The sequence below is a fragment of the Chanodichthys erythropterus genome, chromosome 1, assembly GCF_024489055.1.
Source record: "Chanodichthys erythropterus isolate Z2021 chromosome 1, ASM2448905v1, whole genome shotgun sequence".
NCBI lineage: Eukaryota > Metazoa > Chordata > Actinopteri > Cypriniformes > Xenocyprididae > Chanodichthys > Chanodichthys erythropterus.
In genome coordinates this window covers 27,500,615-27,555,523 of record NC_090221.1, presented here as the reverse complement: position 1 = coordinate 27,555,523, position 54,909 = coordinate 27,500,615, and the positions used below count along the sequence as shown (strand labels likewise).

The 54,909-nt window shown below is 34.7% G+C and overlaps 2 protein-coding genes across 2 annotated transcripts; both read right to left on the bottom strand.

Annotated features, from left to right (window-relative positions):
* Positions 1–21,542: 21,542 nt before the first annotated feature.
* Positions 21,543–25,152, bottom strand: zgc:174917 (uncharacterized protein LOC565650 homolog). Its single transcript, XM_067391164.1, has 8 exons — positions 24,814–25,152; positions 24,668–24,714; positions 24,053–24,296; positions 23,711–23,954; positions 23,535–23,626; positions 23,318–23,457; positions 22,055–22,159; positions 21,543–21,954 (listed from the first exon to the last, which is right to left on the bottom strand). Exons 3-8 carry the CDS (start codon positions 24,180–24,182, stop codon positions 21,862–21,864), a joined length of 804 nt encoding a protein of 267 aa, XP_067247265.1. The 5' UTR covers positions 24,183–24,296; positions 24,668–24,714; positions 24,814–25,152; the 3' UTR covers positions 21,543–21,861.
* A 73-nt stretch (positions 25,153–25,225) lies between these two features.
* On the bottom strand, positions 25,226–53,903 carry si:ch211-153b23.7 (TNFAIP3-interacting protein 1). Its single transcript, XM_067391155.1, has 7 exons — positions 53,481–53,903; positions 51,739–51,889; positions 50,977–51,120; positions 46,540–46,671; positions 46,255–46,449; positions 28,015–28,140; positions 25,226–26,772 (listed from the first exon to the last, which is right to left on the bottom strand). The coding sequence occupies exons 1-7, from the start codon at positions 53,570–53,572 to the stop codon at positions 26,545–26,547; spliced, it is 1,068 nt and encodes a 355-aa protein (XP_067247256.1). The 5' UTR covers positions 53,573–53,903; the 3' UTR covers positions 25,226–26,544.
* Positions 53,904–54,909: the final 1,006 nt, after the last annotated feature.

Below are 54,909 nucleotides of genomic sequence, written 5' to 3'. Positions count from 1 at the left end.
CCTCATATTTAATTTGATATTTTACCCCTATTTTGCAGTTACTGTATTATTGCTTTGTATTACTTACCAAAAACATGACACCATACCAAGAAAAAAGGCAGTAACTACAGATTCTCCAAAAACTATTTTGCCACAACTTGGGCTATGGGTGTCTTAGATACACTGTATTTGAAATAATTGGAACCATTTGTTTTCCTGAACATGGATATACCAAACCCAAACTAATTTGACCATTTTAGGTCAATATTTTCCACCCGGAAGCTGTTCTGGTGCTGAAACGGCTGCTTAAAGTCTCACATTGCTAAGCTGTATCAAGGTCCAAATGGGGACCATTTATTTTAGGACCACATTATTATTTGTGAGTATTAGATTAATGTGTGTCTGGGGGTGTTTCTGTATCTGTAATGTAGTATTTGCTATACCTACAAATCACATTAATGTTAAAGCACTCAAAAAAAAACTTTTCTTTGGAGCAATATAGGCAAGTTAAACTCCAATTCAACAGAGCAAAACAAAATAATTGTGTCTAAGTGTTTCTAAGGCTTTTTTAAACTCTTAGGATGATAATTAAGATAAACAAGTTGATTTTATACGGTGCAGTATCTGTTTCAGTAGGTTTATAAAAGTACTGAATGAAATGAATACATGGGACAGATATTTCAAATTAGTAAACATACATTTAATAATAGATTGTATATAGATTACAGATTTTATATATATATATATATATATATATATATATATATATATATATATATATATATATATATATATATATATATATATATATATATATATATATATGACAAAATAATGCATGAATTAGGCTAACACAATAATAAATTAATAATTTTGCACCCTCAATGAAAATAAAAATAAAGCCAACAAAAACGCAACCTGGCTTCATATTTACATTAGGTCTACAATAATAGGATAAAACATAGAAGCTTGCAGTCATGCAGAGGGACAACATTTTAATATAATTTAGGGGAATCCAAATTAAACATATAATTTTATATTCAGAAGAAGAAGCCGTGCAATAAATAAATGCTTAGGAACAGGAACCAATGTGTTTGAGTCTGAGAGCTAAGGGGGGAGAGGGAGGGGGCGTAAATACCTGCGGAAGTTTGTTTTTTGTTGAAAGCATGGATGCTTACTAAAGAGTAAGATGTCAGTTTTGCTCACAACTCGCTAACTGCTCTAAACAGCGGACATAGTCTTCAAACAGCGGCTGTGAAGAGAGTGCGTTTTAAGTTGAACACCTGTCACGTTACACTGATAGCTGTGTTTATGGACAGTTATATTCTCCTGCTGGACAACAACACAGGTAAGCAAAGCTATTTAAAACATCGCCTGTTAATTAGCATAATGCTATCTGAATGGACCTCTGAGAGGAAGTCCCGCCCTGGCAGCTGACAAGTGCTTATATTGTGATAGCCGAGCCTCTTAATGTTTAATCTGTCACTGTTACTTACCATTCTCCGGGTATTTTCTTTTCAACGCCAGTTCGACCATTTTCTTTCCTCGGCTTTGTGCCATCTCAAACAAAATGTGTGTGAAGTTAGAAGGGTGAAATCGCAAATGTAAAAACCGTCCCGCGACTCGCGAGGATGCCGCGAAATCAGCTGTGTGTGTTCACCATGGAAACAGTAACTTCACTGCGCAGCAACACGGTTATTTTTTGTTAGGTAAAACATAACAAGAATACAGTAATGGATGTTACTGTACTTATGCTTTGTTTCACTAGGGCTTTTTGCAGTTACTGTACAACTACCATTTTTCTCCAAAACGACACACATTTCAGATAAGATGTTTTGTCACATAACAAAGGATGCCTTGAATGTCATGAAAATGACAATAACTAATTTTTGACCAAAAATGCAGTTACTGCCTTTTTGCTTTGTAGGGCAGATCTGCACTCCCTATTTATATGGACTCACTCCCTTCACTTCTGGTTCTCTGTTGTGTTATGTGTGTGTTTGATGTTCCCTGCCTTTGGTTTATTAAAGTAATTCATGTTATTGTGGAAATCCGTATCTGCTTCATCTCTATATCAGCAACCGTAACAACAGGTTTATATAACATAGTAGGGTGATTCTTCAATTAGGGGAACTTTTATGTCCCCAGATTATACATTCATGTTAAAAATAATATATTATAAAATAAATAGTTTAGTTATGTCAAATAATATTTATTGCACCACCAAAAAATGTTATACACAAAAATCAGTATGATTTCCATGTTTAAAAATGTTTTCATCACTAATATTTGGCTACTCAAGCCTTGTCCCCAACCCAGACTTTAAAACTTGTCTGCTCTGAAAATGTGATAAAATGTTATCAGTTCATTAAAAAATCACAATATATGTTTAAACAGTAACTTAAAAAGGCACTTGATGCATAATTTGGGTTCATATCTGTGCAATTTGTGAATATTTTTAACAATTTAGTATTGTCCACAACAATACTGTCATTACCGCGACAGTCTATGATTACAACAAGGATTTTTTTGAGGGTAAGACTTGTTTATGCCGTAACCATGGAAATGAAGACCAGCAGGGGAGCACATGTCAGCCATGGAAGAACAGTGACATTTGATGTCTGAAAAAGTAAGTAATTTAATCATGAATTCCTTCTGATCATTGAGTAGACTTATTCAGCGTCATTACCATTAATGCTGTAGCGGCAATATTGTGATAAATATATGTATATATTCACATGATTTATGTGTATTTAAAGTTCTTTTTGTACTAGCTGTTGAGTGATGTTAGCAAATCCATGACCTAGCATCTTTTTTTCCTGAAAACAACAAAAATGTCATTACCGCAACACGTCATTACCAACACACAACTTGTTGTGATGGTAATGACAAGTGATGGTGGTAATGACATGTTCTGTGTCACTATCTATATCATATTATGTGTTTATAAATTAAGTTAAAGAAGCATAATAGTGTTATTTTACAATGAAACTTAAATGAGATGCCTTACTTCCTAAAACTATTTTTTCTTATTTTTTAACTAGAATGGCTCCCAAGAAATCAGCTGAAAGGTCTAGAGATTAAGGAAAAAAATTGAAGGAAGATCCTGTAAAATACATGTTTGAAAGCAAACACATTTCATTATACACTGTGTGCAGAATTATTAGGCAAGTTGATTATCTGATCATATTTTTTTTCCAAGCACATTTTACCAATTCCAATCCACATCAATCTTAATAACTACTATTAATATTGTTTTTAATAATTTATAAGTGATATATAATTGTTCATGAAGGCTGGAAATGAAAAATGCCTTATATTCAGGTGTGCAGAATTATTAGGCAGGTTTTCTTTTACAGGCAAAATGAGCCAAAAAAGAGAGGGTCATACAAAAACAGCTGGAAAAGAAAAGACACATGTTAACTGCAAAATAATTAAGAATTAAGGTGAAGAATTAAGTGTGAAACCATCAGGAACCCTTTAGTCTCCAGCGCCACCATTTCCCAGTACTGAAACCTACCTGGAGTCTTCAGAAGTGTGAGGTGTCAGGATCTCAGAGACTTAGGTTAGGTGAAGAATCCTAAAAAATGACCCGCTCTTAATAAGAATCACAAGCTGAAGTGTTATAAAGTACATGAAGACTGGGTTTTTATAGGCCTTATAGACAGACAGCTTGAGAGTGACTCCTGAAGGACCAGCACCACATCCTCTTGTACCACTGTTTGAAGAGTTTATCTTCCAGAATCTGGCAGTAAGGTGTGGGAGTTCACTTTTAGTCCATCTCTTATCCTGAAATGTCCATCTTGCAGAGATGGACTAAATGATCTTCCAAAACTTACTGCCAGATTCTGGAAGATAAATTCTTCAAACAGTGGTACAAGAGGATGTGGAAGTTCTTATTAAGAGCGGGTCATTTTTTAGGATTCTTCACCTAACCTAAGTCTCTGAGATCCTGACACCTCACACTCCTGGAGACTCCAGGTAGGTTTCATTTCTGGGAAATGGTGGCGCTGGAGACTAAAGGGTTCCTGATGGTTTCACACTTAATTCTTCACCTTAATTCTTAATTATTTTGCAGTTAACGTGTCTTTTCTTCTCCAGCTGTTTTTGTATGACCCCGCTGACCCAATGAGCATTTCACTGTCCAATGGTCATGCTTTAACTTTGCAATTTCTAGTATTACATTAGTATTGCGTCCTTCTCATGAGTATTTAATAATTTTTGACTTTTCAGTCTGAGTTAAATCTCTTTTTTGGCTCATTTTATCTGTAAAAGAAAACCTGCCTAATAATTCTGCACACCTGAATATAAGGCATTTTTCATTTCCAGCCTTCATATATCACTTATAAATGATTAAAAACAATATTAATAGTAGTTATTAAGATTGATGTGGATTGGAATTTGTAAAATGTGCCTGGAAAAAAATATGATCAGAAAATCAACTTGCCTAATAATTCTGCACACAGTGTATGCATTGTTAGTTTTAACCCAATGCAACTTTTATGAGTTTGAAAACTTTTATGTTTTCTGTTAAAAAATTTTATGTTAAACGTTTGTTAAAAACTTTATTTCTCCTAATGGTAATAGTCATAGTTATGAAATGTTTCTGAAGGATATTTTTATGCTGTTTTATCCCATTGTGACAATTGATTCTCTAGAAAATATTGTATGGTTTCTTCATGATTGAAATAAACATGTTCAAGTTGATGGTTGTGTCATATTTATATATATATATCCTCACATCTGTCCATTTCTTTCAACAACACTCATCAGAAGTCATTATTTAATCCTTTAATTTTGCTTTATGTATCAGTGCACTTTTCATTTATGTCATTACCAGAACAGTATGTCATTACCGCCACGTTGCTTAATTTACAGAAAACATACCTTTAAAACAGTTTTATGTTCAATCTTGAGGTGCTACATGAAAAGCCTAATGAAATACTCATCCACCTATTCAAAGAAAAAACATCTCAAATTAATTTTCCAGAAATTAAACAAAAGTGTGCTTTGATGAACACAGAAAAACACATTTTGATGGTAAGAACAAGAAAATATATGTAATTCACTGAATGGAAACATTTTGTTTTTTATACGTATTGTTGAAGGTTAACAATGTTTACAAGATAAATGAGTTTAAATGATCTCCTTGATACATTCTTTGCATTATGATACTTTTTGATGTTGTGATGGTAATGACGTTTTGCAGTGCCAGTTGGCAAATAGATATAAAATACTCAAATTATATTTAAGCTCAGTCGTGGCCATTATTATATCTTTACATCAAAGCATGTAAACATTGTCATGACATAATTCTAACAAAATTCAACCAAATTTCATTCATCAAAATGGAAGATGGCAAAATAGCCCCCAATTGAAGAATCACCCAGTAGTAAAACCTGAAATCAGTAAAACCTGAAGTACAACCTGAAATCACCTACATTGTGGGGACCAGCCCACTTTTTTTTTGCACGTCATGATTTTGCCAAGTGGTTGTTGTCCTGAGACCAATATTTTTAGTAGGCTTGTTTGAGATGCGCCTCGCCTCGCCTGAAGTTCAGCCGAGAGTAGGCGGCTGCAGTGAGGGGAGGAGTGAAAAAGTGCAGGCAAGACGGTCAATTCTCTGTTCTCGTAGTGGATCAGAACCTACGAGATCGAAGGCGGATATCGCGGGATTCACACTCGTGCGCTGTGTTGCTGATAAACTGGATGTAATTTAAGTTCTGTTGCTTTTATATGAAAATAAACATAATGAACAATACACCCAAAGTACTTGTTATTTATTTCCATTCGAAAGATGTGTGTATCAATCATTTTTACTTTAACTATAGACATGTTTTTATATATTTTTTTTATAAATGACAACGTTCGCATAACCCAAATCAGATCAATACATCACGGTTGTTTAAACCAATAAGTTTTAAGCTGTGTCGTCAGCAAGTCGTTTCCCATCGTGCTTTTGGTCAGCGCAGTCGGTGGAGAGCAACTGCACTCATCTACATTATTTAAAAGTTTGCCATTAAATGGTGATTTGTTTATATTTTTATTTCTTTTTCAGCCCATTGCAACCAGGGCTATAGCCTCAAGGAAAGCTGAGGAGAGCCTGTCAGTGGACTGTTCTCACCATTTCCAAGAGACTGATGGAAAATATATAGCCTTTTGTTGTTATTATTATTATTATTATACCAATACTATATTATTATTATTGTAGTCACTATTTAATTTACTATTTTTATTATTGTCTATATTATTCTGCAATTGATATTACATTGTATTTGCGATTATTATTATTATACCACTATTATTATCAATCTATTATAGTTATGATGTTATTATTGTCTATATTCTGTAAATGATACTACATATTCTATTGCTATTATTATAGTATTATTATACTATATGCTATTATCAATATATTATTATATTATATTATTGTACTTATACTATTTTATAAATGTTCTATTCATTACTATTTTATTTGCTGTATACTGTTTGTTTATTGACAATATTATATACTACATAAACTACTTCTTATTGTGTATAACAAACTATTTACTATTCTCAATTTCTTTATTTGCATTGCACTGTAGTTGTACCATATGTATTACCATAAAGGATCCATCAGTTATCTTTGTTGTTGTATGTTTTTGGAGTATCTTTCTGTAAATATCTGTATCATTTTAGTGCTATAAAATACAGAAAGCAGCCTGTGTGATTTGTATTTGATGATTTGTTTAATTTTATCAATGGTGGTCAATTCTAAGCTCAAAAAAAGCTAAAATTGCGTTAAAGACAGAAAATCCCTTTTTTACAATAAGAAAACTTTATTTAATTTAATGTGAAAATTAAATTATATCTCAGTATGGGCGTTTTCACAATTCTTATGCAAGAATAAAGCAGTCAAATACATGACAAGCCTGAGCTTTGACTATTTCTTAATTAAAATAAATATTTTATATGTCTAACTATAGAGATCTTAAGTAACTAGAACTTTTTGTACACCACGTACATTATAAACCACTGAAATTGGTTGATAAATGTAAACGTTATTTTCGTTTTTATCCAGAAAAACCGCAGCTCGTCCGTTTACTTGTGTTTGTTAACAGCGCAGTCTTGCCCCGCACAATATGGCGGACTCGTTGACGTATCGCAGCAACAGTCCAAAGCGGCCAATAGGGCGTCTAGTGTTTATTATATGTCTATGGACTATATGCTTTTTACGTTCTCTTATTAATTTACAGCAGTTAGTTAGGTGATAGTTAACTTTAGGTGATGATAATAGTGATAATAAAATGATGAACTGTAACTAAAACAATCTGAAAGAACAGTTTAGGGTTTTTTTATTTTTTTTTATTTTGTTATTATCATTTTTCTTTTTTTTTTTTTTTTTTTTTTTTTTTTTGTGTGCCTAAGTTATCTATTAAAACGGCTAACGTTACGGACTGCATCTAAGCATTTTGCGAGCTCTTCATGCCGGCCAGTTTATTAGCGCTAGCACTGGTGCCACCGCAGAGTTTCCTAAAATCTGTTTAATTGGCTTGTGCGGTGTCACTGACAGTTTCAGTTGCGTCCACATCAAAACGCAAAAAAATGCGGAACAAAACAGCGCTAGTTTGCGCTCAGTCATATGAATATGATGACCTCAAGTCATCTTCAGTCCGTCATATGAATATGATGACCTCAAGTCATCTTCAGTCCGTCATATGAATATGATGACCTCAAGTCATCTTCAGTCCGTCATATGAATATGATGACCTCAAGTCATCACTGATTTATTGTTACATGATGTTGTCTTCAGTCCGTCATATGAATATGATGACCTCAAGTCATCTTCAGTCCGTATGAATATGATGACCTCAAGTCATCTTCAGTCCGTCTTATGAATATGATGACCTCAAGTCATCTTCAGTCTGTCTTATGAATATGATGACCTGAAGTCATCTTAAGTCTGTCTTATGAATATGATGACCTCAAGTCATCTTCAGTCCGTCTTATGAATATGATGACCTCAAGTCATCTTCAGTCCGTCTTATGAATATGACCTCAAGTCATCTTCAGTCCGTCTTATGAATATGATTACCTCAAGTCATCTTCAGTCCGTCATATGAATATGATGACCTCAAGTCATCTTCAGTCCGTCATATGAATATGATTACCTCAAGTCATCTTCAGTCCGTCATATGAATATGATGAGCTATTAAAAAAGCTCAAACATTCACTGATGCTCCAGAAGGAAACACAATGCATTAAGAGTCGGGGGTGAAAACTTTTGAACAAGAAGATGATGTGCAAGTTTTTTTTTTTTAATTTTGTTTAAAGATCATATTTTTAAACAAAAATGATCTTTTTATTTAAAGATCATATTAGTTCTAGAAGCAACAGAAGGTTCTTGCATGTTTACCAGAAGTGAAAAAAGTATAATTTACCCTGTTCATCCAATTAAAAAAGTTTACATCCCCAGCTCTTAATGCGTCGTGTTTCCTTCTGGAGCATCAGTGAATGTTTGAATTTGTTTCAATTGTCCTCAGTGTGAAAAGATGGATCTCAAAATAATTCAGTCACTGCTGGAAAGGGTTCAAATATGCAGAAGATGCTTGAAAACTGATGAATCTGCAGGACCAGGAGGATTTTTCTGAAGAACAGAGTTCAGTTTAACTGCTCAGGACAAACAAGAGACTCATGAAAAACCATGATCCTTCTTATTTTGTTAAATTACCATTTTTGCATATTCTGCAAGGGGTATGTAAACTTTTGAGCTCAACTGTACAGCTGAGAATACAACTATAGAATTACTGTAGAGTTATATGTGTTAAACCTCAATGTGGGTTCACATTAGTCTGACAGTCATGGAAGCAGTTCCAGACATAATACTTGATGACATAAGTTTGTCTCTTAATCCTCTGGTTTCTAGTGTTGAGAGAGAAGCTCATATTAACAATATTAACTAAACTTTCTTGGGCTATAGCAATAATATATTTAAATTGTTCATTTGTTTTGAGTTCCCCTGTAACTGTTGACAATTGTTGCCATCAATTGATCACAGTAATTCTAGCTAATTGTGTCAGACTAGTGGAAGTTCTCACCAGTTTTAGCAAATTATTCATATTTCCCCACCATTTACTACACACAGGCAGTAACTCGTTGGCTGTCAAGATCTGAATCTGGTGTATGTGGACCTGAAAATGCTGATTCAAGAGCACACATCATGCAGTTTATGGCTGAGCTGAAGTCTTGTTCCACGGTGTGTTGCTTTGTTTATAGTGCAATTGAAGCTTGTAGTCTGAAAAGTGTTTTTGCAACAACATGCAGTGCCATGCCAGATATTTGAAAACCCCCTACAAGATGTCGGATTCTTAAATGTTGATGATTAGACTGGCTTCATATAAAGTTTAATAACTGAGTATCAAATCAGCATATTAGAAGGATTTCTGAAGGATCATGTGACACTAATTACTGGATCACAGAAATAAATAATATTTTACAATATATAAAAATAGAAAACATTAGATAATGTGCATGTTAATGTTACTAATATAAACAACTTTAACTTTAATTAAACTTTATTTAAACATTACATAATGATTAACAGATCATTATTTCATGTAAACTAAAATGGTTTACAGTTGTCATTAAAAGTTCAATACATATAATCATGCACTTGGAAATCTACAAATGATTTTAACGGATGTTAAAAAACTATCATCTTAACAGATGTTATAAATGATTTTTTAATTATTGTACTCTTTTATTATTGTAAATTGTCATATTTGTTTATTCTATCATGTTTCACATAAATGGTTTCAGTCAAGAATCAAGAATCAGTCATCAATCAAGAACATTCATTTGTACTTATAAAACAAAGCGTGATTTTCTTTGTACATTTTTACAGGAACATGATTTCAAGAAAAAAGCTGAGATTTTTCATTGCCAGTTCAAGTACTTAAAATATGTGTGCAAGTACTTTAGGAACCACTGGGAGCCAATTGGTCATCTGTGGTCTAACTTTGGAAGATGCTATAAGCATGGAGACTCTGACACAAAGAATCTAATAGAACGGTAAATAACATTTTTATGCATGTTCACTTCATTATTTATTTGTGGGCTGGCTAAAAGTCAGCATAGTGCTTTAAGTAATTTGTTTAAATATAGATACAAACTTCTCACCTTTTTGAGATCAAAATATGTCACCTATGAGATCTGCATAGATCCAATGAGAGTGTTTTTATTGGGGGAGGGGGGTCTTAAGGGTACTTGTGAAGAGTAAATAAGGGGATACAGAACTGGTTGTTTCAATAAATACCGTACACATAGTTTCCTTTACTCTTTACTTTAAAAACTGTCTATAAGGGGTAATTTGAAGTCAGAGATGTGGGAATGGTGAAGAGAGAGGGGGCAAACAGTATTGCTGTCTAATCAACCAATACTGTCTTAAATAGCCTACATAGCACTTCATCTTTTTAAGATGTTAACCAAATGTTTTTGTTTTTTTTGTTTTTTTTTGTAAAATTTTGCAACAATGTAATCATGAAAATTTAGTTTTGGACATGTAGAGTAATAATAATAAAAAAAAAAAAAAACAACTTAAAAACTTAAAACTTAATTAACTACAAATGAGCATGTAAAGCAAATAATTTGTGTGGAGCATGTCCCCGCCCCACGCAATGTTATCTTTTCCCCCCCCTACCTGTTGGCATCCCTGTTTAAAAGAGTGCATTGTAATAGTTTCAACCAGTTGTTGTTCCTCATTCTGATCTCTGTTTTTCTTTCCTTTGTTTCTTCCACCGTTTAAAATACCAGTTCCTCTGTGGCATCCGAAATCGTAGATTGGATCATCTTATTGATACTTGTACTGACAAGTACTTCAACATAATACAAGATTTGCAGTCTGTTGGGAGGGTTTATAACCCTCTGGAAAGCAAAATGGAAGAAATAAAGAAATCTGCTCAGAGGATGCTAGACAAAGGTTTGGCCACTACCGTCACCATAGCTTCAACGGAAACATATATGTACAACGTTCCATCTGAGAATGATCCACATGTAGTTTACTGTGTTTGCCCTGCAGAACAGTTCTGCAGTTGTGTAGCTGGTACAAGAGGACGTACATGTAAGCATCTAATTTTATTAAGTCTTCTCACCTGTGGTGGTGGTGATGAGACTTTCCCAGACATGGACACACAACTACAAGTCCATGCCAACAACTTGATTCAAAAGAAAAAGTATACCATTTATGCAAAGCCCCCAAAAACAATAGAGGTTGAAAGCTTACTTAGAAGAACAGTATCAAAATCATGTGTTGTGACAAATGTTTGTGACTGTTGTACTTTCTCCTATCATAAAAAATGAGGGTGTCTACTACTTGCGAAGGGACTTTTCAATGAAATGACTGAGACATCAAAAGATGCTACTGACAATTCAGTGGAGCCTATACAAAATGAAATTATGGATGAAGATAGGCGTAGTACAACTATCAGGAAACTGGAAAGCTTACTGAAGACTCTACCGACATGGGAGAGAATTCCTGAGGATATTGCTCATAAAGTCAATGAACTAGAAGTGCAAACAAAAGAAGAAAATGTGAACTTTGAAAGATTTGGGAGACTTTGTGATGTGGACAAGTCACGTAAAATACGTCCACTGTTTGCAAACAGAAAAAAGAAAAACTAACAGAGGTGCTGCCTCTGAGACAAGGACAGATGTCTCATCAAGTTTTCCTATTAAGTCAAGAAGAAAACACAAATCAGTCAGTGGTTCAAGAAAATAATACAAATAAGGTTTTGAAAAGTAAATTTTTTTTCAAATGCATTTTTGCCATTTTATCAAACTTTGTATTTGTTCTCCACTACATCTATGAGTTTTCCAGTAAAAGTTACTAGAAAACAATTGACTATGAAAATAAAAACCTTGCAATTTGTATTGAATGCTAAAATTAAATAAAAAAATCAAATCAAATGATCAAATCAAGTAATCTTAACTTTTTGTTGTTGTTTACAATCTGAGCTGATAGCACCCACACATTAGTACACATGTGCCCCTCATGGTCGCTGAGATCATTTCAAACAGTCCTCTAAAAAGGAAAAGAAAACATCGGCCGCTGTAGGTTCAAAGTGGTGAGTGGCCAAATCCAGCTCTGATTCAGGCCCAAGGTTTTGCACATTAATCTTCATTCGTTCAATGCTCCTCCTGCAAATAAATTAAAATGTTCATGTTACTTGAGAGACTACACAGACAATGGTGGGTAGTAACAGAGCTACTACCAAATCAGTTGTCTGTTATGAATTAGAAAACTGGGATTGTAACTCTGTTTCATCACAGCCCTAGTCTTGAGGAATATATGGAATCGCAATACACTTCACTGATTGGGAACCACTGAACTAGAGAATGAATCTCTAGTTGAGCGGTTCCCAATCAGTGATCCTCAGAATGGGCCACGAGATAAATTAAAATTAATTTAAATATATTAATGCAATTAATTAATTTATTCATGTTACTTTTAGTACATTTAATTAATTAAAAATACATTTAAAACAAGGCACCTCCTCTCTCGTATGTATTCTATGATTGTTTTGGTTTAGCCCAGGCCGTTTCTCATCGTGCTGCTGTGAAATACAGACTGAACGGTGGTTAAAAACACAAACTCTCAGTTGGAAAAAGAACCTGTGACGCTAAAAAGGTTTTGATGGATTACGATAGTAATGAAGGTAAAGACGATTACAGTGACATAAGGCAGCCGTACATTATTAATGTGCGAGTGAACAATTATTGATGCACAAACAAACTGTGCATGTGCACTCACTGATCGCTACATCGTATTTCTGCATGAACACAGTTTAATATATGTGTGTAGTTAAAGTAATTAATGTATTGTGAGTGGTTTATAACGGATGCTCGCCAAACAAGCGTGTTTTGGAGAAGTTTGAGAGGATCAGTGGTGTTATATGTGTTATGTCAATAATTCTGCATAGTTTTTAAATTCAGTCCTTTGGTATGTCCCTGTGGTCTTATTTTGTTTTGATGGAAATCACTTTGAAATTGTATTGCGCAATGCTGAAGTTAATGAACATTTTTAATAAGGCAATGTATATTATATTATAAAGATATATATCACTATAGTTATGTTCAACCCGTCCATTATTGCTGTGGAAAGAATCGTGATTTTTCATGGCCTGTTGAAAGTACCTTGTTGATGCTTTTACACTTTTAAATGTCCTTTTAATGTTTGTTGGTTGAAGGGTGAGTAGAATAATGTCATCTCATTGTACCCAGTTTAAAAATAAACATATTATTGTATTCATAAAGCGAGCCTTTCATTTGACTGTTTACAGCTTAACGGAAGTTACTCCCATAATTTGTTCAAAGCGTCATGGGGCGTAGGAATAAGGTGGATACTGGATGGTATATGAGTTGCAGTATGTTACAGTAAATAACATCAAATATAGAATATATAAAGTAACTGTAATAGTGTAAATGAGATTTAGCCGAAGTTCACTTAAGTCAGAACACAGTTAAGTCAGAATTTGAACATTTACCGTGTTGTAGTGCAAAGCCTTCCGCAGATCCAGAGGGCTGGACTACCAGGTCTGGGTCATCTGCGTTAAAATAAACAAGATATAAATTAGTGAGATAATCTAAAAAGAAACTTCTTCATGACTGGTGCAAGAAATCCAACCAGTCAATAAGAAAACAGTTACCCAAGTGTGGTGCAGTGTCTGGTGCAGGCAAAGAGATTTGGGCCAATGGGATGCTGTCATCTGTACAGAGTAATACAATACACACAATTTGGTGACATCATCTACAACAACTATGTGCTTATGACTAGTGCATAAAGACAACACCACGGTCATAAAGAAAACAGTGCCCCAGTGCAGTGCCTGTTTTAGGTGTCTACTGTTAATGGAATGAGTGTGTGAGTCTATGTGTATATGTATCTATACATGCACTCACCGGCCAAAGAGGCTGGGCAGATGAAAAATAAATCCACTAGTCAAGCACTTTATTACTAGCTTAAACAATAAATTGCCTTTTTGTGTTACATATACATATGTAGAGTCCCTCCCAACAGAATGCAGTAGACCTCTACATGACCTCTGAGATTTACTCACTAAACAGAAAATCTAAACACATTTGGAGTTTGGCAGGTGTTCATTTTAAACTCTGTATAAACGCATTGTACAGTATGTGGACTAAACAGGACAAAAGAGATATAAAGTATTACCTTGACATATGTAGCACATGGGTGTGGCTGCATACTCTACATGCAGCATTGCCCCACAGGTGCCACCTTAAAGAAAAATCAGAAAAATACAGAAAAATCATATATACAATAGGGATGTGAACCATATATATGCCTATTATATTATATTATATTATATTATATTATATTATATTATATTATATTATATTATATTATATTATATTATATTATATTATATTATATTATATTATATTATTTATTAAGTTAAATTTATTATTATATAAATTATTTATTATATTAAGTTTCTGTGGGCATAGGGGTGCATATGCAGAATATCACTTTCAATTGTGAAAACCACATTTACTTTCTTTCTCCCTGCAACATGTTTTTGTTCGATCTGTAAATATATATATATATATATATATATATGTATATATATAAAAAAAAAAAAAAAAAAGTTGCTGTTTTTTGTTGTTGTGCTTATTAAAAGGGAAAGTTTAACATTTAACCACATGCCCCACTATATATATATATATATATATATATATATATATATATATATATATATATATATATCAATTATATATAACATTTCCATCAATAAGGCATATACCTAAAGAGTGAAACAAAAGTGAAGCTAGGCGCATTCTCTCTTCTTGAATCGCAGGGCACTGGAAGGAGGTAATGCAGCCACCATTTTTCATAAATTCAGTGGCAAACTTCAAGGAAAACAAAAGTATTTTTTTTAATGAAAGCAAGATAGAAAGATATTTGTCAGAATACTATCAGAAACCATATACAAGGGAAGTTTATGTATGATACAATTCAATTGGTTAAAAACACATGCCTGCAGTGATCTACACTTGGTAATAGAACTGAACTTACTGCAAGTGTGTGGATGCAAATCGTGTCTTGTGGTTTTGAGGTCCCATTCTCCTTTCACTCCCCTTGAAGCTGCAAATGCACTGTAATGAACAAAATCACAACTGCCGCTAGCATAATATATATATAATAAAGAGTTTATATATAGTTGTTATCTACTCATGCGTATGTCAGTCAAAACTCTATTTCAGCTTTTGCGTCTCTGTAACAAATTTTATAGCTTAAATTACAGTGAGAAGTACTTGTGCTAGTCATTTGAGCATGACTGTGCAACAGTGGGACTGTATACTGTATATAGTGAGACTTGTGAGGCAGTTGGTTAGAAATCGGTTAGTTGGAAAATGACTTGAGGCAACATACTGTTAATGGCAGGTATTTCCATTTATATAAATTGGCCCTTAAAGGGAAGATTATGTATGATTATTATGTAAGATTATTATGTATGATAATTAGCCCATTAGACAACTGAAATCACTATAGTAAACAAAACAATGAATACCTACCACCAGTGTGCAATTTTTTGGCACTTCCACTCTGTCTCCCCAAGTGAATTAAAATAGGTGATGCACCTTTCGTCAACATTGCAATGCTAAAACAGAAATATCTGAAGTTATAATAACCATAAGACAATTATTGCAATACCATTCACTGTGCCTTCTGTCCAAACACGCAGCCCTGACATGCTCCAAGCTCTATGGTCTAACACCTCCGCAAACTGCACCAGATTACCTGATCCTGACACCCTAGAGTTTAAAGTTATGTAGGTCTGAAGACACATGTGGTGTTTAAGACAAATTTTTTACATAAAATAGAAGGCTTTGGAAGTGGTAAAATGGCAGATAATAACTAAGATTTTTGTATATAGGCAAGAATAAATCCCAAGATTTTTTTCTCCATTTTTATCACCTTATGTCAACTGTTGGAGTTTGGGTTCTTTGCCGCTGTCAGCTTTGGTTTGCTTAGTTGGGGACACTTGATATTCAACAATATTATTGATCTGTCTGCACTGACACCATTGTATGTGAACTGAACTGAGCTAGATGATGACATCACCGTTTTCTCCAGTGCTGATATATAGATAAATCAACAAATTATTGATTTTTACAACGGAATGAATCAATACTGAATTTATTTAAGCTGGACAATGACACAATTTTCTTTAAGAGCTGCTGTGCAGCCAATATTATACACCAGTTATCACTGTAAAGCTGCTTTGACACAATCTGCATTGTAAAAAGCGCTATATAAATAAAGGTGACTTGAATAGACTAAACCGAAACCCATGTGTGAAAATGTTTTATCCTCAAAAAGGTTTACTCACAAAAAAGCTCCAGTGATTGCCACCCTCAAGATACACGCCAAACACCTCTGATGCCTTTTCCAAAATGTTATTCTGTAATTCAGAGAAATAGAAGAGATAAGCTAGTGCATTATGAAAATCATCGACACAATCGGAATGCTGTTTAATTAAGCTCACTGAAGCCAAGCAGCTATACTGAACATAATACCTAAAAAAATGCAGGTCAGTAGAAGAACCATTGCATCATACCTTGAGAAAATAGTGGCTCTTTGCCCTTTTGGATCCATTAAGTATTTTTGTGCGTGCCTGGGAATTGATATGCACAACACTTGGGCTATCCTGATTTAAGGTAGAAGAACAAAATATCATTTTCCATTTCAAAAGAGTTAAAGAACTATTATCATGTTTCACATCAAGCCTAACAGTACAGTTTACAAAATACATTCCTTTGCATATCATTAAGACTTTTTATTTTATTTCGTTATGTAAGTTACTTTTTGTTTCTTCAAGTTATTGCTGATAAAATTACACCTACCTTGCAAAGGACATTATATATGGAATCCATGACCTGAAAATTTCAAGGAAATATGTGAGGTAAAAGAATTTAACTGCTCTATATTCGGCTAAGCAAATAAGTATCTTTGTGAAAAAAACATGCAGAACTTACAGATTTGAAGGCAAAAGGCTTTTTTTGGTGGTAGGGTTAGCGGACAGAAAATAAGTGTAAGAATTGACATAACTTAATATAAGGATAATTTACCTCATCAGAAACCTCGCTGTCGTTCATTAAAGTGCTAAAACTTTCCACTTGGATTTTATATGGCCCCACACTTCCTACAGTGAACATTGGCCGCTTATTTTGGAGACACCTTAATACCTTAACATCTACAAAGATGAAGAATAAGTCATAAATTACACATTTTGAAAGCACATTGGGTTTTCATTAACAATAATAATTAATAAAAATAACATAAAAAAAAAACCTGTTAAAAAAATGCCCATCTGATAACATAGTAAAGGTCTGTTTATGACAATTCCAAAACAAAAAAATAAAAAAAAAATTAAATGAAGTCATGCCTTCCATTGTGCGCTCTTATTGCCACTTGGTGTCCTTTAAATACAGAAACAATGATTAGACATTTAACACTATTAAATTGCCATCAGGAAAATAAATATCTTAAAAACATTGCATTGTGTTTTATTCATCTGGAAATCTTGATTCCAATATGTTAAATAAACACTGAAGTGTTCCAGATTATTGTCATTCGTGTTATGAAACTGAATAAAAATCATTAAAAAAAAAAATATTATATGATACTGTGTTTAACCTATTAACAGATTTCAGAACAATTTCATTATGATCAACATCATGGCAAAACAAGTCATCATAGCAGTCTGGGTTAATAAGACATTATGTGACAGCATAAATCAGTGATGACTTGAGTTCATAATATTCATAGAAGAAATCAGTGATGACTTGAGGTCATCATATTCATAAGACGGACTGAAGATGACTTGAGGTCATCATATTCATATGACGGACTGAAAATGACTTGAGGTCATCATATTCATATGACGGACTGAAGACAACATCATGTAACAATAAATCAGTGATCAGAAAATGTATTTTGATGAGTGGATATGCATTGCAAAGGACTTAATTTGGACAACTTTAAAGGCGATTTTCTTCATATCTCGGCCAAATATTGTCTGTTACATCCAAAGACGTATTGACGTTTTGTGACAATTACATGTTGCACTGTGGTGGCTGCTTTTTGTTTTCCTTTGTGTCTCCTGCTTTCTCTGGCTCCTCCCACTCTTTCACTCTGGCAGGTAGCTGATTGAGATCCCAGCTGCACCTGCTTACCATCCAGGAGAGAAGCAGCATAAAAGTAGAGCACAACTCTCAATCTTTTACAGTCTATGCTCTCAACTGATGAGAATCTTTTACCAGAGCATCTGGGCCTGTCGTTAAAGCTGTGGTGTATTCTTTGTGGAACTATATGGTTGTTTGCATTTTTCCCCTTTGGTCTAAAATGCTGTTGCTTTAGCTGCTTGCTTTCTACTGAATGCTTTAGGCCTGTTAAAATCCTAAACTAAGATTTCTGTTGTTTTGTTGGGACGAAGTACCTTATTTCTTTGTTGTATCATCTTAAGCTGTTAATCATCTGATTGTCTGTTTTGTTTCATCATTAGTTGGGAACTCTAGGGAGGTGGGTGCCATTTTATTTTGTAATCTGTTTTCTCCTGGTTTGTGGCTAGATAGGGAGTGAGTGTATATTCTGTTGATATTATTTTCTTTGAGAGACTTTAGTAAGAATTTAACTTCCAAGTTAGAATAAACTTTTGTTTATTTTTTTCCCCTCCCCCAAAGAAACCTTGCTATGTTTTGTTAGCCTTTAATAAAGCTAAAAAAGTCATGTTGTGGTGCTGTGGCAGGGCCCAGACAAATGCTCTTCAAACACTAAATTTTGTTTTGTTCTAGTAAAACAACCCCTAGACACCCGTAGGACATAACATGTCCTATCCTAACAAACCATACATCAATGGAAAGCTTATTTATACATTAAATATCATCAGAAAGCTGAAAAAAATTGATTGGTTTTGGCCCAGGGTCACATATTTATAGGCCACCCAGTCCTCTACACAGGAGTGGATGGGATGGGATGGGATGGGATTGGGGCTTCTTCTTAAACAAAACAACTCCTGGTTGTGGTATTTATCTAAACTGCAGATGTTGCTTACACAGAAAAAAAAGCTGTAAGTAGGTTGCATGAGGTTGAGCCTCTAAAAACACAACCAGAAGGAGAGTATTGACCCCACCTGTTTGGTTTCGGTTCCAGTATATTAAAAAACATCCTGTACAATTACAATATCACAAAGTTAAAATTTTCCACTATGACAATGTTAAAACTTTCCACTTTATTATAGCATGTGGGTTTAGCATGAATGCTAAGCATCAAATTATACTAGAGAAATGGTTTAAGATATGCAAGTCAAATAATTGTATCAATACAATGATTGTGTTACACTACAACACTTTGGCGAAACAATGCTGGAGTGCTAACAGAACCCTTTTCCCTGATCTAGAATTGTTACGCTAGTGAATCTTGTGTACAACTGAAAGCGGTCTTGTTTTTCCCTCTCAACTTTGTGAATGAGTTGCATATGAGAGCACGTGAACACTCATCTGTGACCGTCAGTTATTTTTGTTTTGTTGAGGCCTCTTATTTTTTCTTATTTTTAATTTGCAATAATTGTTACATCCTCATACTCCTAGACAAACTGGGAGGTTTGTAACAATTGTCAAAAATATATATTTTTATTTTTATTTTTTTCAAACATTTTTTTGGTCATAAATTCTAGTGTTGCTCAGAGTCACATGCCACTTCTACTGTGAGCTCAGAAAGATGATGGGAGTGTATGATATTGATGACATCAGCACAGCTCTTTTCTGACTGTTAAACTGCCAGTGTTAAATCTGACACCATGTTACAACACTCCCCGGGCTCTGAAAGATAAATTATGTAAACAGGAAATATTGGCTGCTTCAAGTGATCATGAAGCAATAGAAAACAAAGAAACTGCTGCTGGTTTCCAATGTTTCTTGCCAATGCAAAATCACAATTCCACTTCAGATACCCAAACCCATGTAGTTTTGACCTTATTTTTAGTGTCTAAAATTTCTCTATACATCAGCACCAAGGGCTCCATGTCACAAATGTTTAGCACCTTTGGGAAAACCGATGGAGTTGACTAGTGATTGAGGATAGGATCAGTTTTAAAATACAAACTGAGATAATAAATCTAAATCAAGAGCATGACACAGTCATGAGATCTAAACCCAGACCAAGACCATGTCTCTATGTCTATCCACCTTATTCCTAGGCTTGCTCTATGAATGCAATTATATATATATATATATATATATATATATATATATATATATATATATATATATATATATATATATATATATATATATATATATATATATATATATAAATTGCATTCATAGAGCGTATTTACCCAGTTTAAATAAATAAATACATTTATTTATTTATTTATTTAAACTGGGTACATTGAGATGACATTATTCTATTCACCTTTAAGCCACCGAACATTAAAAAGACATTTAAAAGTGTAAAAGCATCAACAAGGTAGCCTAATTTAAACAGACCATGAATAACTAAAAAAGCGTGATTCTTTCCACAGCAATAATAGACAGGTAAAACATCACTGTAGTAATAAATATCTGTATTATGCAACATACGTTGCCTTAATCAAAAATGTTTATTAACTTCAACATTGCGTGATACTATTTCATAGAGATTTCCGTCATTTTGACAGAAAATAAATTGTATTTACCTGTGAAAACAAACCTGGAAAGCGACGTGAGGATTTGAGGAGAAAAACGAGATTCTTTGTGCATTCCAGTGAATTATTAATGGAATATATCGTAAATTATATGGGAGAACGGACCACAAATGTGCAGTATATTTTGTCCTCTTTCATACTGTTACAGTGGAATGCAAAGGGAAAAAAGAAAATAATTTTGACTGCAGCTCTTGACATAGATATCCTTGTTAAAACATGTCATGTTGAAATACCAAGCGTTACGTTATTCTCGTGATGTCTGAAAATAAAACAAAGGAAAATTGATAGCTTATTCAGTCAAACTGACAGATTTATTTGTAGGGTAATCTTATGATTTGAAATTATTCGTTTAAGTCTTTTTGAATCGAAGTTCCCCAAACCGGAAGTGCCACCCATAATTCAAAACACAGTAGGCTTGTCAGGAATAAGGTAGATAGAGGTTTCAAGAAGAAGACTATAACAAGAACATGACTGCATATGTGTGGTATTGTTGCTGTTCTTCTTTATTTCATATGTTCTCTAGTCTTTATTTTATATCAGTCTTACTAAACCCAGGTCAAGGTTCAAATGACTCACTGGACATCAATACTCTCACTAGACACAGATCATTTGTATATACAGCCTGAACCAATCTTAGCATGCCAGCTTCCTCTTTCTATGTGGTTAGTATTGGTAAAAACCTTAGACAACACTGTATGACTTTATTCACAAATCATATTTTACTGAGCGAGGCATCTGTTGGCCTTCAGTTTATGTGTTGTGATTTTTGACCTAGATTTGTTAAATAAGTTGCACATTGACATAAACATCCAGAGGTAATATTAAACAATTTATTGAGTATTTCAGATCAGTTCCATTTTCAGAATGTGACAATTCAGATAAAGAACACATTAGATAAAATCCCATGACACGTGATTTCCTACATAAACAAACTTTGAATAATTATGTAGATATTACATGAAAAATCTTTTAAATTATACTTTGATTGTCAGGAGAAATACTAACTATTGTTAATAATAAAAGTAATAATAAATACAAGCTAAAAATGTAATGTTAAATGTATAATATAATGTTCTATTCGAGGGGAAACACACTGTTGGAGTTGAATTAGTCCCAAAGCACTTAAAGCCGGTCACAGTTTGGAGGTTTTGTTGGAGAAATGGTTGTATTTGTCAAAACCGCTGACCAGCACTGTGTCAGGAAAACTCCTGGGCCTCTCAGGGTCCTGTAAGGAAAGCACACATATTTATGCTCTTTACTGCAAAATGTCTATGACTACATGCATGTGGAATGTCACCATTTTGTAGACTGAGAGAAATTTTTACCTGGATTGGATAAGCACATGTAGGGACATATCGGATGACGTAGCCACAGCGCCTCCTATTAGAAGTGTTAGGATCACTGGCATGAACCAGAAGTCCATCATGGATCTGTGTGGGAACAGAATTCAGACAATAAATGCATGGAAAATGCTTAAACACCTTATTTTTTTAGCATAATAGGGGATTTTTGTAACTTAAATGCATCTGGCTTCCTGTCTCAACTGCTTCTAGTTATTTTTAGCTGTACAAAACAGCTTGTTATGCTGCTTGATTGCAAACTATTTCTTACCATATTTTTTAAAAGTATGGTTGTAATTATAAACACAGTGGTTTGTAGCACAAATGGTTTTTCCATTCACTGGACTCTTCTGTTATTCTTCTAGTTATTTACCTAGAGTGGCTAATGAATCAGAAGACTTGCATATTCACAGAAAATAGCTGACTTACACATTGCAAAATAAGGTGGATACAATTGTTTTGATTGCTTATTGGTTGATAAGTTTTATTGGTTATTTCGATATATATTAGACATTCTACTACTAACTATAAGTAACTTTGCAACTACATGTCAACTAGCAGTTATTAGAGTATTAGTAGAGTGTCTGCTTAATATCTGCTAACACTTTATTTTGATGCTCACCAACAGATATTCTACTGACTAGAAGTAACTGCAAGTACATGTCAAATTATTCTACTAACCCTAACCTAAACAGTCCAGTCATCTACAGTCTCAAATTACTAGTAATTAACATGTAGTTGCAAAGTTACTTATTGTTAGTAAAATGTCTTTCACGAGTTTGTTTCCTCATAAAATCTTTAAGCAAATAAGGTGAAGTGTATTTGGCTTGCTGTCCGCTGTGCTTCAACTCGAGCTTGGATATACCCCCAAGGGACTACTAGTGCCTGGAAGACTAGTACGATGGATGAGATGCCTAAATTGTGTGGTGGAGTTGGGGAGGTGGAGGGATATCGAAACAACTGATGCCAGAGCAGGGTGAGTAGCTGCTTATATGCTCTGGTCTTAATTGAAAGATTAGGGGTTCCCTCCTCTTGAAATTATGTTTGAATTTCACTAATTGAAAGATTAGATGGGTTCACTCCTCCCAAGAATTACGTTGTGAACTTCACAAAGTGGACCATTGAAATAAAGTGTAACCTTGACAGGTATAGTTTATCTGCATCCTGTCACTGTTTTTTTTTTTTTTTTTTTTTTTTAATACACTAAATAAATGTCAGGGAAACATATAAATAAATATTTATACTCACAGACATCTGACCAGCTTGAAGGGGGCATAAGATGGCATTCTCTGCCTGCACCAGCTCATCTGGGATCTCTTGATTGACACTTAACATGTTGCCAGCTCGTTTTGATTGGTGATGGGGCAGAAGACCAGAGTGGTGACTTCCTGTTGGATAAATAAGGACAATTTAGACACTTCACATTACAAACCAGAGATAGTGGCACATAGAACAGTGTTTGTACCTGGAATAACCTGCAGTGCTCCATTGTCCTCAAGTGAGTCATCAAGGGCAAGCCAGACAGACAGAACCGGACCTCCATCAAAACCCCAGTACCTAAAAACCAACACATGATGATACCTGAGCCAATAGAAAACCAAAAACACCATATTTAATTTCATTATGTGAAATGGTGCCTACTTCATGTCCTGGTGCCAGGCTACAAATGGCATCCCATTCTCCTTCTCATTGCTCAACTGGATGACACCATTGCTGTCTGGCTTTTTCACTGGATATTTACAAATGAATCTGGAGTCAAGTAGGATGACGTCGGGCCCCAGAACTGCAGTGACCACCTCAAGAAGCTTAGGGTGCTTGGCAAGGGCCATCACCCAGTCATACTCCTGGTGGATATTATGAAGGCTGTAAGCGGTGTAATCTACACCTGTAAAAGAATACTGGGGTTATTTCAATTCCAAACCTCAAGTCCAAGGTTTTCATATAAGTCAACAACAGGAATGCAGCAGTTCCACTGAACCTCACCATGTTTTCTCTCCAGCTCAGCGAAGGCATCCCGGGCCTGCTGCAGCTCTTCTGGACTCAGGATAGGAAGAGCCGACAGATACCCCTGCTGCTCGTACTGGGCCTGAATCTCAACCGCGTCTCTGTTCATGTCTGAAAAGGCAGTGAAACTTCCGCTTGTCTGCTTCGTCTCTAGCTTTCTCAAGGGCTCTGCTTAATCTCAGCAGTGCAAACTCCGCAGGGAGAGAGAACCTGTTTTTATAACCTGTGGTACAGAGTGGTGTGTTGGCAGAGAGAAAGATGGGAATTAAACTTTGGGTTCATGCTCAGTCTGACTCAGGCATTTCATTTTTCAACCTCTGAAAACCTCCTTGTCTTAAACGTACACCTTCACACTTATTAATGGCAAATTTATTCTGGGTTGTTTATGCAGAAACAGAGAGTCCTATCATGCCTGGAAGCAATGATCCATGAGCAATTAAATGGGAAGAGCATGTTACTCTTAAACACATAAGGGTGGAGGTGAGCCTCAGTTAGCAGTTCAATTAAATGCTGGCATCTATTTAGCCATCCATTTAGAACACATATTTTCAGTACTGAAGTTCACTGAGTGTGGCGCCAACAAGAAACACGCACCTGAGTCTGAAAGCTGTTGGTTTCTTTGTGCTCGGTCTTAGTCCAAACTACAGACAAAGATGAAAGAAATGAAGAATAAAACACAAACATATAAAACAATTGAAAATTCAAATTTAATTTAACCACGAAATAAAGATTAGCAATACCTGCTCTCTTCTGTTCAGGCTGTTGCTTCCTGAGGTATAATGCTCTTTCAAACTCATCAAACTGTGTACTTTTATATTCATTTGAGAATTAGGCTCCTCCTCCAGTACAACATCATGGCATACATACCATACCTAATTTTAGATTCCAGGAAAAAACATTTTCAATGTTGCAATATTCTCAGTTAATGATGCTGGAAACTTCAAGGAAGTCATTTCAGTTCAAGAGCATTTCCTTTTGTGAGAAAAAATAATTATTTGTGTGTAACTCTAATTACTCACAAAAACAAAATAGAGACCTGTCATCCTCAACCCGTGCTGAACGTGACCTTTATTGTCACCTAGTGGTGACCACATTCCTGTAAAGTGAAATCATTCATACATTATCATACATAGAATCTTTGACTTTTTTTTATCTTCCTTTCTTACACTATACCTAAACCTACCTGTTACAAGAACCTAACCTTAAACCTACCCAGGAGCCTAATGTCATTTTAACATTCTTTATATATATATATATATATATATATAATATAAAGAATATTTCAACATTTTAAAAATGTGTCTTAAGTTTCTTTTTCATTTGGACCCCACAAAGTAGTATAAACAAGGATGTGTGTGTGTGTGTGTGTGTGTGTGTGTGTGTGTGTGTGTGTGTGTGTGTGTGTGTGTGTGTGTGTGTGTGAGAACTTGTATTCATTCCCATTCCAAAAGATACGGAATGTTTGACTTTGTGGACAGAAGGACAAAATCTTTTATATGAGACTAAATGTTGACTCAAATCACTGTCGTCCTTCCCTACACTATACCTAAACCTACCCATCACAGGAGTCATTTTAACATTCTAACATATAATGATGTTTCAACATTTTAAAAATGTGTCTTAAGTTTTAAGTAAAATTGGCATGGATATAGAGGTTAAGAATTTGGGTCGTACAAACTTCTATATTGTTAATGTATATTTTATTGAAACAGTATATTTGAACATTTCAAAGTAATTATAAGGGACAATTCTAATGTGTTATAATCTAAAAAACAAAACAAGCAAACAATCAAAAACAATGACTTATATAACAAGTGCAAGTGCAGAGATCGACAATACTGGATAAGAGGCAACTTTTAATTTAAATTAATCATCATTCATATCCTGTTTTTTTCTTTTTCTTTTTTTTTATTTATATACTTTTCACTTTTAAATGCTATTGTTATAATACATATTTGGATTTTATTTGTTATTTTTAACCCTAGTGTCAATTGCTCATTCTTGCTGTAAAACACTTTGAACTTAATTTGGTTGGAAAAGTGCTATGAAAATAGAGTTGTGGATACAACTGAGCCAATATCCTGGAAAATTACAATGGCCTCTGGTTTCCTAAAAGTGCAAGAACATAAAAAAGTTTTTTTTTCTTTCTTCCTTTTAGTAATGTATTAGGAAACGGTCTATTGGCTGACATATTAACAAAACAGGCTTTTAAAGATTACAACATTTATTGTCTGACATGGATTGTTTGAGCTTCATGTTTTCAGTCATTGTATTGGTTCAGATGGTTTCACACTGAGATTACAAAAGTGCAGTTTCCATACAGTCATTGTACAAACACAACCCTTTCAAGAATATAAAAGAATATTACAATAAAAACTTCAAATAAATATAACTATTAAAAACGACCGTAAAAGATAAAAAAAGAGCTTGTTTCCTTTTCTTTAATATGATGTATAAATGTGTGTCAGTGTTCAGGGGAAGTCCAGCTGGCCGTGATGTTCACAGTGTTTGGGACAAACGTATCCACCCCGCTGCTCTTCTCTGTGCTTCCTCCTAACTGTTCTGGGCCGGTCCTGCTCGTTGTTGCAGCGATGCACCAGAACCGGATCTTTCTCAGCTGGAGATTTTTTCATCAGCAGTCTCTGGAGAATCTGTTTGTCTGAGCGTTCCTTGTGAAAATCATCCTCATACACCTTTAGCTAGAAAGCGAATGAGATACGAAAAAACATTAGATATCTGTTTGATTACACCTTTCATACACTGTAATTGTGCAGTTGCATTAAATGACACAGTATTAAAGTAAATAATGGCATATAACTAATATTAATGTTCACATAAATCCTTAAAAACCTGACAAGATAATTATCAGCGTTCCTGTAAAGTAATTAGTGTGTAAGATGCATAATCTATTATGACATATTCAACATCCTTGACATCACATCACATTAGTTTCAATGGAAAATACCAAACCATTTCCTTTTGCATAATATTTTTTGTTTATGTAACAGTATACTGCTAAGTCACAGTGGAAATCTTTGACGGAAATAATGATTGTGCTCTACAGGTGACAACATCATGATGAAATGTGTTCATTTTCTCATGGAAACACTCAGATTCAATCTGTTCTTACTGTAACAAAAACGGCTTACATATTAATTTATATTTTTTCATCAACTGAGTGAATTGAGTGTCTAAAATTCTGCTTATGTGTTCAATAGGTAAATGTGACTTCAAGTAGAACATGCTCCTGGATCAACATAGGTTTACAGTTAATGTCAAGTTAGGCTTACAACCAGGGTTAGGTGCTTCTACATCAGTGTTTTTCACCTATCATTTCACCTCTGATTTTAGGGATACATTAGGGTACGGTTGGAAATAGGGGAAGGGATAGGGCTTGGAATGTTCCAGGATCAACAGAAGATATCTTACTTGGCAAAATCACTGTGACTGTGTTCCATAATCTACTACATAAGGCAATAGACACAGGCAAGTAAAACACAAGCAAACTACCATCTGCCATTGGCAATCAAACTCTCAGTCAGTAGTTGTGGTAACACTTTACTATAAGGTCCCATTAGTTAATGTTAGTTAATTAACAAAGCGCAAATCATTTGTTGCAGTATTTATTAATCATTGTTAAATACAACTACTCATAGTTCACTTTAGCTCATGAACATGAAATAATGATAAATAGATACAACTTCTGATTTTAATAATGTATTAGTAAATGTTGAAATTAACATGAACTAAGATTAATAAATGCTTTAGAGGTATTTTTCATTGTTAGTTAATGTTAACTAATGAATCAGCCTACAAACAGATGAAGATCACCTTTAAGTCTTCCATAGGAAATAGTGATTAGTGGCTAACACCTGCCACCCAGTGGTGGAACTAGGTAACGGATGGTTGATCTGGAGAGGTTGATGCAGTCAAGTGCTCACCTGTTCCTGCAGTAGCGCCATCTGCTGACGCATTTCTCCCTCTCTGCGCCGCAGCCTCTTATTCTCCTGCAGCATGCGCTCATGGTCTTTCTGCTCTGTTTTATAATCAGCCTCATAGATTTTAGTCTGTGGATGAATACAAAGTCTATTATTGAATTTTGACTGTGCTTAGACAAATTTCACTGTGCTGTATGCAATCTGTAACACTTTAATCTCCACCTTTTTGTTTAAAATGTAAACTATATTTTTGTAAAAACATCTATGAAAGAGACATTTTTATATATAACGGTAAACAATTTTAACTGTCCATGTAATATTTAACCCCCCCCCCCCCCAAAAAAAAAAAAAAAAATATATATATATATATATATATATATATATATATATATATATATATATATATATATATATATATATATATATATATATATATATATATATATATATATTTTATTTTAGGACCATTAGACGTTTCTTTATTATTATTATTATTTTCATTGTTTGCTGTGCTGTAATGCAAAAAAATAAAATAAATAATGCAAAAATTAACTAAAGATATTTAATTATTCGACATTGTTAAAAATCATGTTCAAATGTATCAAATATGATCCATCAGGCTTTTGAATAAAGTCTATTTGTGCATCTCTCAATCATCATTATATTGCACTGCATTATATGTTTTACACCCCAAAATAAAAACTTGAGATTATTGGAAAATAGTTAAAACATTTAAATGCATTTTATGTAGTCTGCTTATAAAGATCAGAATTTCATTGTTCTTTTTGACCATATAAATATCAGCAATTGCAAGAAATTTCTGCACCAAAATGCATCTGAATAAAACAGTTTTTATAATAATAATAATAATAAAAAAAAAAAAACCTGAATAAATCTAAGGTGTTTTCCCTCCTTCAGTGCAGCTTTAATTTTGGCAGCAAATTTTGATTTAGTTTTAGTCATAGTCTTTTGACTAAAATTCCATTTAGTTTTAGTCATATTTTAGTCATCGGAAATTGTTTTAGTTTAAGTCTAGTTTTAGTCGACTAAATATCATAAGATTTTAGACAATTCAGTTAAATTGTAATGCATTAAACATTTCTCTAACAATACACAGATCCTATACACTGATATAGGTACATCTGATATTCCCCAAACTGTTTATGTTCACCCAACTGTACTTTGTAGTTTTTGACCGTTCAAGTGCAACAGGACACGAAAGAGCAAAATTCAGTAGGCCTACCTTTCAGGGATTGACACACTTATCATTGAGGTACTATTAAAGTTTTCGTTTAAAATTTTTATTAGATTTGATTTTTAGTTTTTCTGCTTTCATCATAATTTTAGTTAAAAGTTTTAGTTATTTTTTTTTTGCATTTAGGTCTTTTAGTTTTTGCTTTTAAATTTCTAAGTTTTTATTTCTGTTTGATATTTCAATACCTCAGGTTAAGCTAAAGCTTAGAAACTAGATGAAATAAAATAAGTTTACATTTTATATATTTATTTTTTATTTCAGTTAATGTTTATTTCAAGTAATGGAGATTTCTTTGTTTTAGGTTTAGTTAACTATAATAACCCTTATACTTGTAGAATATATTGAATAATGTGTCTAATAATGTTCTTATAGTCTTTCCTTCCTGTGACAGAAGATACAGTACTTTACTATGGATTAAATAGAAATTAAATTAAATACAGTTTATAGTGTAAACAAAATAACAATAATGACCACGAAAAAATAATAATTATAAACCATCCCAAAATGACACTTATTCTGAAATGTCTGCAGTCTGCATTGTAGGAGGCTACTCATGAGGAGATAAAATATGCATTCTAACAACCGTCTAAAACATACTACCATATAAACATCGTGTTTTAAACATTGTCATAATTCATCAACATTAGCTCATAAGCAATCTGCGCGAGCCTGTAGAGTGCGCAAGAGCGCCGCCTTTCCCGCGGTTAGATCAGCACGTTACACTTCAAATGTGCGCATCTTCCACACAGGACAGCAGTCCTGACTGCATATCTTCCCACATCGTCCCTCTCTTTCATTTTCGTCTCGTTTTTATCCGTTGACGAAAATTAGAGTAGATTTTAGTCATAGTTTTAGTCATTCATCAACGAAATTAACACTGCCTCAGTGTGAACACACACACACACACACACACACACACACACACACACACACACACATACTGGTTTTTGTGGTTTACGAGGACTTTGATGCTCAAACCAGTAGGATTGTGGTTTAGGGGGACACACCTTTCCCGATGCCCTACAGTGATGATAAAACTATCAAAAATTTTGTTTTGATCTGCAGATCACACATCTGGCTTTAAAGTTTCTTTACACACAACAGAACGGAAAATATGACAACATGACATATCAGTGGTATACAAGGACATTCCCGCCCATCCAAAAATGTTCCCGCCTATGACATAATTGTGATTTTTGGGTACAACCTGATTTATGAGGACACCTATTGTACAATACACAAAACATGTCATTTCTCTGGATTACAAGGACTAGTGTGTTTTACAGGTACATGACCACACACACACACAAACCTGACGATATGGTGTATTAGCAAGACTGAGGTGATTAATGAGTACCTGATCTTAAACACAATACACAACTGACACACTCCAACATTACAGGGACCAGTGTGTTTAATGGTACATGACCACACACAACACACAAACCTGACGATATGGTGTATTAGCAAGACTGAGGTGATTAATGAGTACCGGTTCCTCAATACAATACACACCTGACACACTCCAACATTACAGGGACCAGTGTGTTTAATGGTACATGACCACACACAACACACAAACCTGACGATAAGGTGTATTAGCAAGACTGAGGTGATTAATGAGTACCTGATCTTAAACACAATACACAACTGACACACTCCAACATTACAGGGACCAGTGTGTTTAATGGTACATGACCACACACAACACACAAACCTGACGATATGGTGTATTAGCAAGACTGAGGTGATTAATGAGTACCGGTTCCTCAATACAATACACACCTGACACACTCCAACATTACAGGGACCAGTGTGTTTAATGGTACATGACCACACACAACACACAAACCTGACGATATGGTGTATTAGCAAGACTGAGGTGATTAATGAGTACCTGATCTTAAACACAATACACACCTGACACACTCCAACATTACAGGGACCAGTGTGTATTAGAAGTACTTTAATTATGACTTAAAATAACAACATAAACATTGAGTTTTTCCGGTTTTAACCATGTAATACCATCATGGAATGGCATTTTAAGGGGAAAATGAAATCCACAACTAAAAAACTAGGTCAATAACACATGGACAACTGTGTAATCTGTGTAATCAGAAAGCATACAGCAATATTAATGTTTTGACATATTGAAATGGCAACCATTCAAAACTTTGAAAAAATGTGAACAGAATTGTTGAGTCAAGTCAAGTCACCTTTATTTATAAAGCGCTTTTTAAACTACATATTGTTTCAAAGCAGCCCTCATAACAGGAACATTGTTCAACAAAGATTGTTTGGGCTGTACAGCAGAAGAGTATTGTGTCATTGTTCAGCCAGAGTCAGTTCAGTGTTGATTCAATTACGTTGTAAAACTCATCAGTTATTAATTTAGTTCACTTCATCTATACAGCAGCAGCAGCAGCTCTGGAGACAACAGTCATGTCATCGTCCAGCTCAGTTCAGTTCTCATACAATAGTGTCAATGCAGTCAGATCAATAATAATGTTGAATATTAAATTGTCATGTTTTTGTGACAAACTACTGCTTTAAAGAACAGTTAAACTTTAGAGATTTACAGAGTGAAGTCTTAGTATATTCATGCTCTAGAATGAAACTAACATAACCAACAACTAAAATAATAATCCTTATACAACAGCATCAAATGAGACACAATGCAACATCACTTATTTTGTGCTTTTTTTTTCAAGCTAATTCCTTGATTTCTTACAAAATCTCTTGTGTTTTGTCCACAATTTTCCTTTGGTCATATGTGCCTTAAAATGATCAATTACAGCTGTAACTTCAGCATCTGACCAGCAAACCTTTTGTCCTTTCCGTCTTGTCCTTTTCCTTTCCGTTTTTTAATTTCTGCCGAACTCTCATTCTCTGTACAGATACATACTTTATTAAGCTCCTACTCTATCAAAGCTCATGTACTTACAATGATGGTCGTACTCTAATTTAAACCTCAGGTACCTTGACAAACTCAGCAGTTTTCCAAATGGGCATCTTCTGAACATCTGCAAGAAATCAGTTACATACTGATCAGGAAACTAAGATTTAACTCTCAAATACCTAGAACTTAAAACTGGTTATACACCTGATATCTAAAAATAAAATTTCAAGTGACACAAAATATTATTCTGGAGATTAAATGTTATTAGCCTGTTAAAGGGATAATTCACCCCAAAATGAAAATGTGATGTTTATCTGCTTACCCCAGCGCATCCAAGATGTAGGTGACTTTGTTTCTTCAGTCGAACACAAATGATGATTTTTAACTCCAACCGTTGCCGTCTGTCAGCTGTATAATGGGTGTCAATGGAAACAATTCATAAGAGTCAAAACATATACATAGACAAATTCAAATGAAACCCTGTGGCTTGTGACGGCACATTTATGTCCTAAGACACGAAAAGATCGGTTTGTGCGAGAAACCAAACAGTATTTATATCATTTTTTACCTCTAATACACCAGTGATGTCTGATTGCGGTCTAACAGTGGAAGTAATGTCTAGCACTCATTGAAGTATATGCTCGAGACATCACTGCCGCTGTCAGAGCGCGATCAGACCTCACTAACCGAGTGCTGAGCGCAGTTGGACATGGTGTATTAGAGGTAAGAAATGATATAAATACTGTTTGGTTTCTCACACAAACCGATAGTTTCGTGTCTTAGGACATCAATGTGTCGTCACGAGCCGCAGGGTTTAATATGGATTTGTCTGTGCATGTTTTTTGACTCATAAATTGTGCTCCCATTGACACCAATTATACAGCTGTCAGATGGCAATGGTTGGAGTTAAAAATCATCATTTGTGTTCGACTGAAGAAACAAAGTCACCTACATCTTGGATGTGCTGGGGTAAGCAGATAAACATCAAATTTTCATTTTTGGGTGAACTACCCTTTAAAAATCTCCAAGTCTTTTACCAACACAAAAATGATAAACTCATTTGTATCAACCAGATTTACAATGTTGGTGCAACCCTGATTCCAATAATATTCTTATAGAAAAGTTGCACTATATAAGTGCAAAAATCTCTGTATATAATAACTGATTATTGCTCATTAATTATTACAATTAATGGCAAAAGGAATGTTTGGAAATATAAACTGATATTTCCTACTGACACACTACAGCAATAGATAAAAATAACTGGCTTAAAACCATTTTTCTTTTGTGAAAATACAAATGTTAAGTTGAACTATAAATATATAATTGTATCTATGCATTGTATTTATGACAATAATCTAAAATAATAATGGGTTAAAATAATAATAAACATAAACCTGTTAGTTAACACATACCAGCATTACTGGAGACGCCTGCGCAGCTCCAGCAGGAACAACATCCTGAGAAACGCTTTCATCAGGATCACTGGCATTAGGATCCATCATACTGATCTCATCTTGAAGAAAAACAGAATGTTAAAACACAAGAACATCTTCAGTTTAACCTGTTTTCAAAAGTAATTTATGAAACTTTATGCTGTTTAATAATAAATAAAAATAAAAATAATAACTAATACTTTTAGATGACTATTATTAGAATTATTGCCAAGACAGAAATATACTACTACTGTAAATGAAAAACTATTTTACAATACGACATTACAATACTTCTATCTTCATTTCTTCGCTTAAGCTGTTTCAGTGAAAACAGGTTTATAAATGCATCTTATTACAAATCAGGTGAAATACTTGAAACAACTGGCCACACAAATTTTGTAAATAATGCGAATGTGAAATGTGTAACTGGTGCTCGTTGCGTTCCCAAATGCATGTTAAACTGCTGAGATAGAGTTCACTACATTCATTCCCTGTGAACTGAGACATGGAAAACACCGAATCACAAGATGATCGAGTGAACAAAGTGTGATCTCCACTTTGAAACGGGGAGCGCAACGGACTACAGTCTTAATAAATTATCAGCTTTTGCAATTTGATAAGGGCACAAAGCCACATTGTGCTGTTGATTTTAGTTTGTTTGAAATGCTTTGCCAAAGCAATGAAACAAAACACAAAGACCAAAATTTATCTTATTTTGAGGTAGTGCTGGGTGGTATACCGGTTCATACCGAATACCGGTATTTATTTTTGTTATGATATGAATTTTGATGATACCGCAATACCGGTATGTGTCGCTTAACCAACGTTCAGAACGCGGCGCAGCCCGTCACTGTTTGAGAGCGTCCCGTTTCACTTGAAAGAATGAATGAAAACGAATGAGTGAATTCGGACAGCCGTTGTGTGTGCATCGGCTGTACACTCATTGTGGTGCATTGTGGGATTGAACGAGTGCACTCAATAACGTCCACTATGGTTTCGGACGCCACTACAAATGGCTGTCGCCTCAAATAATGCCCTATTTGAGGTTATAGGGGGCGATTTCGGATTCAGCCCTTGATTACAGCTGAGAATTCAACCAGCGCGCGAGATAGAGCGGTTTCTGCGCGGAGCGCCGTGATGAGATTAACAACTTTCTCCACATGGATCATATTATATAGACCGGAGCGAGCCTGTTTACGTTTTTTATGGACCTATTTCATATACTCTAGTGCTCTAAACATGAGCCAGCAGCGTGTATTCGCACATATTTCATCACGTCTTCTTCAAATGAAATGTAACGTTATGCAAAGGACACTGAACTGTACGTCTGATCACCACCGCGATGACACGATGGGTTATTCTGCAACACAGAAATAGACTGACAATTCAAAGAAGAATGGTAAAAAATGTAACTGCTTTATTTAACTGCTTTCTGTGTTAAACTTACGTGTGTCATTTGTTCAGAGACTGTAGTGCTCTTAAATGTACTGAAAATATCCTTAGTTTAAATGTTCTTCCGCGTTTCTCCATATTTTTGGCAGTTTGTTTTTATATAGCGTTAGATTTTTAAAATGCTTAAGGTGCCCTCAACTCTTCTTTTTTTCTATCTCCATGGTCATATTTTAATATTCATGTGTCTGTAATGAATGTGTTGCAGGTCTGAGTTTTATTGGTTGTTGTCTCCCCACAGCATCATTTTGTGGGGTTTTGTAAACCTGTATTAACTCTAGTGTAGAATTTTTCTACAATATTCACTCATCATGACAGTAAAACAGGGCATTCTAGTCAATCTACTGCAGTATTTCCTCTCTCAATCAGTAGAAAATGTGGTTAACGCCCAGTCATATATATATATATATATATATATATATATATATATATATATATATATATATATATATATATATATATATATATATATATATATATATATATATATATATATATATATATATATATATATACACTCACACACACCGTCATATACTGTGAAACCGATATAATTTTGAAAAATACTGTGATATAAATTTTTGGTCATACCGCCCAGCACTATTATGAGGCATATAAAAATATTTTCAGCTCATTTGGTTTAAACGTTTTTTTAAACCTGTTTACACCTGTTCACTTCATGCATTTTCTCTGAATGGATTGCTATGCAATAATAGAAAGACCAGGTGTAAATGCCCTCCAAAACGCATTCGAGACGGATTTAAATCCGATCGCTCAAATCACTTTGGACGTTGTCTAAAACAATACAGCTATGGAAAAAATTAAGAGACCACTCCAAGTTCAGAAATCAATGTTAAGTGGTCTCTTAATTTTTTCCATAGCTGTATATACATTTATACAATAATACATTTTACTCCTCCCAAAAATACTAAATAATAAACATGTGAGAATGTGTTATAGGCATGTTATAGAAAGATATGACAGCATTACTGCAGCATGCGTTGGCGCAGATGAACAGATGAGTATCTCTTCAGTAAGCTGACGTGCAAAATACCTCAAATGAAACTTAAAAAGTCGAAAACGCTCAACACACAATCATCTTCATTAAAAAAATGTGAGAATAAATGATTTGACCAGTGCTGATGCTGCTCATGATCAATAAAATGGAGCTCATAGCGGTAGCTTTTAATGATGTGAATACTGTTAAATCTGCGTATAGTAAGGGAATTGAAGACAGATCGCTGTAGCGCCTCCGCTCAAGCGGCTCGTGAATCGATCATCTCTTCCTACTAGTTCATTTATAGCATCAAATAAACATGAATGAACATCAGAAGGAATGTTGTTTAAAACACAGAAAGACATCAGTACACCATTTTTCCAAGTCCACCGAGGTTAATCTTAAACTCCTGACAGCTTTGGTTGGATGGTGGATTTAGCGTTATAATTGGTTAGATTGTTTGTCAATCAAACTCCTGGTGAAGGGTCAATTAAACTAGTATACGTTCAGCTAATTGTCAGCCTCTTACATGTCTGCGTCTCGAGAGATTGCAGAATTCAAGCGTCAAATGATGTTTTATAAACAAAATTTGGGAGGAGCGTGTTCAAGCAGTCTAATTGGCTCGAGAGGAGGTATATATACACTGACTAGAGCCGATCTCACCTATAGTTTCCTCGACCGTTTTCTGCATCCCGTCGCCACCCCGTTCCTTACTCTCAGTGGAGATATGAGGAAGTAATATGGATTTGGGCTAAATTTTCAAACTCTGATCCCTCGACCGCCTTGAACAGGACGCCAAATACACTTATTACACTTGGTTTTTTACTCTATTCAATTATTTGTAAGTGTGAATTTGTGAAAACAACTGCTACAGGTAATTGGACTTTATTTATTTATTTATTTATTATAGATTTTTGGCATTTTTTCATAAATTCAAATCTATAAATCCAAATATTTATTACATGTATGAAGAAAAGGTTCAGCACCCAAGGCTCTATCGCTATTGTCTCAATAGTGTTCAGTGTCTTTGGGCGGATTGGCATCAACGGCCATTAGGATTGTTTGTGATTTGGTCTTAGTGATTTAGGAGTCCTCTTGACTACTCCTAACCTTTTACAGATTTGGGAGCTAGTTTTAGCACTAAAATGTTTTGTGAAATACTCTTAAGAGCAAAAATTAGGACTGACACGCCGATTATAGAGTTTCTCATAAATCGGCATGTCAGGAGCTACTTTTAGCCGTAAGATGTTTTGTGAATATGGCCCCTGATTCTGTACAGACACATTTATGTGGCCAATCGTAAATGAAATTGTTTGAACAAATCAGTAAAAAAACACATAAAATGACCAGGTGTTAACAGGCCCAAAGATTATGTGAAAAAGTTCTCACTAGACTACCATTTTCTAAAAGGATGCAATGCTCTTTTTATTACCTTCTCCGTCTAAAACCATCTTGATTGTCCATTGATAACTGGTCCTTCTCAGGGCTCACCTGAAAGCAAGGTAAAGAAAGAAAAATAAACATTCTACTACAGACAAAGGATTCAGAGATGATCCAAATGAAGCAGTACAGAAACTTAACACTGATTAACACTGACTGATCACTGTCAACTGAAAACATACAATGAAAACTATTTTACATTACAGGGTTTTCCACAATAAATGCGAAGAAAAAGTTTGGAATTTAACATATCCTATTCATTCACAAATGAAATAATTAATTCTGTCAGGACAGATGACAAAAGAAAGAGCTTAGAACAATTTTATATTTAAATATCTGTACATTTAAAAGTAAAAAGTCACTGAGTGGCCAGTTTGAACAAATGAACAAAATAATACATTACATTGCAAAAGTGGGAGGTCTATTATTTTTTTACATTTACACTCCAATACTTAATAAAAAGATCATTTGACACACAGCATCAAGATTATTTTGTTCCACCCATTGCTATGGTTATCAGCATCAATTGGATTTAATTGCACATATAAATACATTTGTCAATCCAGAAACTATGCAATGTGTAGTTAGCAGCATAAACAAATGTGTTATATAGGCCTACAGAAATCAAAGATCGCTGCCATATTAGCCACTGAAGCTATCGATTACAACACGAGAAACACAAAGCTGTACTTCTGCAGAAACGTCCGTTATAATAAATGAAGTTGTGTGTGTGTGTCTGTCTACGTTGTGCATCTTTTATTGGCATTGTGTCAATACTTTGTTGGTTATAATGAAAGGATTCAACATGCAGCACTCGCGCTAAGCAAAAACTCAGACTAACAAACGCATCCGATTGGCTATTGTGTTCACATGCTCAACACAAATGTCTTCAGGTATGATGGTACATTTTAAACCACTCCGTTTTAATAGTGATCAAACTAATGCGTTATAGTAGTGACCTACACATTTAAAACAGTGACAAGTTAACATTAAAATCATGCATATAGTTAAAACTCTATAAATATACTGCCATAACCAATCAGGGATTCATGATATATCAGCCACCATATCTTACTGGCCGATAAATGCTCATTTTAATGTTATCATTCTCAGTCCGAACTAGGCCGATATTTTAACACTGATAAATAATGGATTATATGATGTGCGTTGTTCTCCATGATAGTATTGAACTGCTTGAAGGAAGATACAGTTACGGTGAATCACAAATCTGTGAAATCAGAGCGTTGTTACACGAAGAGCACATCTGCGGAGTTACACCTTTATGACTAGCACAGTCAGTTTGCTTGTGCATTCGCAGCCTTTTGTGGAATTATAAGTTGAATTTTTTTATTTTGTGTATATATCTGATTAAACTCATATAGGATGCATTTGGTTGAGTTAATGAACGCGGCAGGAAAGCGCTTCATTGTAGGCCTACCGGTGATCATCTCTTCAGCATGCGCACTCAAACAGCAATGGATAACATTAATAACTATAGCTGGGACTGTCATATATACATAACATTATAATGAGAACACGACTGTAATAAAACGCTGTGAATTATTTTGGATTAGTTGCCGTTTTTTAGTGTGTTGTTGTGGGGAGCGTATCCAGAACACTTTGTGACTTAATTCATGTACATCTGTGCATGAGTTTGTGCAGGTATAAGTTGTAATTTTTTTGTATAAATATCTACTTTATCATATATAAGTTGCATCCCGTTGAGCGAAAACCATCTAACAAAGCGCTTTGGTTTATGGGTGTTCATTCAGCTCTTCAGGTTCATGCTAAAACAGTGTTATTTGAAACAGTAATGCTAAAGATGTTTAATAAAGATGTTTATATACACTTTTTTTTTTCAAAAACATTACAACTTGTATTGTTCTTATTTTCATCAACAATATGGTTTGAGTAAATCATTTCCCAACAGGCTTTCATTTTATTCATCCATAGCACATGTATTGTGTTTCTTTTTATGTAGCCTAAGTAATGTTGACCAATAACTTGTTTGCATTTTTATTTAATTTTATTTATTATTAGTAGTAGTAGTAGTGAGGCAATATATATATTTTTTGCAACTTTACAATAAGGTCTCATTTGTTATTGTATTAACTAACGTGAATCAACTGAGCAAAACCCTTGTAAATGTGAGTTAATAATGCACTGTGAACTAACATGAACACGCATATTTTAGGTTAACAGATAAAACACTGGATCCTAAAATGTCTTGGGAAATGTTGAGATTAACCTTAGCTAAGATTAATAAAACTTCGACAGGATTTGTCCATTCATTGTTAGCTCATGTTAACTAATACTAACAATAAACTTTACTGTAAAGTGTTGACACTTTTTTAAATAAAGAAAATTGGCCATATGAATGTACACCACCGTTCAAAAGTTTGGGGTCAGTATGATTTTTTTTAATGTTTTAAAAGAAGTATCTTCTGCTCACCTAGCCTGCATTTATTTGATTAAAAATACAAACAAAACAGCAATATTATGAAATATTATTCCAAATTAAAACAGTTGTTTTCTATGTCAATATACAGTAAAGTGTAATTTATTTCTGTGATCAAAGCTGAATTTTCAGCATCGTTACTCCAGTCTTCAGTGTCACATGATCCTTCAGAAATCATTCTAATATGATGATTTGCTGCTCAAGAAACATTTATGATTATTATTAATGTTGAAAACAGTTATTTACATTTTTTTATGATGCTGTGGTGAATAGAAAGTCCAAAAGAACAGCATTTGTCTGAAATCTACATCTTTTGTAACATTAAACACTACCGTTCAAAAGTTTGGGGTCAGTAAGAATTTTAATTTTATTTTTGGGGGATAGAAATAAAATTAATCAATACTTTTATTCATCAAGGATAAGTTAAACTGATCAAAAGTGGCAGTAAAGACAATTATAATGTTAGAAAATATTCTATTTTAAATAAATGCTGTTCTTTTGAACTTTCTATTCATCGAAGAATTTTGAAAAAAAATTGTACACAACCGTTTTCAACATTGATAATAATAATAAATGTTTCTTGAGCATCGCATCATCATATTAGATTGATTTCTGAAGGATCATGTGACATTGAAGACTGGAGTAATGATGCTGAAAATGCAGCTTTGATCACAGTAATAAATTACACTTTACTGTATACTGACAAAGAAAACAGCCGTTTTAAATTGGAATAATATTTCACAATATTACTGTTTTTGTTTGTATTTTTAATCAAATAAATGCAGACTTGGTGAGCAGAAGATACTTCTTTTAAAACATTAAAAATTCTTACTGACCCCAAACTTTTGAATGGTAGTGTCAAAATAATTGTAAAAGTAAAGGAATCTTATACTGGATCAAACTAGACTGCTGTACTGTATATGTTTGATTTATGCTGAAGTGTTTGGGACACGGTCTATTGTTTTTGTAATCAGGCTCTCAAAGTATATTAGAATTTGGATTTAGATTTATCTGCCAATGTATCATTTATCACCTTTCAAATATAAAAAATTATTGGTTATCAAAATTGGCCCAAATTTTCCTGTCAGCACATGCCTAATTTGATTTCCAAAAAGAAAAACAATACCTTCTGTACATCTCTGACTTCTGACTGGGACAGAGTGTTCATTTTGAGAGCAGAGGGTCCAACCTCACGGAGAGTCTGCAAACATCAAATTAGACATAAACACTGGTCTGAATATGTTAACAGCCTAGATCTCACAAGAGTCTCTGCTACATTTGCTCATTCTCTTACAGCACAACTCTCACTTACCTGGTGTAGGCCCACAGTAAGAGCACCACAATCGTCACTGATGACAGCGGGGTCTCACGGCTTATCTGAAAATAAGAAATAAAGCTTTATATACAATCACTTCAACTAAGAGTTGCAAACCTTCAGTATATATGAAATATATCAAAGGGGTAATGTACAGTTAGACAGTAATTAATGCAAATTAAACATGGACAGGATGATCAGTGTCAACCATTCACAGCTTCCGATCAATAAATATGTGCACATGAAATATTGATTTAAGATCATATACAAGATCACATAATAGATCCATTTCAAATCAATATTTCAATATTTAAAAACCCATGGTAATGTTCATGGCTTTATATATGCATTACATTATGTGTGTGTGTTCATCACAGTATGTCAGGTTGTGTGTAGCTTTACACCTGTTTTATGAGGACACGTGTTTTATGAGGACATCATGAGAACATGTTCTTCATGTTTGACTTGACTGAAGAATCTCAGTGTGTTGTTAGATTGACAGAAGCCTGGTCTATGAGGACACTAGTTTTAACGGGACACTGATAACTAGATACATTTGGATGGCGCCCTGAGTTCAGGGTTAGGGTTAGGGTTAGGGTTAGGTTAGGGGTATGTATGAGAGTGATAGTGGTGAAACGAGGTGTGCTAGTTGTACAGTAAGTGATCATGACTCACTTTTCACACACACAATCATAATTCAGTGACTGATAACTGTGGCAAACAATCTGCTTCTTAGAAACACTGAAATCTGTTCTATTCTTTAAAAGGTGCTAAAGAGGATCTTTTCGTCGACTGAGAAACCAAAGACTGTTACTGAGTTTTTGAAATGAGCGCATGCGTAAGAACAGCCCCCCTCCTTCACAGCTCATTTCACGGGAACGCCTCCCAAAACTCCTGCACAAGTATTAGATCACGAGTGTTTACCACCGGCATTCGCTGTGTCGTGTTAGTGGATTCATTATGTCGGACTCACCGCAGGTAACTCATAATCTGCAGCTGTTACTCCTGTCTCCTGACAAAAACATTGCATGCGGCGCCTGTGGAGTTTGGAAAGTTACTGGAGCGCAGCCGCGCTCGTCTCTCACAAGGAACGTCACGGCAGTGATTGACAAGCCAGAGGGCCAACCGTTTACGCGATTGGCTGATGTTTTTAAGGCCCTACCTCGTGCACAGATTATGTATATTAATATTATTACTTTCAGTGCACCTAATAAATAGTCTTTTATCAGTTAGTAAACACAGTTTCAAGTAATATTGCAAAAATGTATAAAACAAAACATCCTCTTTACCACCTTTAAGGACTAACTCAATTATTACTTTACTTTTATTTGATACCTTTATTGTTGCTGTATCTTATTCTTCTGAATCTGATTCTTCTCAGTTACCATCTGAAAATAAGAAAGAAAAGCAAATAAAAATCAAATCAAAATAAAAAAAAAACAATTATTCATTGCAGTATTACTCATTGAAAGTCAATTTCAACTGAGGGTGCTTCTTTTTACCTACTTCTAAAATGATTATATCTAATCTAACAAACACAATAATGAGTTTTCAATATTGACATTTGCTACAGTGAGCTGTGAATTATGGGTTATCAGTATCAATCCCAATCTTCCATATGGGTGCACCCCAGAGTCCCGGTAAAACGAGTGTCCTCATAGACCAGGCTTGTGTCAATCTAACAACACACAGAGATTCTTCAGTCAAGTCAAACATGAAGAACATGTTCGCATGATGTCCTCATAAAACACGTGTCCTCATAAAACAGGTGTAAAGCTACACACCACCTCACATACTGCCATGAACATGCATGTAATGTGATGCATATTAGGGCTGGGCGATATATCGCATGTGATTGTCACGCGCATTTCGTCAGTAAAGCCGGTTCCCTGATTGCCGCTAAATCGCCATCACCTGCTTTCAAATTTAATAGACAGAGCCGTAGATCACTGACAAGCTACGCAATATCGCGTTCATATCGCAGATGAATCGCCTTCGATAATGAACGCGATATTGCGTGGCTTTTCAGTGATCTACGGCTCTGTCTATTAAATGGCGCTCCATTTGAAAGCAGGTGATGGTGATTTAGCGGTAATCAGGGAACCGGCTTTACTGAAGAAATGCGCGTGACAAAAGCATGCGATATATCGTGCAGCCCTAATGCATATATAAAGCCATGTAGGGCTGCACAATATATAGTTTTGTCACTGATACCTATCTGTGGGTGTGACATTGCAGTACAAATGAAGTCAAGTAGGCTATAGGGATCATAGTTGATCTGCGATCCATACGGACTACGGCTGCACGATGTATGGTTTTAGCATTGTATCCCGATGTGTGCATCCACAAAAGTCACATCACAGGATGTGCAATGTCAAGTGTAGGGATCGTAGTTGATCCGAACGGTCCAGCTGCCCCCGGTTAAGAGCGCATGTGACTTTTACAAATGTCATTTGCTTGTGTTTTTAAGTCCTGTCAATTTAAACATCAAACACACTATGACTGGAACTCGCGCTGTTTTCTGACAGACAGATAGCACGTGAACACAGAGTTCAGTTCTCTTTCTCTTATCTTTGAGCTTGAACAAACACTCTCAGCGAAAACAGTTGGTTCTGTGTTGTAAACAATTAAGAAAACGGATGCATATAATATTGGACCCATACATGCTTTCCTCAATGTGTGTACCTCAATACAGTTAGATTAACCTGAAAAACATAAAGCACTGCTTATTTTAATTTGTATCTTATTTTTATTGTGTTTATCTAAGCTTGTAATTCGTTTATTATTCTCTAAGCAGATGCACTACCCTACAAAATGATCCCAATCATCCTAGAATGATTAATTATTTTCAAATAGTGCTATTCAATTCATCTGGTGGAATTGTTTTCATATCGCAATATATAAATTGCAGAAAAACTAAATATTGCAATGTCAGTTTTTCTGCAATATTGTGTAGCCCTATTTCCCTGAGTAACATTTAACCTTTAATAATAAAGCAAGTAAAATCATGACTGTAAATAACATATAATATACCTGACACAGGTGAAATCACTGATGAATCTTTGTGAATACTGTATGTCTTCCTCCTGAGATTGGGCTTTCTCCATCACTGTTTCACTTCAGCATGATCTGATGTGTCTTCTGTCATCTTCTGTTTTTAGTATAAACGTCAAAAGATAAATTATAGTAAACAGCAAGTTATTTTCATACTTTATTGTATGATATTTAAGAATTATGTATAATTGAGGATCAATATTCCTTCATAAATTTTCACAATTGATAAATTATAGACAATAATACTGACAGCATTAATTTGACTGAATAAGACTGACAGTTCTGATACATCTTATCATAGCCAGTAAATCTTTGTTTCTTAATGTCTTTAAATCAAGCAGAACTGTAGTAATATTTACAGTAGGCTGGTATGTGAGGATACTGTACTGGGTGAAATGCCGTCCCCTTCAGACTGTAGTCATGACAACGCCTTATTATGATGGCTTGGCTAGGTTATTGCATGCGATCAGAAAATGATGCAGTTACAATTATAGTTTAATCGAAAACCAGCTTTAAATGACAAGCATCGCTGATTCCCTCCTGACAGTCTTTAAACACAATCACAATCTCGCTAGCGCCGTTAGCATCGCGAGCTAGCTGTTTTATAACTGTAAAACGAGCTGCAAAGAGCTTACAAAACATGAACAAACAAGCCAAACGGACCCACAAGCATTTAAAAAGCAGATCAACTTACCTTTAAAATAATAGTAGCCTCCATCAGGTGCTCAGATGTCTTCTCAGGTGCAGCTTCTATCCGGCCCAAACAGGAAATGAACGCGAAGACTCTTATTATAAACCATACTTAATATAATATACGCGGGATTAAAATAATAATAATAAATATATGTGATGTGAGCGCACGAGTTAATGTGTGGTTGTGTTTACATGAATAGCATATGCTAACGAGCTAAATAAACTGTATAAATACTGAGTAAACAGCATTCAAGTTATTTTTATACTTTATTACATGACATTTAAGGGATATTTTTAATCGAGGATCACTATTTATTCATATATTTAATTCACAAATAAAAAATTATAGGCAATAACACTTAAATAATTAGTATTTTGCATTAACTCGCTTGTTATACAGACCTATGCTGAAGCTGAAGCTGAATGAAGCTCCGCCCACCGGCGCCATCTTGTCTCGCTGTTGTTCATTGCGTATGCAACCAATAGGAGCTGCAGAATTAGGCTCCGCCCGTCGGCGCCATCTTGTTTTCGTGATTTCCCGCCTACCAGTACCGATCTGACCAGTCACAGGCCTCAATACTTACACTTGTGTGAAAAATGCAAATTTTCGATGACGCCGGTACAGTACCAGGACCCGGCTGCAGGGGCGCACTCTCGTACACAGAGGATACACAGTGTATGGTATAAAATCAGGTTTTTGTGGTATATAAGGACATGCCGCGAAAATTGGAGAGGGTGCTTCTGGGACATAGAGAAAGGCATCTACATTGCCGGAATTACAAGGACATGGCCTGTGTCCTCATAAACCCAAATGTCCCCGTAATGCCGGTGCGTATTCAGGTCAAAAGTCCTCGTAAACCACAAAAACCAACACACACACACACACACACACACACACACACACACACACACACACACACACACACACACACACACACACACACACACACACACACGTTCATTTTTGTGAATTGTGGGGGCATTCCAGAGGCGTAATGGTTTTTATACTGTACAAACTGTATTTTCTATCCCCCCTACACTACCCCTACCCCTAAACCTAACCATTACAGGAAACTGCACACTTTTACTTTCTCACGAAAACTCATTCTAAATGATTTATAAGCCTTTTGAAAAGTGGGGACATGGGGTGATGTCCTCATAAGTCACCTCTTTTTGTAATACCTATGTCTCATTATACACATTTGTATCCTGATATGTCACAAAAACGCACACACAGGACTCACCTGACATCGCAGCGCCTCCAGCTGTTCTTTAAGATCCTGAACCTCTCTCATTGGGTCAGACCGGATCTCTATTCCCATAGCAGCCAGTCTGAGGCTTGACTTTGTGCCTGGTGACACAGTAGACCGTACTTCCAGGGATGGTTTAGAGGGCAGCTGAAGTAGATGAGAGTCCGATGTGCCACTGATATCTGCAGTCTTCCAATGGAGAAAAAGTAAATAAAAGTGTTAAAAGATAAACACTTAGCATACTGTAAATCGCTGGTCCGACTGATTTTGTAAGCTGACCTGTTTCCCTGTAGTCCACTGATGAAGATCTGTTTGATGCAGTCGGCTCTCCAGCAGTCTGATATACTCCTGGAGATGCTGATTTTTCTTCAGCTCCTGCATCAGTGTTTGCTCGTAATATTCCCTTTTATTCTACAGACACATACAAACAGACAAAAGTGTCAGTGTCTGCTCACGTATCTACTTCTGAACTACTTAAAAACATCAGTCACACCATAGCATTTCATGAAAATGTGCAATAGATAAATAAATAAATAAATACATTTAAAAATAAATAAATAAATAAATAAACCAGGGCTACAAACTGAATTATATAAATACAAAGGATAATCAATGAAAGGAAATGAGAAACAGGTGCAAATCACAATCAAACAATAAGTAACCAAGGAAACAAATGCAAACAAACAAACAAACAAAAAAAAAACAGAACAGGAAACACTGCGAAAAAACAAAACAAAACAAACACAAAAAAAAAAACAAACAACTAAAAATCCAGCTCAAATACAGACCGTTCCTGGGTGGTCATTTTAATGTGACATCACAGAAAACAGCGTAATTAATGATATCAAAAATTATTATTTTTACTAGTAAGAATTTTATTTCTGATATGTGAAATTGGAATTTCAACTAGTAAGAAATCAATTCTTGATATCATCAATTGAATTTGAATGGCTGCCTATTGTGACATTTCACTAGTGAAAATACAATTACAGATATCAAGAACTGTAGTTTTTACTAGTGGAAATGTAATTCCTGATATCAAGAATTGAATTGTTGATATCAAGAATTCATATCCTGAGAATGAATAAAAGTAAAAATGGCTTGCCATAGCTGCCTTTCTGAATATCTTACTGTATAATGTGATGTGACATTAGATGCTTTTAAAAATCTCCAAAATAGCCTGCACAGTAGATAATACATGAACCCTTTACAGACAAAAATGGTCCCTGATAAGAAGAGAAGCCTCAAAAATTCATTGATGAACCTTTATTTTTAAGATTGTGTGATATGTAACCACCCTGCAGTCAGCCAAAAATCTCTAGCATTCACTTGCCTTTACTAGCATTAACTGACAAAGTCTTTCTTGTCAATTATTATCAACAACTACTAGTATAACCAAACAACCCTCTTCAGATTACATCTGTTCACTGGTAGACCACGGGTTGACTTGGCTTCTTCCTGCTGTTCATAAATCTACACTTGAATGTTTTTAGCAGTGCGTTATAGGGCATTAGTGTGCTGAAGTATGGGAGCTTCAAAAGGGATCAGAGTGAGCTTGCAAGAGCCTCATATTCCTGGCTCTCACCCATGCAGAGCGATCATCTGAACTAATTACTCCAAACAACATATTATGACCTGAAGCCTTCCTTTGGCTTTCTTCAAATATAAAGCAGTCCAGATGTAATAAATCAGGTGAGAAATGACTCATCACACATATTGCTTTTCCCATCACTCAAAGAAGCAGGGTTTGTGCACCTTATGGCAGGTCATGGACTTGCACAGATGGTGTGTTCCAAACTCAACATCAGTTCTAAACCCTAACTGTGAAATCTGATTGGCTAATAGAAATGTGGTTTAGGGACCAACAAGGCGTCCCCTTGGAATTATAAGGTTCTATCTGACATTTTTGTCAAAATTTAGTTATTCACATATTCATATTCTGTAACTTATTTACATTATGTGATGCTTCTTTTTTTTTTAAGTTGTGTACATTTTGGTAGTTTTTTTTAGAAAACATATCTACAAGTCGGTTCTATAAGGTTCTATCTGCATGAGCCAGTCTCATGATGGACTATTTTATTTATGATCTTGTCAATGATAGCAGCCCGAATTCCATGAAATTAGTCTTTTTGTATATTGCTGAGGAGTTATTTTCAGTTAGACACCATGCTATCCAGCAGCACTATTAAGAGGATAGGTCCGATTTTTGTAGTCTATTTGCTTTACTCCAGTCATGTCATACGATGGAAAGTTATGTATATATTAGTTTATGTTTTAACCTTGATCCATCCTGTGTACTTGTACTGAGCTGTATGTACTATGTAGCTATAAAGCTATATCCTATGGCACACTGGATTAAAGGTACCATCAAACGTTTTTTTACAAGATGTAATATAAGTCTAAGGTGTCCCCTGAATCTGTATCTGTGAAGTTGCAGCTCAAAATAAATAAATTTTAATACATTTTTTTAACTGCCTTTTTTGAGGCATAATTAGAAATGCACCGATTCAGGCTGCAGCCCCTTTAATTGCTCGCGCTCTCCACCCCCTCCCGAGCTCTCGACTCTATCATTGCATAAACAAAGTTCACACAGCTAATATAACCCTCATAATGGATCTTTACAAAGTGTTCATCATGCAGCATGTCTAATCGCGTAAGTATGGTATTTATTTGGATGTTTACATTTGATTCTGAATGAGTTTGATAGTGCTCCGTGGCTAACGGCTAATGCTACACTGTTGGAGAGATTTATAAAGAATGAAGTTGTATTTATGAATTATACAGACTGCAAGTGTTTAAAAAATGAAAATACCGTGAATACAGTAAGAAATTATGGTAACTTTAACCACATTTAACAGTACATTAGCAACATGCTAATGAAACATTTAGAAAGACAATTTACAAATATCACTAAAAATATCATGTAATCATGGATCATGTCAGTTATTATCGCTCCATCTGCCATTTTTCGCTGTTGTCCTTGCTTGCTTACCTAGTCTGATGATTCAGCTGTGCACAGATCCAGACGTTAATACTGGCTGCCATTGTCTAATGCCTCGATCATGGGCTAGCATATGCAAATATTGGGGGTGTACATATTAATGATCCCGACTGTTACGTAACAGTTGGTGTTATGTTGGGATTCGCCTGTTCTTCGGAGGTCTTTTAAACAAATGAGATTTATATAAGGAGGAAACAATGGAGTTTGAGACTCACTGTATGTCATTTCCATGTACTGAACTCTTGTTATTCAACTATGCCAAGGTAAATTCAATTTTCAATTCGATGGCACCTTTAAAGTTAAATTAAAGTTAAAGTAAAGTTACATTGTTGGTAAAAACGAGTTGTTGCATAGTTGAAGTATTTTAAATATTTTAAATGTGAAATATTTTTCAATGTTTATTAAACTTGCTCTGTTTTCCTGCAGTTTTTTTAGTCTTAAAATGTCTTAATTTGTTTAGAATATTAAGGCTTAAAGGTCAAATACGCAACAATTTAATTGGTGGGGTCTTAATTACAACAATAAATGTTAGCATGTTATTTCAGCCATACTGATGTCTAGAGATAAAGCCACTGTACATGTCCCTCTTTCTGTGCAATAAAGTCCTGCTCAGATCTGTTACAGTAGCTGCTTTCTGTCTAAACAAAAGGAAACTTAAACTTAAATGGTTCCTGCAATAATGTGTTAAATTACCCACCATATTCCTACCTAAATTTAACATCTGCACTGGACAAAATATTTAGCACTGCCTTTTATGCTTAACTTGATCAAGAAAAAAAAATTATTAATTTAAAATATGAAATAAATGTCATAAAAACCAATGAATTTAACTTTCTCATGCATGTCAACACATTGTTACAACATTAATTTTGTGTTTTAAAAGAAATTGTAAGTAAACTGTTTGTGTTTCTTGATTATTATTTTTTTTGGCAGATAGAACCTTATAATTCCAAGCGAAAAGTTTTTTTTTTTTTTTTTTTTAGAATTAGAAGGTACTTATCTGCATTTGACCAGTTCCAAAAATCCCCATTTACAAATTTGAGAGGATTTTGATATTGTACATTTAGAATACATTTAGGGTCCCTGTCATTTTCATGTTTGAAAGAAACTTGTTCCCCATATACTTTTTGCTATATGGAATGCAAAAACTTTGAAGCTCAAAATCTCAAAACTGCTCAGAACGTAGATAGAACATTATACTTCGAAGTGGACGAAGCATGCTGATCCAAAAACACATGGCAAAAAAGTCATATTGAGTTTCCCATAGTTTCTTCTTTATCTGTTATTTTGCTATTTCTGTTTCTCTTTGATGATTCAGTTTGATCCAGTTTAGAATATGTCACACACTTATTGGTTCCTCTTATTCCATTTTACAATTACAGTGTGTTTTTTGAGACAGACACACAAAATGTGTTAGCAGCTTCATGTTATTTTTTTTTTAAATCTTGCATATGAAAGTGGTCACTAGGAATTGTACTAAAGCCGATGCATGTGCTAAGTGATAACAAGTCTGTGAGTCAACGTTGCAGCTCAATATGCAATTGTAATTTCATTATTTCAAACTTAGTATTACCGTAGCTGATGTCCAAAAATGTGATCTATAACAATATTAGCTGTTCTGTTTAGTGAAAATAGTGATGCTAAAAATTACACACTTAGCCTTCAATGCACCTCTTGCCACAAACATATGTGAGTGTATGTGTCTGCCCACGTACTTGTTCATGTTCTACTTTGAGCAGAAGTCTGCTGTTGAGCTGTTTGAGGGACGTGCTTTCCTCCTCGAGAGCTGCCACACGCTGCTGGAGGCCCACACTTGTGCTGTGGTAGATGTGATCCCACTCTTCGTTTAGTTTCATCAGCTGACACACACACACACACACACACACGTTTTATGGGTACTTTCCATAAACATAATCATTTTTATACTGTACAGTCTCTATATCCTACCCCCTAACCCTAACCTAAACGTAATCGTCAAACACAAAACTTTCTGCATTTTTACATATCATACAGTATATATATCATACAGTCCATTACTAGGATCGCATTGCAATTGTGAGTTTATATCACGCAATTCTGACTTTATAACTTACGCAATTGTGAGAAATTTTGTTTTATTTTTTATTCAGTGGCAGAAACAAGCTTCATATATGTTTGATGCATGTACCTAATTAAAGACATCTAATATAAAGTAGGACCACATTGGGTCCCCAAAAATGAAAGACACCTTACATAGTGACATAAAAATTGGTTACAGTCTGTAATGAATATTATAGGAATACTATATATGGGACACTTAATTAAAAAAAAAAAAAAAAAAAGTAAAAAAAAAAGTAAAAAAAAAGTTGTAATAATAATAATAATAATAATAAAAAAATCCCCCTTCCTTTCCTTTTTATGGTAATTTCAGAAAATTATACATCACATACACTTTATACTAGTTGATTGAGTACTTGGGTCATGGTGATTTATTCTACCTCTTTGTTGAGTCTACGCAGTTCAGTGTTTTTGTTGAGGAGCTGAAGCTTCTCTTCATCAGAGGAGGTGATTGACATGCTTTCTGTGATAAGGGTTAACTGCTCCTCCCCAGAGAGAAGGGACTCCTCCTGTGCCACATCCTCCACCTGCCTACAACAAATGCAAATACACACACATTCTTTGTTTGTTTATTTTCCACAGCCATAGGGTTCAACACTGTGCTGTTATTCATTACAGTCTCATGATGAATGACTCATGCTAAACTGTGACATAGTATGAGCTATTAAAAGTTACACAAACAAATCACTGACGTCCATGAAAAGAAAATGACTATATAAAAGCTCTGGGAAATTTGAGCTGGGAGAATTTTCTGTTTCTATTCTCCTTTTGTGTGACTTGTAAGACCTTCGTTCATCTTCAGAAGACAAATTAAGATATTTTTGATAAAATCTGATGTAACACTTTATTTTATAGTGCTGTAGTTACACGTTACTACATGTATTTAATATAGTAATAACAGTAAATTATGCATAATTACAAGTAACTAACCCTAAACCAAACCCTAAGCCTAACTGTAACTCTATAGTAAGTACATGTAGTTAATTGGTAGTACTCAGTACCTATTTGAGTAATTACAAAGTAACTACGGCACTGTAAAATAAAGTGTAACCAATCTGATCAGCAAGATCATTTATTTTTTCAGTGCCCAGAAAGGTACTAAAAACTTATTTAAAACAGTTCATTTGAGTACAGTGGTTCAACCTTAATATTATAAAGTGAAAAGAATGTTTTTTTTTTTTTTGTGCGCCAATAAATAAATAAATAAATAATGACTTTATTCAACAATCTAGTGATGGGTGATTTCAAAACACTGCTACACGAAGCTTCAAAGTTTTATGAATTTTTTTGTTTTGAATCAGTGGTTCAGATCGCCAAAATCATGTGATTTCAGTAAACAAGGCTTCGTTACATCAAAAGTTTCTCAAAATTTCAATATTTCATGTGACTTTGTCAGTTTGATACGCACTCTGAACCACTGATTTGAAACAAAAGATTTGTAAAGCTTCGAAGCTTCATGAAGCAGTGTTTTGAAATCACCCATCAATAGATACTGTTGAATAGTTGTTTTTTGCCGCAAAAAAAGTTCTCTCGTCCCTTTACAATATTAAATATTATGAACTGTTTTAAATAAGTTTTAGTACCTTTCTGGGCATTGAAAAAGGAAATGATCTTGCTGGCAATAGAGGCCTCACTGAGCCATTGGATTTTATCAAAAATATCTTAATTTGTGTTCTGAAGATAAATAAAGCTCTTATGGGTGTGGAACGACATGAGCGTGAGTAATAAATGACAGAATTTTCATTTTTGGGTGAACTAACCCTTTAATAGTGAGAATTGGACCTTTAACTAAAGTGTGACCTTAAAGTTAACAGTTACGCTAATGCTAAGCCAACATGTCAACTCTAAGGCCATTTTTACCTACCAAAAAACTTATTGTGAAGAACATTTCAATAATCACCGAACCATCAATACAAATAAAGAATCCTTTTTTTTAAAAGAGTGTATTGGCAAATTATTACAAAAAGAGTCCCAACTTCCTGTTCACAGTTTTCTTGACAAACTGATTGTACTTTGTCTGATTTCAGAGGCCTGTATACACACACACTCCTTACAACACTCCTGATGAAGTCCATTTGAGCTGCAAGTTTAGATGCTGAAAGACAGTAAAAATAATACTCACTCAGACTGAAGATCATTCTCCTCCTCAGGTAAAGAGCGCTCTTTGCTTGAAGTGTCCTCTTCTGATAGTGAAGACTGTGAACTTCCTTCCATGACCCTTTAAAATCTGAATTTAACTGATTAATAGCTGTAGTTCTATCCTCTTGTCGTCTTTTAATCCTAAATCCAAATGATATAACGTGTACAGCCTAAAGGCAGTGTGGTAGCGTAATGTTATTCACTGGAGGGGAAGTTCAAATTTAAACCCCTTCACTGACATGCAAGACATCACAGAGCAGGAAGTTTGCTCAGTGTTTCACAACAATAAACAATCCATATGTCCAAGCTGTATGATATTTACAAACTAACAACTAATTAATTAAATTAATTTAGATATTAAATAATATCTAGCACTATTGTGTGATTTTTTAATTGAAAGGGTGATTTTATGTCTTTGTAAGGGTTACTAGATTGAGATACAAAATAAGGAAGTGATTTGCTGGTAGGTAGCAGGGAATTTCCGCTTCAGCATCATCTGTTCTCTGTGGGCTTTCTGAAAGACAGCTAAAAGCAGTACTGTTAAAAACCAAACCACAATGTTTCTCTGTTAAGACATGAGTGAAAAAACACTCCCAGAATGTTTTACACTCCCAGAATGTCTGTGTACTTGTAGTTTACTGTTAACACCATGGTTACCATACTTTCCACCAATATTCCAGTTACAACAGTTGACAGTACCGGCAAATACCAAGTTCAATGGTGGATGATATTCCCTGTGACAATTTACAGTTTAATGGTACTAACTGGAACTGTAGTACTGTATGGTATTTGGTGGAATCTGTGATTACCAGAGTAAAATTCTGTGGTGAATTTATAGTTACTTAAAAAACTGATACAAAATAACTATGAAATCTAATGATGAGTGTAAATCAGTGCAGGCTTTTTACAGCTTAAACACCCCATCTACACTGACATCATGCTTACAATCTGAGTAAACAGATTGTAAATTCAATTTATGTATTGTATTTTTCTTGTTTTATTTTTTACAAATTGTAGGAACAGTACGAACAGTAAGAAGTATGCTAGTGTTTCATTCTGAACATTGCAGGTTGGATACTGGAGATGGATTACCACAATGGCCACATTACCCTTCCAATGGTTATGCTTACTCCATTCATTATGATGACTTACCAGTCAGTGTACTGATGAGTCTAGCATTAGTTAGAGCATTAACTCTAGTCAGCTATGGCTGAAGAGAGTACTTTAGCAATGGCTTTATTGACCCATTGTGCTATCAGGACCAAGGGCAAGGACAAGAATGATTAACTATGACCAAAAAATAAAAAAATAAAAAATAAATAAATAAATCAAACTCATTCACAAAAACTACTGTTACTTGTCTTTAATAACATTTTAAATCTAAATTTGTTAGTCTAGTAGTTTTTTATGTG

What these genes read in the sequence shown, in the direction of transcription:
- zgc:174917 (XM_067391164.1), bottom strand. Translation starts at nt 24,182, where the DNA reads ATGAACAGAGACGCGGTTGAGATTCAGGCCCAGTACGAGCAGCAGGGG. An exon ending in TGAGCTGGAGAGAAAACATG is followed by an intron (nt 23,955 to 24,052) that starts GTGAGGTTCAGT and finishes ATTCTTTTACAG; the next exon opens with GTGTAGATTACACCGCTTAC. An exon ending in GCCTGGCACCAGGACATGAA is followed by an intron (nt 23,627 to 23,710) that starts GTAGGCACCATT and finishes GTTGGTTTTTAG; the next exon opens with GTACTGGGGTTTTGATGGAG.
- si:ch211-153b23.7 (XM_067391155.1), bottom strand. Translation starts at nt 53,572, where the DNA reads ATGGAAGGAAGTTCACAGTCTTCACTATCAGAAGAGGACACTTCAAGC. An exon ending in TGGAGGCGCTGCGATGTCAG is followed by an intron (nt 28,141 to 46,254) that starts GTGAGTCCTGTG and finishes ATTCATCCACAG; the next exon opens with ACTAAAATCTATGAGGCTGA. An exon ending in TGGCGCTACTGCAGGAACAG is followed by an intron (nt 26,773 to 28,014) that starts GTGAGCACTTGA and finishes TTCGCTTTCTAG; the next exon opens with CTAAAGGTGTATGAGGATGA.